This window comes from Magnolia sinica, chromosome 6 (genome assembly GCF_029962835.1).
Source record: "Magnolia sinica isolate HGM2019 chromosome 6, MsV1, whole genome shotgun sequence".
Taxonomy (NCBI): domain Eukaryota; kingdom Viridiplantae; phylum Streptophyta; class Magnoliopsida; order Magnoliales; family Magnoliaceae; genus Magnolia; species Magnolia sinica.
In genome coordinates, this window is record NC_080578.1 from 24137971 (window position 1) to 24210059 (window position 72089).

The 72089-nt window shown below is 39.7% G+C and overlaps 1 protein-coding gene and 1 non-coding gene across 2 annotated transcripts; both read left to right on the plus strand.

The window, feature by feature from the left end:
• The first annotated feature begins 35841 nt into the window (after nt 1-35841).
• Nucleotides 35842-35948, plus strand: LOC131250283 (small nucleolar RNA R71). Its single transcript, XR_009173210.1, has one exon. It is a non-coding gene; the product is annotated as a small nucleolar RNA R71 (small nucleolar RNA).
• Nucleotides 35949-57356: 21408 nt separating this feature from the next.
• Nucleotides 57357-58862, plus strand: LOC131249925 (E3 ubiquitin-protein ligase PUB23-like). The gene has a single exon (XM_058250658.1). The coding sequence runs from the start codon at nt 57474-57476 to the stop codon at nt 58686-58688; it is 1215 nt and encodes a 404-aa protein (XP_058106641.1). The 5' UTR covers nt 57357-57473; the 3' UTR covers nt 58689-58862.
• Nucleotides 58863-72089: the final 13227 nt, after the last annotated feature.

The following is a 72089-nucleotide window of genomic DNA, read 5'->3' on the forward strand; positions in this document are numbered from 1 at the left end:
CCTCGTCGACATCAAATGAGGGACCTGGTGGCTACTTGAACTCATTTGATATTAGGTCCACCTAGATAGGGGAAGAACCGAAAACAATCAGCCTGGGTCAAGGAACTCTAAGTATCCTATCCAAACTCAAAGGCCAACCCTACAATTCAGCCTTTCTACACCACGTCTACAGCACCAGCACAGAGGCACAGTTCTTCTCACCCGCCCTCATGGTTCCAAATTGGTCCCTTACACAATGGAAGCGGATTTGAGTAATGTAGGCCTACACTCTCACAGTGGTGTGATGATGTGGTGAGATTTGATTCTCACTGGACCTGGGGTGCATGCCCTATCAGACGGCTGAATGTATGGTGGTGAGCCAATCAAATCTCACCACATCATCATACCACCACTGAGCGTGGTGTAGGCTACACCACCCAATTTGTGTCCTTTTATGGCAATGATGTTTGGTATGAGAAATGAGAAAATCTCACAGGTGGCTAGATGAAATGTTTGTACAGCAAGTTGCAGATGGGACCATCGTGGGATGTGTATAACATTCAACTCATCAATAAGGTTGACCTATCATAAAAATACAACCACCTAAAATCAGGCCAAAGCAACCATCATGTAGGGCCATGTGAATTAGGAGGTTTGTAGCTGGTCGGTTATTTCTACTCCTACCTAACAATTGGATCAGCGACCCTCGCCATGAACCCTGATCTGTCCAGGGCCACCAGCTGAAGGGCAGCCGCCTTCAGCTAGGGCTGTCAATGCACTGGACTGACTTGTTGGGCTTTCGGGCCTGGCCCACTTTGAGCTGCCCTTGGCCTGGAATACAAGGCTTGAGGACCAGGCTCAAGCTTAAAATTTTCGGCCTGTTTAATAAACCCGCAGGGTTCAAGCTTCGTTAAAAAGCCCGCTAGGCTGACACGAGCCGCCCTAGCCCAACCCATTTATGATTCCAAGGACATTTTTGTCATATATCATGCGTAATGGGGTGCACTAAATGAACAACCCAAAACTTACACAAAAGTAGGCGTTTAGGCAATGGCTTAGATTCGGCTCCAGCCATTACGCTCTCGCCTAAGATTTAATTAGTGGGCTAAGCTTGGACAGAACTTACCCCACCCATTGACAACCCTTCTGGTCCAAAGATTAATGTTTGGATGCACGATCATGGGTTCAGGATCCTATAAATCCTTTATGTTAAAGTCCTTTGATGAACATTGATGCACTATCCTTTAATGGCGCGAGCTTTTAGAACAAGTGATTGTTTGACGTGGTATTCCTACCTACTATATTCTCACCAGGGTTGATGAAAAACTCAGAACCTGAAAAAATAAATATAAATATGTGGTAGTCTTGATGATGACGTGAACCAATCGCTGATGATGCAAATCCTTTTACGGTATCAAAGTTTTCTTTATTATATCACTCTTTGTGGGGATGGGTGTGCCCAAATCCTTTAGGGGCCATTTGGGAGCATGGATTTGGAACCCCCTGGACTTGAAATCCTCTTATTATGTTTGGCACCATAGATTGAAAATTAACTTTAATCTAAAAGTAATCATGCATGGTATATTTATTGTGGTTTGAATTTAATTACTAAATCAACTTTAATATGTCTAATTAGCGAACGTATGAAACATTTGAAACGGTGGTTGTAATAAGCCTACTAAAATATATACTTTGCCCGAAAATGATGAAATTCCAAGTTTGGATGGGCCACAAGCACAAAATCATGTGTGAGTGACTAACCAATGATTTTTAATGTTGATTTAAATGGACAATGTTTGGACGGCACTTATCATCATATTAAAGTAATTATAGTAATGTAATTGATAATCCAATTGCTTTGGGATATCATTAGTAGACCATGTGCTCAATCGTCTAATACTCTAGTGACAAACATATTACACATGCAACTATTGGAATGATTTTAGTTGTAATCCAAGCTCTCACGGTGGATATCAAACCCCTCTTTGAGGGGATTTAAAGCCCTCAAATCCCCCCATATCCAAGGTGCCTAGCGACCCCTAGATTTTCAGTGCGTCTGAGAACATAAAGTTCATCACCTGACGGATGTATTGGATTTTACATATATAGCATGGTGGCCAGATAGGGGTTGAGTGTTTTAGGTAACTTGTAAAATGGGAGTTGATACCATTTAAGCAACTGCTTAGGCGAATCTTTGTACAGTACATTCTGCTCCACGAATCATACAAGTGGGACCATGATCTATTAATCTTAACCTTTGCTACGGTGGATGCTCACATGAATGACAAGTACTCTAAAAATCATGAGAGATCATAAGCATGGATTGTTAATTCTTTTCTTAATTAATGTGAACTGTTGTTCCACTTTGTTTTCTAATTACCGTTCAGTTATTGGCTACCTATTGAAGAGTTGGGAAGTTTCCAACTGAGGGATTTTGCAATCATGGACCCCTTATAATATAAACACTTTAAATGACTTAGACAATGGACCACTTGTATCCAAATGCAACCTAAATGCAAATTTTCATTTTAGAGATGCAAATTGCCCTGACTCTCAAGCTAATTAATGTATCACACCCTTAGGATATAAAAATACATTAGTTATTGCATTCGATATATTAGATGTAACATGTAATGTTTCGTTTTATTTTTGAAAAATATTGAAAATATGGTTGAATTTTAAATGAAACTTCAATGGATGTCAAAAGATAAGATCATCACACACTTAGAAATGGCAAAAAAGAAAATCATACAAAATAATTGTATATAATAACTTTTCTTTGTATAAGGTCCTAAACAATGTGCTAATGTATTGTCCAAAAAGTGATGTAATTATATTTTAAATTAATTTATATAATTTATAAATATATAAGACATATACGAAAACACGATCATTTATTATTTTTAAAAATTACACATGTCATTAGAGTAATTGAAATTAAAATGTCTAAATTATATTTTATAATTAAAAATTAGGTCTATTTTCTCGCCCATATGAGATTAGTGGACATTTATTGGACAACTAAGAATAAAAAATATCCGGTGATCATGTTTCCACAAACAAGTGCCTATGAATTAAAGGTTAAGATCATTCATACAATTTGATTTTGGGACAATGACTTTAGTGAGAATGGGTTCCGTAATTTAATTAGATTAATTTGAGTTAATATTCAAAATATGTACAATTTCTTATACATGTGTATCTTAACATGTACAATTTCTCATACATGCGTATCTTAGCACTGTACATCTTAGTGTTTTCATAATGAGCAAGGCATTGCTTGTCACATGGGCCTCACTATGATGTTTATGTGAAATCTATACTAACCATAGATGTGTCACCCTATGCTAGGTGTTGATAGAATTTCATTGAACTGTGTAGTGGAATAATTCTATTTTCTCCGAATCCAAAAATTAAATCATAATTCCAAGACTTCTTGAATAAGATCATGTACAATTACTAGAATCATATAACTAACTTGAGAAAGTTATACCATATCTAGAATCTGAAAATATGTGTTGATCCAATATTGATAACGGCCCTCTAAATTAGGAGTTCTCTCCTCGATCTATCCTACCAGAGAGATCTAGATATTCCAAGAAATTTTCTTTGGTAGGTGTCAAGGAATCGTATAACCATCCATAAGGATGGACCACACAGAGATGGAGAAGATGCAAAAAAAAGATGAAAAACTCATTCACTCTCTCTATATACTTCTCTCTTTATCTAATTCACACACTCAAGGAAAAAGGTGTTTAGGACTTCTCGTATCAACTCCTCTGGGATATGATTAAATAAATAAAGAGCAAGTTATGGTTTCAGGGAAGGGTATCAATGAGTTGGGCTCAGGCTGCCAAAAGAAAATTTTTAATAAGCCTAGCCCGACCCGAAACTATTCAAAATTCAGGTGGAGGCCAACCCAGCCAGTTGAGAACCCTAGTTTCAGGTGAATATCAGTATGTACTTCACCACCCTACATATAACTTTATAATCTATTGTAAGGAAAGTATTTTAATTCACCTCATTTATTCTTATACTCATGATCTAATCCCTCCACTTACATGGCCATCCACTAATGATCATATCCCATGCCAATCAAAAGTGAACTATTAAGTTATCATCAAGTGTGTTCAAAACAATTTTAATGGTTAAAACAAAACTTCAACGGTTAAAAACATTTGAAAATCCGATTAAAACAATTAAAATATTGGACCCAGTGGAAAAACCACTTGAAGGATTCATGGTTTATCCAAATTAAAACCATAAACATGTTCCTAGGCAAACTAGTAAATCCCATGTTGGACCGTATAAGAATTAGCACCTCTTGATAAAAGTACCTAGCTACATCCACTTTATTGGCCTTTGTATGGATCTCATAGGAAGAGTCAAAGCCGACTAATTAAGATCTTTACGTATAAGGATTAATTATGTTTCATGCATCATCAAGTCCTAATCTTTGAAATTGCATGACTATCTAACACGATACCATGACATGCAAAAGCTTGTGATGCTTAGAATTATGGGTAAGTCTTAGAGGGGGTGAACAGGACATTTTTAAAAATATTTAACAATTTAATTAATTAAGAGGGTCTAAGATCATAAACTATAAAGATATAATTAATTGTGTAGCTAGTCTATTATGAGAGAGTTATATCAAGTATGTGCAATGCATTAAATATAGAGCATACAATCTATTCATGCATTTATATGAAATAAACAAATCCATTCACAAGCATAATAGAATTACCTACACATATCACAATTACAAACACAAATTTATTTATTTATTTATTATTTTTTTTTTTTTTTACAAACACAATGATATATAGTGGTTTGGCTTAATGCCCACTTTACTGTCATATGACGAATTAAAATTCTAGTTTTCTGAATTTCACTATCTCAATTGATTTTATATAGGTTTACAAACAATCTTTACAATGGTTTTCAATAGATTTACTACAAACCTTCAATTGGTCCTACATAAGAACTAATCTACAAACACTCCTACCAGATACGGTCCTACACAAAGACCCGCATGTACACACCTCATGTTGGTGGTGGTCCTACACAAGAACATATACATACACACCCATATCGGTGGCTCCCTTGGAGACTCACATGATTTTTTATAAGCTAACCAAGAACCTTACATGTGTGTACTCATGTCGGTGGCTCCCACAAATACTTACAAAGGTTTTCTATAGGCTAACAAATAACCTACACATACATACCCGTGTCGGTAGCTCACTTGGAGACTCTCAAGGTTTTTTATAGGCTAACCAAGAACCGATGCAGTCCTACATAAGGACCTACATGCACACCAGTGTTGGTGTCGATCGTACGCAATGATCTACATATACTCCCATCAAAAGCGGTCCTACACAAGGACCTATTCGAGTTTGGGTTGCAAACTCTATTGACTTTTAAATGAAACTCTTACAAGTTTGGATCAGTCTCATCGATAGCGCCTTTTTTATATGCTCAATTAATTTTGATGCAGCTTTTCTTTAGCTTCATCAATCTTTGATATATGTCTTCTTCAGTTACTTTGCAATGATCTTCCTATTGAGAGTATCAATGTAATGGGAGAGTGGGTTGGTTGAATCTCCTACAATTAATGGTATGTTTGATTCCAATTTGAGATTCACCTAAATGGGCATTCTAGAGGATGATAAACATGAAGATTTACCTATGGGATTGGTGTCTAACGTCTATAAAATGTTAGAGAATATGTACATCTTCAAAGTAAGCTTAGAATGCTTATATAAAATTATGAATCATAAGGAAGATGACATAAAATCCATGGATTAAAGCTTATGAGTAATGAATAAGAGTTGAATATCTACACCATCTAAAACCATGAAAAATTCCTTTGTTTTACAAAGGTCCAAGTGCTATTTGTATAGAGAAAAAGTCTCAACGAACACATAACGGCTAATTCGATTGAACATTCACTGAATTTGCGAGTTTGCTTGTTGGATAGCTTTAACCGTTCTTGATTGGACTATTGATTTGATCGACAAGACCTGCCAATTCAATCGACTCAAATCGATGGATTGTCGATTCGATCAACAGTTGTCTAAACCTCTTTCAAGCCTAACTCATCTTATTCATTTTAAGGAATAAGGCTTGGGATGATAGAAACAAGATTTTTCTATCTAGAATGTATCATCTAGAGGTGGGTTGTTTTAAAACTAAGGGGTCTAGAAGGAACCTTAAGTTTACCCATGTTTTAGGCCTTGATGCCGTAAGTCTTTAAGTCTTTGATCTTCCAATGTCTTTCAATGGGAGCTCAACCGACTTAAAATACACTAGCATACATTATTCACAAACCGAGGCACTAATAATCTCATGATCATAGTCCAGGCTAATATGTCCTCGGATTGTTGACTTGATCTTGATCCACCAATGTAAGCGACCAAAGGTATGAACCTTAATTCTTTGTTTATGGTATACTCACACTCCTGTATAGGGTAAAGGTAAGATATAAATCGACACCAAGTCAGTTCCTAATGGTAGAGACTATCCATCCTGACCCAAGCCAGTCCCTTCACACAAGATGACCATACATCTCATGAACAAATGCCCACAAATGTGTCCCATGCACCTGTGACAATCATGGTCTAATAGGGTATTAAGATCCATGGATCTTAAGTTCCTAAGGACTATCAAAAGAATCACTCATTGACAAACCTATAATAAAGATTCAAGGCAATATTATATTAGTGCATTGATTTATGCAACATATTTGTCAATCAATCATGTGAGTCCTCGTGTTATGTAGTCGATTGAGCCTTTATAAGCTAAAGACCAAAGACACAAGTGAAGGTGGAGCACCAAGGAGAAAATAATAGGTATATACAGTGCCTTAGTGGCATTAACCATTGACCCAAAACAATTTAAACCTCTAAATGATCTTAAACCCAATAGGTATATCCTTTATTAATTATTCTCTAAGCCACATGAGCTTAAATTGACCATCCTTAAATTGGCTTTAAAAGTCCCAGGTTGTTGAAAAAACTACACAAATTCAGCAACCTTCGATCTGGTTAAAAACGGCTAAAATAGGATAGCAAGCTTAGGCATAATTCCGAGTAATTCGATTGCAACCAAGTGTCACATTCGGTCCCACTAAAGACCATGTTCGATGCAACCGAAGACCACTTTGGTGAGAATGAAGGGACCAAATCTATCTAGCAACTTTCCTGTCTAATTCAGTTCGATCGAACTTCAATTCGGTGCAATCGAACCTCCACTCAGTGCAATCGAAGACTAGCCATTATAAATCCGTTGGAGCATTTTTGTTATAAATCTAACAACCAAATCTTTATGGAGATGATAAATTTGGCATTTTAGAGACGTTAGTGCATCCCAAGCTCTACCAAACCTTATAGGTTTTATCCCAAAGTTGGTTTGACTCGACTATCTTCTTCCAAAATTCAAAATCTACCAGCGTCCTTACGCATGTTGGCCGTTTTTTGCAAGTGGGCCCCACCTATCATCCATTTTGATGATCTGGACCGTTCATTGTGTCCAGATGGGGGGGGGGGGGGGGGGCGTAACCGTCTCCTAGGTGTCCTTTTGGCCCGATCCATGTGTATGCACGTGGATTGTCGAAAAATGCAAGATTAACAGTGAGTTGGTTTGATACAGTGGATCGCACCAAAACCCGATAAAAATCACTCCTTCTCGACTGATTTTTCGCCAGGAATCCAATGAACGGGTCGGATTTCTCAGAAAACATCAATATGGGGCCCACTGAACACGTCAGCGAGTGTACGTGCGTAAGCCTATGCACGTCCGTTGAAAATTGAATTTTTCGTCCATTTGTGGCCCACTATCTTTGATCCTCTTGATGATCCAAACCGTCCATCGTGTAGCTTGTCTAAAAATGCCCCAAGGGACATTATTTCTTTGAAAAAAAATGTGAGGAAAGTGGAAGTTTTTTCATGCATTCCTTGGTTGCGAAAATAGATTACATAGACGGTTTTCTTGGCTGACGCATGCAGCTGGCTGCAAAAGCTCCCTTCCAGCCTACCTAAACCTCTATAAAAGGGGGAGAAAGAGAGAGAAAGGCATTCTTAGATATGGGCAGCCGTGGAGGCGATCCATGGAGCGTGGGCCGACTTCATATAGTTTTCTTCCTTCTTTGTTTTTTTTTCTTCTTTTCTGAGATTTAGTTAATCATGATTACAGTTGGCTAAACCTCTTAGGTAGGCCTAAGAGGTGAAGCTTGTAGCATGATTAGGGTGTTAGCTTTGCTTTGATTTATGTTTATTGAACTCTCATGGATTCTTGTTTGATTATAAAGGAATATTTTTAGTTTTTAATGGTTTATTGTGACTCAAATTACAATGGATCTGCGATTGCTTTGAATATCTTCTTCCTGAATTAAGATTGTGAAATTAGGCAGTCCTACTGTTCACCATTGTCCCGTGGGCATGGTAAGGTGACGGAATCACTCATAAATTTCACAATTCTCTTATGATTGGCTGTGAGATTGGTAAATTGCTGTTGTTTTCCATAGTCTCCTCGACATGGTTAGGTGACAGAATCACTTCCAAATCTTCACAATTTTTATTTATTGATGATTAGATCCATGAGACGTTTAGAGATCTGACAAATCTCTTCTTACTAAGTGGATAAGATAGGACTCTGATTCCAGTTGTGTTCTTAAATCAATATAAGGTAGCTTCCCAATTGCTACAAGTGGATCCTTGGCACCCTAGTTCCCACCTTTATTTTTATTAGTTTTTAATTAATCTATTTATAATTATTCTCTTAATTTTTTCTGATTTAGATTACATTTTTGTCTAGTTCTAATTCAAGTTACTTTCAGATTACGTACAAGGTTCAATCCCTATGGATTCGACCTCGGTCTTACCGAAATTATTACTACATCACAACCTTATACTTAGGGTGTGAATAGCGGGCTATATGATAGTATGGAGAAGGAAGCCTATTCTTGATCCTTAGGATTATAAGTAGGCCACTTAGGCCCAACCTTGATATGAGGAGAGTTCATAATCACTGTAGACGAAAGGATCCATGCTATCAGATTTGAATATCCACGTTAAGGACTGATCCTCATGTTACGGATTAGATCTGTTGTCCTTCTATGAACCTCGCCATATATAGGCCAATTATTGATTACGACGATGTTAGTATATACACTGAGTATGTGTTAGCATAGCGTTATGATTGTATAAAGTCATTGTGAGGTTTATTGTGACCATATGAGGCTCATTATGATTCTATGAAAGTCCATTGGGATTGTATGAGGCCCATTGTGATTGTATAAGGCCCATTGTGATTGTATGGGGCCTGTTATGATTGTATAAGGCTCATCATAACTGTATGAGGCTTATTATGATTGTATGAGACCTAATTGTGATGTATGAGGCCCATCATATGTGTAAGGACCATTATATGCATGAAGTCTATTGTATGTGTGAGGCCCAATTGTGATGGTGTGAGGCCCACCAAGTGTAGGTGATTATGTGCACACCACCCATCCACTTATACGGGCCATGGGCCGTCTTATACCGGCCCACCATGATGTATGCATTATAATCATGCTTATGTTCTTTATTACATCATGATACATGCCCATATACATCATATGTATGCTTGTTGTGAGGAGTGATTGACCATAGCATATGTCATTGGGCTGGTTGATTATGGGACTCCCAGTGAGACGGAGTTACCCTACATGATTGCACATTATGTGTAGGTTTGATACATGATTGGATGATATGACTCATGCATCTCATTTTATGTGGTATAATCACTATTCGACCTAGCGACATCAGGGTTTTGGTCTTCATAGACATGTCGTGGATGGCCAAATGGGACACAAGAAATGTTTGGTTCGAGCATATAGGCACAATAAATGTCCTTGGGTGAAATTTCCTAAACCCCCGAGGCCAGTGGATGCTCCAACGTATATACCAAGTGGATATATATGAGCACATGAGGGCCGTATATATACCAATAGGACACATCTCCCACTGTGTCGTGGTCGGTTGAGAGAGGGTGTAGCCTTACTCACCTGAGGGAGTAGGCAATGTTAGGCTGAGTCTGACCATCTTAAGAAATGGGTCCGCTATCGACAAGCCGAGCCGATATTGGCAGGCGGAGAGTGAGGTCTCTTCCACTTACCTAGTTGTGTGCTTAATAGGGCAGCAAGCCAGCGTAAAGTGTACTAAACCCCGGTGATATCCTGGAGATGTACAGTTCTGATATTGTGTCGCTCCGTCACTATTGCACACATGAGTGGACACACGTGGGCGGACGCTGATGTGGGCGGGGCCTAAGAGTCTAGGCAAGCTACCAGTGGTTGGCAGGCAACTATGCTAGTAGGCTACTGTGCATACAGTAGGGCCAATCCATATTTCACATCGAAAGCATTATGGTGGTTATATGTGGACTTACTAAGTAGGAGTTGCATACTCAGCATCTCATTCATTCATTCATTCACTATCCACTCGGGCTGGTGGTTCGTAACTAGATCATTATGTGTACCCTCACAATAGTCATGATTTTGGTTAGATACGTGACTAACCTGAGATCAGGAGTTTACCATCTTATATCCAGTTATCCAAATTAGGTATAGGCTAGTTTGGATAGAAGTCCATTATGATGAACCCCACAGCTTGCAATACTACATAGTATCATCCCGACTTCACATTCTAACTTAGTCATTTCTTTCGCACCACATATTGTATTGCATCCTCAGCACATCGCATTTGGTTTACTATGCTTCTATATTGTCTAGCCTAAATAAGGTTGATGATATTATGGACTCGTCAGGATCTGCATATTGCATTACATCCATGGCATATGGCATTTTGGTTTGCTATGTTTCTACATTTATATTGTCTAGATGAGGCTGATGGCATTCGTGGCTTGTCAAGAATTGCATATTGTATTGCATCTTTGGCATCTGATATTTGGCTCATCATGACTCCGCATTGCATAGCCGATCTGCATTGCATATGCTGATATTGAATGACTTATAAACTTGCCAATATTCCGCTTACGTTGATATTTGTGTGCTTGACACTTATCTTGTGCACACACTTACACCACCCTCTAAGCTTTCTATAAGCCTATGCACAACCATTGTATGTAGGTGACGTTAGGTCGCAGTAACATTGAGGCAGGAGCTTGTGGCAGATTGCTTTGGAGATTTTTTTATTTATGTATTTTCCTTTCAGCATTGTACTCAAATGTTTATATTAGTGGATATGTGGTGTTGATGTTTTCATTTGTAACTTGATTATGCTTGTGGTTATACTCCTTTACAAAAAAAAATCGCACTAAAAATCCTCCTTTTAGGATCCCGGGATCAGAATTTGGCGTATGGGCGTTGAGAGCCGAGAATGGGGTACTACGGAGGCTATCGGTGCTGGATTCGACAATCAGGAATTCTGTGAGCCCGATTTTCGAGTTTGGGGTGTGACAGAAAGACTTTCCACATACCAGTGTAATCAAACAAAAGGAAAAGCTCACAATCGATTACTAGGAGTGACTACAAGAATGTGTCTCTAAAAAGAATTTTATGATATTAGATAGAGAACATGATCAAGCAATAATCAGAAGGTTCTTCCTCCAAAGATGACTTACTTTGTGTCATCTACAAGAAAGGACTTTCAACATACCAATGTAATCAAACAAAAGGAAAAACTCGCAATCGATCATTAGGAGTGACTGTAAAAATTAGTCTCTAAAAAGAATTTTATGATATTAGATAGAGAATATATCTAGCGTATAAGCATAGAATATGATTACAACTAAAGATTACAGTTAAGAATTACCGCTACTCCTTGGATAAGCTGAGATAAAGTAAATTGATAAATTTGTAGATGATTGGTTGTTGTTGGATTGGAGATTATTTTCTATTGGATTCTTCTGCTACTTATAGAGTTCTTTTGCATGCCTTATTCTTCCAGATCTTTCTTCCATTACTGCAATGATTACAGTAGTAAAAAAGTCATTCTCTGAATCATTCTTTTGTTATGTTTCTCTTTTAAGATTGTTCTTCTTCTATTGTGTAAACTCTATTCCTCTCAATCACCTTCTGTATCTTGAACTGCTCAACCACGTTTCTCTCTTCGCTCATTAAACTTTTGGACAACTTGACTAAATCACTTCATCAACCATCCACTAACATGTAAAATTGGATTTACGCCAGCTATTACTCTACAAAAAACGCTCTAAGTATCTTGAAGATCTTTTCATCCATCTCCTATTTCTCGTGCAATACTACATGTCACCCTCCTATTGGCTTTTATAGAATGGCCCCAAATAGGGTACAACAAAAGCTAAACCCATATTTTTAGTAAAAATCCAAATTAAGAGCCTATTTGTTAAATCTGAAGTCCGAAGTTTGAATATGAGATTTGAATATAAAGTCAGAATTTGAAGCTGGAAAACTAGTAGTAAATCTAGAATAACCCGTTTGTTAACTAACATTTGAAATATGTTAATTTGACACATATGCTACTGTGAAACAATCGTGGTTGAATCCCTACATTAAAAACTTCATGGATTCCACCATAATGTTTATTTTCCATCAAACCCGTTGATAAGGTGAAAGAGACCTAGATGATTAGACCACACAAATATCATCTTAATCCAAAGGTTTTGTAGCCCACAAGAAAATTTTAATGGTAATTTACTAATGTTTCCTCTACTATTGTCCATCTAATTAAGATTTAGATATGCTTCAGATCATGTCCAAGAATGAGCTTTTCAATAAGGATGGACAACATGGATGTAGTCACATACATCATGGTGGGATGCGGATTTCCAGCTATGAGGTTTCGCAGGAAGTTCATGCGCTAGGATGCGAGGTGGGGCTCATAGTGATGTTAGTGAGAAATCCACCCCTCCATACATTTTGCGAGCTCATTTTAGGACACACAGCAAAAAATGAGGTAGATCCAAAACTCAAGTGGGCCACATGAGAGGGAAATTTGGAGAAAGAAATGTCAATTGTTGAAACCTTCCTAGGCTCCACCTTTATGTTTATATGTCATCCAAACCGTTTATAAGGTCATTACCAGTGGGATGAAGTGAAAAGACAAAAAACTTAGGTTGATACAAAACTTTTGTGGCCATACTAATGTTTCAACCGTGGTCACTAAATCTCCACTATTTCCTCTCGTGTGGCCCATTTGAGTTTTGGATTCACTTCATTTTTTGTATTATGGTCTAAAATGGGTTTGCAAAATGTATGAACGGGGTTGATTTCCAACAAACATCACGGTGGGCCCCACCTAGCATCCAACGCAAGAAGTTCCTACGAAAGGGTGTCGTAGAAAATCTGTCGACCCCCCAAATCCGGGAGGGGATTAAGTGAGACCCTGGATCCACCGACGTGGGTGGGAACCCAACTGTGGGGCTCACAATGATGTGCGTACCTTAAACCATACCTTCCAACCATTTTGAAAGTTCATTTTAGGTCATTATCCCAAAAACGAAGCTGACACAAATTTTAGGCGGACCATACCATCGAAAACAATTGTGATTTAATCCTCACCATTAAAAACTTCATGGATTCCACCAAAATTTTTATTTGCTATCCAACTTGTTGATAAGGTCATAAACACCTAGATGAAGAGACCACACAAATATCATCTTGTTCCAAAGCTTTTGTGGCCCAAGAGAAGTTTTTAATGGTTAATCACCACTCTTTCATATACTATGGTCCATATGGGATTTGGACTTGCTTCATTTTTCGGATCATGCCCTAAAATGAACTTTCAATATGGATGGTGTGAATATATATGGCCACATACATCACAGTGGGCCTCATAGTTAGGGGTCCTACCCACCTCAATGGATCTAGGTCTCACCTAATTCGCGAGGATTGCATACTACCCCCACAGGGATCTAACTAGAGACAGACGATCTTGTTAAGGGGCTTTGTGGGGCCTACCATGATGTATATGTTTTATCCACACTATCTATCCATTTTTCCATATCATTTTAGGAAATAAGACAAAAAAAAAATTCAAATCTAAGGCTCAAGTGGGCCGCACTACAAGAAACAATGGAAATTGAGTGCCTACCATTGAAAACTTCTCGGGGCCATAGAAGGCTTTGATCAACTAATTTTTGTGTTTTCCCTTCATCCAGGTCTATATGACCTTATGAAGATGTTAGATGGCAAATAAGCTTCATAGCAGACCCCATGAAGGTTTTAATAGTGGTCGTTCAATTCCCACTGCTTTTTGTGGTGTGGTCGGCTTGAGCTTTGGATGTGCCTATTTTTTCGGATTATGCTCTAGAATGATATATAAAAGTTGATAGACAGTATGGATCTAACACATACATCAAGTGTCACATGTTAAAATTTGGGTTATGCACTAAGCAAAGAAGAAAATCTTTACCGCTCAAGGTAATTTTGGATTTTTTTTTTTTTTAAAGTACGTGGAGCGCATTCTAAATTAACCATTAAGTTAAGACTTCCATCACCAAAAATTTTTGGCAAAAACTCACAGAGCGCTAGCCACGTTCAATGTTAACAAACACCACTAAACTCACGGAGCGCTATCCATGTATTCAATTCAATTTAGAGAAATTTGCGACTATACGACCCATTTATGGCCCATTTAGGAAACTACGCCCACCTCATTTTCCTTTGCGAGAATACGCCCGAGCTGTACGGAAGGCTTGCCAAAGGTCGAAAATGCCCCTGCTTGTTCCTTCAAGCGGATATGTGGCGCTCGAAGACAAGCGCTGACACTCCTCGAACTCCGAGTTGTACGAACGGTTCAAAAGATATCAGAGTTACATGGGCCCCACAGTTACGTATTTATTATATCCACAACGTTCATCCATAGTTCGAGATCATTTCGGAGCATTATCAAAAAAAAAAATCCTATCCAAAGATCAACTGGACCACACCACAAAGAGCAACGGGAAAATTGATTTTAACCGTTAAAAATTTTGTAGGGCCCACCATAACATTTATTTTCCATCCAATATATTCATAATGTCACAAAGACCTGGATGAAGAGGAAAAACAAATTTTGTAATGATCCAAAACTTCTGGGACCCCTAAAAGGGTTTCAATGGTAGACGTTCAATCTTCCACTGCCTTTTACAGTGTGGTCCACTTGATAGCTAAATCTGTCTTATTTTTCTTCCCAAGCGTTAGTACGAGTTCGCAAAATAGATGGACGGTTTGGATATAACACATACCTCATAAAAGGACCCACAAAGGCGGTGGGGATTACAACAGGGAAAAAAAAGAGCTGGTATCTTTGGCTACGGATTATAACCGTAGCGATAACCGCAGCCAATGCTTTTTCAATATGTCCTCTACTATACATCGAAGGTCTTTCGATATATACTTCGATATATCGAATGTCTTTCGATTAATCGGAAAAGGTCCAAAACTGTCCAGCAACTTTGCATAAAAAATCCTGCAATTTTCGATTAATCGAAGTGTATTCGATATGTATCGAAGATATAGCTACAGATGACCGCGAAATGCATGTAAATGACCGTGGAGTGAAGCGAATTGACCGCGAAATGCCTCGAAACAACCGTGAATCAACACAGAATTGTTTGGGACGACCGTGAAGTGCATGGGAATGATCATGGTTTGAAGCGAATTGACCGCGAAATGCATGCAACTGACCGTGAAGTGAGGCGAATTGACCGCGAAATGCCTCGAAACGACCGTGAATCAACACGGAATTGTTTGGGATGACAGTGAAATGCATGGGAATGATCATGGTTTGAAGCGAATTGACCACGAAATGCATGCAACTGACCGTGGAGTGAAGCGAATTGACCGCGAAATGCCTCGAAACGACCGTGAATCAACACGGAATTGTTTGGGATGACAGGGAAATGCATGGGAATGATCATGGTTTGAAGCGAATTGACCGCGAAATGCATGCAACTGACCGTGGAGTGAAGGGAATTGACCGCGAAATGCCTCGAAACGACCGTGAATCAACACGGAATTGTTTGGAATGACCGCGAAATGCATGGGAATGATCATGGTTTGAAGCGAATTGACCGCGAAATGCATGTAAATGACCGTGGAGTGAAGCGAATTGATCGCGAAATGCCTCGAAACGACCGTGAATCAACACGGAATTGTTTGGGATGACCGCGAAATGCATGGGAATGATCATGGTTTGAAGCGATTTGACCGCGAAATGCATGCAAATGACCGTGGAGTGAAGGGAATTGACCACGAAATGCCTCGAAACGACCGTGAATCAACACGAAATTGTTTGGGACGACCGTGAAGTGCATGGGAATGATCATGGTTTGAAGCGAATTGACCGCGAAATGCATGCAAATGACCGTGAAGTGAAGGGAATTGACCACGAAATGCCTCGAAACGACCGTGAATCAACACGGAATTGTTTGGGATGACCGCGAAATGCATGGGAATGATCATGGTTTGAAGCGAATTGACCGCGAAATGCATGCAAATGACCGTGAAGTGAAGGGTATTGACCGCGAAATGCCTCGAAACGACCGTGAATCAACACGGAATTGTTTGGGATGACCGTGAAGTGCATGGGAATGATCATGGTTTGAAGCGATTTGAGCGCGAAATGCATGCAAATGATCGTGAAGTGAAGGGAATTGACCGCGAAATGCCTCGAAACGACCGTGAATCAACACGGAATTGTTTGGAATGACCGCGAAATGCATGGGAATGATCATGGTTTGAAGCGAATTGACCGCGAAATGCATGTAAATGACCGTGGAGTGAAGGGTATTGACCGCGAAATGCCTCGAAACGACCGTGAATCAACACGGAATTGTTTGGGATGACCGCGAAATGCATGGGAATGATCATGGTTTGAAGCGATTTGACCACGAAATGCATGCAAATGACCGTGGAGTGAAGGGAATTGACCGCGAAATGTCTCGAAACGACCGTGAATCAACACGGAATTGTTTGGGACGACCGTGAAGTGCATGGGAATGATCATGGTTTGAAGCGAATTGACCGCGAAATGCATGCAAATGACCGTGAAGTGAAGGGAATTGACCGCGAAATGCCTCGAAACGACCGTGAATCAACACGGAATTGTTTGGGATGACCGCGAAATGCATGGGAATGATCATGGTTTGAAGCGAATTGACCGCGAAATGCATGCAAATGACCGTGAAGTGAAGGGTATTGACCGCGAAATGCCTCGAAACGACCGTGAATCAACACGGAATTGTTTGGGATGACTGTGAAATGCATGGGAATGATCATGGTTTGAAGCGATTTGACCGCAAAATGCATGCAAATGACCATGCAACTTAAGAGACTAGAAGAAGCACACTATGAACACAACTTGAAAAACATGGAGTGTGTACCGACATGGGTGTGTACTAACAAGCTAACCTAAAAAGTAAAATAAAAAAAATATATAAAAAAAATAAAAAAATACATTAGAAAAAAAATAGAAAAATTACACTTCGATATATCGAATAGAACACGATATATCGAAACTCTTCGATATAATCGAAACCTAATCGATTAATGGTAGAGTAAGTTGTCGATTATATCGAAATCTAGTCGATATAATATTAGTAAGTCATCCTTACAACCGACCGATATATCGACTATTATTCGATTGATCGAAAATAGTCACACACTGTCCAGCGACAAAATACTTTTTAAATTGTATTATCGATATAATCGAGTAGATGTCGATATATCGAGGTATCGATATATCGACTAGATTTCGATATATCGAAAATTGACAGAAAATGTCCAGCGTCGAACTGCTTTTTTAGTGCAATTTTTTTATTTTTTTTCTAATGTGTTTTTTTTTATTTTTTTTTATATATATTTTTTGTTTTACTTTTATTTCGCGGTCAATTCGCTTCAAACCATGATCATTCCCATGCATTTCCTTATCATCCCAAACAATTCCGTGTTGATTCACGGTCATTTCGAGGCATTTCACGGTCAATTCCCTTCATTGCACGGTCAGTTGCATGCATTTCGCGATCAAATCGCTTCAAACCATGATCATTCCCATGCACTTCACGGTCGTCCCAAACAATTCCGTGTTGATTCACGGTCGTTTCGAGGCATTTCGCAGTCAATTCGCTTCACTTCACGGTCATTTGCAAGCATTTCGCGATCAATTCGCTTCAAACCATGATCATTCCCATGCATTTCACGGTCGTCCCAAACAATTCCGTGTTGATTCACGGTCGTTTCGAGGCATTTCGCGGTTAATTCCCTTCACTTGACGATCATTTGCATGCATTTTACGGTCAAATCACTTCAAACCATGATCATTCCCATGCATTTCAAGATCCTCCCAAACAATTCCGTGTTGATTCACGGTCATTTCGAGGCATTTCGCGGTCAATTCCCTTCACTTCACGGTCAGTTGCATGCATTTCGCGCTCAAATCGCTTCAAACCATGATTATTCCCATGCATTTCACGGTCGTCCCAAACAATTTCGTGTTGATTCACAGTCGTTTCGAGGCATTTCGCGGTCAATTCCCTTCACTTCACGGTCATTTGCATGCATTTTGCGCTCAAATCGCATCAATTCATGATCAGCGGTCAGTTGCATGCAACTGACCATGAAGTGAAGGGAATTGAACGCGAAATGCCTCGAAACGACTGTGAATCAACACGAAATTGTTTGAGATGACCGTGAAGTGCATGGGAATGATCATGGTTTGAAGCGATTTGAGCGCGAAATGCATGCAAATGATCGTGAAGGGAATTGACCGCGAAATGCCTCGAAACGACCATGAATCAACACGAAATAGTTTGGGATGACCGTGAAATGCATGGAATTGTCCGTGAAGTGGAGGGAATTGACGGTGAAATGCATGGAAATGACCACGAACTGATTGAAATTGACCGCAAAGTGAATGAAATGGATTTTCGACCATCGACCTGATGGAATCTTAGAAAATAACTAGGTTAGTTGGCTAAAGTATCTTCTCCTACCCCAAAATCATATAGGGTACATCAAGTAACTAATTTTGGTTTATAAGATATTCTTGTTGAATGAATAGAGAAATAAATGAAAAAAAGAGAGAATTTTTTTTTTATATGCTTATATATACATATTTATATAAATATGTTTTAGAGAAAATTGTAGGTAGAATAAAGTTCTCCATGTAAAAAATAAAAACTAAAAAATAAAAAATAAAAAAATCTGCATAGACTTTTACGGACTACAATTATGGCTACAGCTATAATCTGTAGCTATATCTTCGATACATATCGAATACACTTCGATTAATCGAAAATTGCAGGATTTTTTATGCAAAGTTGCTGGACAGTTTTGGACCTTTTCCGATTAATCGAAAGACATTCGATATATCGAAGTATATATCGAAAGACCTTCGATGTATAGTAGAGGACATATTGAAAAAGCATTGGCTGCGGTTATCGCTACGGTTATAATCCGTAGCCAAAGATACCAGCTCTTTTTTTTCCCTGTTGTAATCCCCACCGCCTTTGTGGGTCCTTTTATGAGGTATGTGTTATATCCAAACCGTCCATCTATTTTGCGAACTCGTACTAACGCTTGGGAAGAAAAATAAGACAGATTTAGCTATCAAGTGGACCACACTGTAAAAGGCAGTGGAAGATTGAACGTCTACCATTGAAACCCTTTTAGGGGTCTCAGAAGTTTTGGATCATTACAAAATTTGTTTTTCCTCTTCATCCAGGTCTTTGTGACATTATGAATATATTGGATGGAAAATAAATGTTACGGTGGCCCCTACAAAATTTTTAACGGTTCAAATCAATTTTCCCGTTGCTCTTTGTGGTGTGGTCCAGTTGATCTTTGGATAGGATTTTTATTTTTTTTTGATAATGCTCCGAAACTATCTCGAACTATGGATGAACGTTGTGGATATAATAAATACGTAACTGTGGGGCCCATGTAACTCTGATATCTTTTGAACCGTTCGTACAACTCGGAGTTCGAGGAGTGTCAGCGCTTGTCTTCGAGCGCCACATATCCGCTTGAAGGAACAAGCAGGGGGCATTTTCGACCTTTGGCAAGCCTTCCGTACAGCTCGGGCGTATTCTCGCGAAGGAAAATGAGGTGGGCGTAGTTTCCTAAATGGGCCATAAATGGGTCGTACAGTCGCAAATTCAATTTAATTCAAATACAACTTTGGCACCTGACACTTACATGCCCAATTAAAATTGAGCCATTTACTACACATGTGAATGTATCTAAATTGAAGCCCACCATCATGTACACACAAATGCCAATGCAACAGACATATGTCTATATGATCTAGTCCATTCATCAGGTCTGGACCACAGTGAAGGCACTAACATGCCACCAGTCCAAATTTCAAGAATGCCTACTTATCTGATGTATGATTGAATTTCGACCCGTATGTCACACCCATGATTATTTTTTATTTGATCTTTATCTGATTTCTTATGATCTTTCTTTCTCCGGCCGTGTCAATCGTCTGTTAAAAAACCAGCTATTCAAATGGAGCCGAAAATCACTGTTATCGCATTGTTGGCTATTGTTGGTCGAAAATTGGCCGTTGACCGTTAGTTGGCCATTTTGTATTTAAATAGTCAATTTTACATTTTAATGACTAAAATTATTATTTTAATGGTTATAGAGATTTTCATGAGATAACATTGCCACGTAGTGGCTTTTGAGCCGTCTAACTGTATCAAATTGGGTATAAATAACTTGTGCAAATGCAAACTAAATTCGTCTTGTTGAACATTTCCTTTTTAAGTAGCAATTGGATAGATATTATTTTTTTACTTTTTAACGAGTGCCATTGGGGCCCACTATTTTTGACGGTCTGGACAGGTCCGCACGCATACGGTGGGTGCCGTGGACCATAACCGATCGAACTATGGAAATCTAGCTTTTCTTGTCTTTTTCTCCAAAAGCAGTAAGAAACGAATTTTAGCCTTTTTAGATTATCTGAATGTAGGGCTGGAAAAATTTCCTTACAGGGGGAGGATGCATGCATTCAATCAAACTGTCTTTGACCAACTCCTAGTCATAGCTAGACTGTACGCGGCTTGCGTGCCACTCGGTGCTGCAGGAAGTGGGAGGGAAATGAAGAAGATGTTGGTGGTGATGGAGTTAAAGCTGTTGGCAACCATCACTTTAAATGAATCTCCAGCAGAAGCAATGATCCCAACCTTTTTTTATGGCAGCGGTGTCCACAAAGTTGTGGGTGCTACCAGAATCAATAAGTACAGTGACCGGGCTTTGATATAAGTATCTACAAACACGCATGGTTTGAGGAGTGGGTGAACCCGCTATAGCTTGAAGTGAAATTTCTGGTGGGTTGCTGGATTCATGGCCGATCTCCAACTCATTTGCAACCTTAGTGTTGTCGTCAGGAGTTGGCTTCCATGGTCCATCGATCAGGAAGAGCTTTTGGGCTTTGCAACGGTGCTCAGGGTGGTATTTTTTATTGCAATTGTAACAGAGTCCTTGATCGCGACACTCCTTAGCCTTAGTAGGTGTGAGCCATTTAATGGGAGGCAACGGTGCCTTGGGATCACTTTCTTTGATGGTCGTGGATGCCAATGGCTTACTAAAGTCAGGTCGGCCTAAACAGCATCACGTAGCGACCTTTTCTTCTTGTAGTCGAGCTAAGGCTATGGCCTGTGTTGAGGTGGTGGATCGAAACATCTAGACATCCAAACGGATATCATCTCGTAGGCTGCATACAAAGCAACTAATAAGGAATGCTTCAGTCAGCCCATCTGCTTGATTGGCCGACTTTTTGAACTCGGTTTGGTACTCTTGCAATGAGGAAGTTTAGCGAAGCTTGGCGATGGCTCCAGCATGATCTTCATATTTGGTAGGCCCAAATCAGTCGTTCAAAGCCAGTAAGAACTCTCGCCAGGACACATAGATTTGCGATTTTTCGTACCACTGATACCATTACAAGCCATCACCGTACAAATGAAATGAGGCGATGGCTAATCGTTCCTCCGCTGGTGTGTGATGATAGGCGAAGAATTGTTCTGCTCGGTTGGGAAATTAAGCTTCACGGTTCTGGACTAGATGGATCCCCGTGGACCCCGAATGGGAGGATCCACTAGTATCGCCGGGGGCTACAGTTTCCTTCCCCTTTTTTCAGAGAATTGGAAATCTTCTCATAGCGGCTATCGAGATGTGCGAGCCGCTGCATGATATCTGAAAGTGCCTGCTGAAAGTTAGGATCTGCAGAAGCTTGGGAAGCTCGTGAATCGGCCATTCCGACTGGCTTTGATACCAAAGTGAGAAGATTATACTTCCTTCTTAGGCCTATGGCTGTTGACAAGCTGAATGAAGAATGAAAATAGGTTCTCTTCAAGGGGAACCAGGTCCTCCAAACTTTCTCATTTACCAAAATACCCCTCTTAGAGAGAAATACAAGTAGATGTGATGGAAAGAAAATGGAGGAAATAAAAAGAAAAAAGATGAACAAAAATGGAATTTAGAAAGAAGGAATTACGTGGTGAGTAGGAATCTTCAGCTAGAGCGAAGTCTCGAGTAGCTGAGGAAGGTATTATGGTAATTCCTGGATCTTTTTGGTTTCTCCTCTTCTCGTTTTGATGTAGCACTGAACATGAGATCTTCTATAGCTTGAATAACAATTCATCTTATGTTGTACACTGACTTGAATCTTGAACAAGATCACTTCTACTGTTGTAGCTTGTACTTGCATTCTACTATAGTAGCTTGTACTTGCATTTCTTGAAGCAGTTTGAAGTAGTTCTTCGTTCTTGACTTGAAGTAAAGTGCTTAGAGCGGTGATGCAATGTCTTGAACATTTATAACAATGAACTACGTAAGACATAGATTGAGGTTTTGGCACCACAAAATTTGATAACCAAAGGAGCATAAAACCATAGCACTTACAATCTCCCCGTTTGTCAAATTTGTGACAAAACACTCAACAATAATATAACCAATATGAATACAAGAAAAAATACGCACAGGTTATAAAAGAAAAAATCAGTTACAACTTGGTTAAAGAATCATGCACCAGTTGTCATCACACATCAAGATAAAGTAGGCAGAACACCTCCTTACTTACTCCCCTTGAGTAGCACACATATATCTAAAAAAAAAATGCTACTCTACCACAGTCCATATTCCAACAACATATCAATTCATATGCAAAACCATATAAATTCTCCTCCTTTTTGTCACAATATGACAAAGGAAGAAGAAAAATGAAAAATGATAATAAACAGGAGTAATCAAGGAGTCAAGATATAAGCAAATTAAAGTCCGTATACCATGAACTAGTTTAAACAAAGTTAGCAAGCTACAGTAAGCAAACCAAATAAAGTTTACAACCCAACAAAAGTAGACTTAAAGTTATTACAGAGCAAAGAGTAAATCACTCAATCAGATTCTGAGGAAGGAGCAAGTATGGTAGGATCAAGTTGATGAAGGCCCTTGTTTAAGTGCCTAAGTTACTTGCGCATATATTTAAATCATAAATCATGGGCAACATTCATATTCTCTACCTTCTCCTCAAGTACACGTAGACGTACATCAAACTTAGATGGTTCATAATCAGGATCGTTAGCAAAATCAGACTCAATTTCATCAAAAATATCATCTATGTTTATGTCATCAGGAGGAAGATCATCAACTTCTTCTTCATTCCCAACTTTAGCTCCATCACCACCAATATCTACTTGGCAAGGAGCCAATTCCAATTTCATCTTCTTCATTCCCAGCTTTAGGAAGAACATCTACGGTGTAAGCAAGCATGTTAGGGGATGGGCATATTAAATCTGCTAATATGCTAAGAATGCACACACAGCATGCTCTACATCATTATTTGATGTACAATTGAATCTAGACCATTGGTCATCTATTTTTTAACCATCGAGTTTTGTCACACGCTTAAGACCAGTTGTCAATAGGCATGATCTTTGAAGGGGGCAAGTTATTGAAATTTGTGGTTTTTGAAAAAGTAATTTCAAAATTTCGGAATTTTGCAGTGAAAATTATTTTCAAGAATTTCAAATAAGAAAAGTGTGATGTGTGCTTTTGTCCCACATCAGAAATGATATAAAGAGTTTTGGGGTTTATATGTGGATGTGTATGTAGTTCTCTTACTTGGAGTTTTACAGATTAAGACACATGCACACGCATGCACGTACCCAGGCACGAGCGTAAGCGAGAGCGTGAGTAATGTGGCTGTAGTGGCACGCTAGTTGGCGCACTTTGCAACGGTCAGATCTTCCAATCTGACGATCAGAAACGGCTGAAATTAATGATTAACGGTCAGAAACATTTTTCAAACGTTCTGAACCATTGATGGCCACCTAGCAACGGTCCACTCCCTAGTGCCTATATAAACTAGACTGATCCAGACTGCAGACTTGTCTTATCCTGGAAGCAATTCACTTGTAATCCATCAGCAATTGATAAGGGAGATTCGGCATAGTGAAACGAAACAATTGAAATTTATTCCTTTTTAACAGTTGTTGGTGGCCCCCACTTAATAAATGGTCCTGAAATCACGCCTTTGGCGCCATGTTTTCAGCCCTGCGGCAATCCCGCCTCAGTTTCTACGGCGGATCTCCTTCTGTTAATTAAGATCTGAACAAGTAATTAAGATAGAAGAAGAAATTCATTGGCTGTGCCGACTGCCAAGCAGGCTGTCTGTGAGATCTGAGCCATTTATAAACTAGGACCTCTTGCAGACACTCTCTGGCCCAGAACAAAGGCTGATACCTCTGGTCCTCTAATCAGGTGGACCACACTTGCATAACAAAATTGGACGGTTGAAAAAAGTTACCAAAGGTCTCTATCCATCCTCAAGATGCATGTCTGTCTGTCTGCTTAGGTGGGCCAATCTTGCTTTTGGGCCATTGCATGTTGCCAGTGGGCCACTCATGATTATTGACCTGGATCTCGCACGCATAAGCGTGGATGGGGCAACCATCCTGGATGGGCCATACTCCAGGAATCTCCCCATCATCAAATGATCACTCCCATATGATTGGCAGGTTTTTCTTCCTAAATCAATGTGGATTGCCAGATGTTTCAGTTTCAGCCGCACAATCGCTAGCTAGCCGCTAATCAAACCGTTAAGGTGCCAAGAAAATGTGTAGTTTTCCCTTCGATGGGACTTATCTCTCAGTGGCTCAATCGTTCATCGGGTGGGCCTGTGTGGATCCGCAATGTACAGAAATTTAGTCAGTTGACTATTGAAAGTTAGCATTATTTGACCACTGAGATTTTCAATGGTAGTGGATGAGTTGGGAAACGGATTGGCTACTCCCCCTGCCACCAGCCCCGTGGCTGATGGTCGGTGCTCTGTGGGCCCCACCATGATGTATTTGTTTCATCCATTCCGTTCGTCCACTTTTAAATATCATTTTAGAGCTTTATCCGAAAACTGAGATGGATATAAATCTCAGGTACAACACACCACAGGAAAACAATAGTGTACGTGTAAGTGTACCACACTTGTGCCCATCAGGCCACTCATTTGTGAGCCCCACTTATGAAGCAGTGAAGGACGTGATGAGGTCTATCACCGTCTTCCTCAGGGAATAACTACTATGAAGTCACCGATATCTCTCAAGTCCTCAAAGAGTTTTCTTGAATCCACGGGGAATAAAATTAGAAATAATTTCTACTAATTTTGAAATAAATTGATTAATGATTAAAAAAATTGAAATTAGCTCAAATGTAGGATGGAGTTTTAGACTCAAACACCCTAAAATGGGACTTACTATAAATAATAAACTTACTATTTATATTCGTTCTCCATTCCTACTAGACTTGGTTTTCAGCCAAAAATAATAAGTGTCAAATTTGGACTAACACATTATTCTCCTAATTTTTTTAAGTCCTTTTCATGTTGGGAACCTTTTGGCCACCGATCTCATAGAATCCGGCATAGCAAGGTTGGTTGGTTAAAGTAGCTACTACGTACCCCACGATCATACATGACATATTCAAAAACTCATCCCAGTCTGCGAGATAGGACTGGTTTAAGGTTCTGACCGGCCGGATCATTTCTACCTCAGATCAGGCCTTCTCTGGTTCATCATAGCCATGAAAGTGTCTGCGGCTTGCTCTACATCAACCTACCCTTGTGTGCCTTGGCGAAGAGTTGTGCAGTCCCCTCATAATTTGGGCCACACTCGTATGAAACCATTGGCCAGACTTGATTTTTTTTTTGCACCAGGACATACACGTAGCAGGATCCGTGATGAACGGTCCACATGGCAAACACGAGTGAATTTCCATGTCTTTCTTTGAAAAAAAGACTCTAGGAGCAGGGATTTAAATATCAATATCAATGCATATCGGCACCCTCCAGATATGGGAACATATTTGTGTTGCATGAAAAACATTGCGTGTATTAGAGAACCTATCAGTACTGTTTAAGCAAAAATTGAGAAACGATGGAATTTTTCAATGCAATTTTAGAATATAATTGAGCCATGATTACGTATTTAGAACTTAAAAGATCGTAGAAAAAATGTATGCACGATAAGTTTCTTTTGTATAAAATCTTAAGCTATGTGTATAATAAAAGTTATGTATTTATATTCAAAATAAGTTTATATAATTTATAAATTATAAATTACAAGTATGAAAACAATTTTTTCCAAACATATTTGAATTTTGATGGTTTTTATGATTTTTTTTTATTATTATTCAATTTTCAATGGGAATTATCAAAATTTATTGACAACACATACCACAATGTATCATATGTATCAATAATAAAGAGACTTTTATGAAGTTTTTGTGGCAATAGCATGTATCATGATGTAACTCCCACTGAATATTGCATCGACAACATGTGATATCCATGGCATCGGTTGGTATATTAGCCAATACTCTTGATATTTAAACCACTGTCTGAGAGGGGGGGCTAGAAATTCTCCCAAGACTTATTTAAATAATAAGGAATGAAAAAATAAGAAGTAGAAATGAATAACTTTTTCATGCATGTTTTATTATCTTCAAGTCCTTAAAAGAAATAGTAGACCACCAAAAAAAAAAAAAAAAAAAAAAAAAAAAGAACATTAACCATATACCCTTGTTACGGTCTCATGTCTCGTGGCCACACATGTTACAAATGGCCTGTATTCGGTCATATGTATGCAATTACAAATAGTGTCAAGCATGACAAATGCATACTCAACTCAAATTAATTGGATGCTTGTAACCTCAAGCACCGAACTAGCTGGATTAGGATCAAACCTGTGAAGGTTGATCGGATTGTTTAACCACTAATGTTACAACAATAAGGTGATTTCGAGGGGGGACTTAGTCATTCAAAATGGAATCTTTTTACTTGCGCTAAGTACTTTTTTCCAATAGGGATAGTGATTTTAGGTTTCTTAGTAATGAGATGATGAATTATTAAGATTAAAAATTAACGCCGAATTGTCAGTTTCATTAATAAAAGAAGATGAATAGTGTAATTGGTGAAAAAATAAATTAAACAAAGAATTAAAAGAATTATCTATTACTGCATGTGTAGATAGAATAATTGAGGCGCGTGTTCACTCCCCAAGTATAGGGTTGTGATCTAGTAATAAACTCAGTGAGACCAAGGTCAAATCCCAAGGGACTGATACCTGTACGTTCTCTGAAACTAGGTAGAATTAGAACTACACTAAGATAAAATCTAAATTAATTATAATTTGAGGAATAATGGTGAAATAATTATCTAAAACTTAAGGAATTCAGGGAAAAGAAACTAAGGATTCAGAGGATCCACTTGTAGAAATCAGGGAGATCTTATGCCTGTTGCAAGTATTCAACTAGACTTAGAGTCCTATCTTCATCCAATTGAAGGGTGTAACCATCAAATTGAACTTCTTTTGATATAGTTTTCAAGAGATGAAAGGTATATGAATTAGAATGGATTCCATCACAGAACCATGCCCATGAGACAAAGTAAACAACAGAATTAAACTAATTACCAACCACTCAAGAATGTATGAAGGTTAGGAAGGGTACCGTCATCCGATCATGCCTAGGAGACGATGGTGAACAATAGGGCTTCCTGACGTCATAAACATAAAAAGAAAAGGAACATGCTCAAAGCTATCGCAGACCCATTGTAATTTTAGTTACAACAGCCCATAAGAAAACTAAAAACATTCCCTTAATTAAACCAAAATCAACATCACTTCAGTCTAAACAAAAGACACAAGCAACAAGTCTCCCATCACGCTACAAGCTTCACCTCTTAGCCCTAGCTAAGAGGTTTAGCCAGACATGATGAGGCTATAATCTCTGAAAAAATTCATAAAAGAAAAGACTAAAGAAGAAGAAGGGAAATTAGAACCCGTCTCTATCTTGTCTCTCTTCTTGCTTCACGTCCCAATTCTTGAATCCAAAAGATCATGCTCACGTTCTCTCTCTCTTCTTTCTTATAGGCAGGGAAGCGGTGGAGTTACGTCGGTGTGAGGAGAATGGGTGTGCAAGTTACGCAGCAAGCACGTTTCGCAGCGAAGAGAAACGCAGCCGAATTGCGTTTGGCTTGGTTTTTCGGTGAAAGGACGCTCCAAGTGCAAGATCTAAGCCGTTCAGGCTTCTTATCCCTGGACGACCTCACCTTGGGAGTGATTTTAACGGTCCAAATCGACCATCCGATCACTTTCATGATCATTCAACTCCCGTGAAAAGCGGACAGCATCCGGACGTGCGAAACAGAAGATTCTGACCCTGCAACGCTCAGTGGGGCCCACTTCGCTTTTGTTTTGAAAATCCACACCATCCATTAGATTCACGACGAAAAAAATATGGTAATGGTGAGATTGGATTGATTTCGGTGCGGCCCACGTGGTTTTCTTCTTTGCCATCTGTCTTGCGTTTGGACGGTTAAAAACCAATATCTGCTGTCATTTGAAATACCGCCAACTAGGAGATGGTAATATGGCCATGATGGTCTAATGGATGGTCTGGATTAGACCCTAGAATTGTTATGGTGGCCCACAACAGAGGACTGCAAGTCCCTATTTCAAAATTCGCTGGCCGTAGTGAAAAAGGAAACTCCTTTGGTCAAAGACGATTTGACTGTCTTTGATTATTGCGATACACAGCAGATGCGCGTGCACTATGTGCGCACCCAACTCCAGGTGAGGTCCATCGCGATGCTCATGAGAAATCTGATCCATCCATCCTTTTTCTCATATCATTTAAACTTATCAAGACAAATTTTGAGGCATATCCAGATAGCAGGTGGGCCCAAAATCAATGGTTTATGGGCTGATCTGCCCGTTGGGCTACTTCCACAGGGATCCAATGGCTGAAAATCGACATGTACTGTTCATTTATGATCCTCAGGTCACATATAAATTTTTAAGTTGAACTGATGGTGGAAACCCTGTGATCTTGCATTCTGGACTATTTTCGAGCCCGTTTAACGTGAGTGACTTGATTTCCTCATATCTCTGTCCTGTAAGCCCTTGATCCTGGTCTCATGGAGTCTCGTCCAATGCCTCGGTGATGCCAGAGCGTTAAATCTATACTTTTAGCATCATTTTTCAATCCAAGCTCGTAAATACACCCTACATCACAAACACGATTAAATTGGGCCGTTAAACAGTACCATGTTCATAAATCCAGGCAATAACTGGGGTCTGATATGCAATATTTGACCCTCATCACAACCCCCAACCAGCATTTTGCTAGTCCCGAGCAAAGTATGCGAAAAATAAGTTGAGAATTGCATGACAATTTCTATAAACTCGAGCGGTTTTTGGAAAAACAATCCATATACTAGAACTTTAAGATTCATGAATGTTGGGCATTACTTTCTCCTGGAATTAAGTTCATGGTAAACTTCATAATCAAATTCAAAATATTAATCCATTAATCAGAAAAAATTCTAAACATTGAGTCTCATGAGTGTATAGTGTAATATCAGCTTACAATCATTAAGAGATCCAATTGTCAATTGCATATTATCATTGGTAATTAACAACAGAATTCATGACAACCAAACCTAAAACCAACACTTGCCTTATAGATTAACTTTTCATTCTATCAGCCTTTGATTTTCTTTATGAATAGTAACGCCACGGGGGGGAATCAAATCCTCACCTATAGGGAGCAAACCTATGGTGAAAACTTGTCGCCTAACTTTTTCTAAATGTCAATTATGGGGGATTGAATCTACACCTATAGGGAGCAAACCTATGGTGAAGATTATGTGACTTACCCTTTTAATTCTTCTTACTGAACAAAAAAAAATTATCAAGCTGGTTCCTTTCATGCTTAGTGATTACCAAGTTAATCATTTAATATTGAACTGGCACCTTCATGTGTAAGCGAGATGTGATATGTGAAATCATGACTCAATCAATGTTTACAACTTCTAATCATGGATTAATAATTTAAACTTAACGGTGAAATCTAACAGACAACTGAATCCAAGGGTCATAAATTACCAACATCACATATTTTGTAATTCTCAAATCACAACTATCCTTCAAAATCACTCCAAATTCACAAGAAATTCCATACAAAATTTAAAAATGTTCACAATTTTTACTCAAGACCAAGAAAATACTGATTAAGTGACCTAGTCTCCCACCCCCAACCTAAAATCTACATTGTCTTCAATATATTAAAAAAAAAAAAGCATGCAATGCACATGGGACAATGAAAATAAAAGAGGAGTAATGGAAAGATAGTACCTGGACGGAGAATCAAGAGGCTTTCCAAAGATATCAGCGTAAGAGCGGGTCAGCACAAGAGAGAAATTAACAAAAGCAAAGTAACAAAAATAATATCACAAAAAGAATATCATAGCTATACCACTTTCGCAGGTGCTCTCGATTGCATTTAGCGTATGCAACAAGCCTTTAAACCCCTAGGTTGCCCTCAGTGGACGAGTTGTAGTCTCATTAGGGTTTGCAGTAATGTTACCCACAAACATTGAACTAAGTAACTAGGAAAATGAAATGGAATGAAAAGCTGGGTTGCCTCCCAGGAGCGCTAAGTTTAACGTCTTCAGCCAGAAAAAAAAAAAAACAACTATCCTAAAACAACGTAAAAAGCAAATTAATCTCGAACAGCATAAAGCAAACTACCCTAGTCCTATGAAAAAAGGAAACCTACCTATACCTCCATCGGACTATGAGATCAATCCTGGTAAACAGGATCAGTCAGAGGTATGGACAAGTCCTCTGAATCAAATTTCTCGACAAATGGCTTTAAGCGATGTCCATTTACTTTAAACTCATTGCCATTGTCAGGATCTCTGATCTCGATGGCCCATGAGGATACGCAGTGACCATAATATAAGGGTCAGTCCAACGAGATCGAAGCTTACCTGGAAAGAGATGTAATCGAGAATTATACAAAAGGACTTTCTGACCAGGTGCGAATGATTTCCGTAGAATACGTTGGTCATGAAACGCCTTCATTCTATCCTTGTAAATTCTCAAGTTCTCGTATGCGTCGTTCCGGATTTCTTCGAGTTCATTCAACTGAAGTTTGCATAGCGAGCCAGCATTGTCCAGATTGAAATTCAATTTTTTGATTGCCCAGTAGGCTCTATGTTCCAACTCCACAGGCAAGTGGCAAGCCTTCCCATAGACAAGTCTAAAGGGAGACATTCCAATAGGGGTTTTAAACGCAGTACGGTAAGCCCATAAGGCATCGGTCAATCGGATTGATCAATCCTTACGGTCAGGGTTAATCATTTTTTTCAAAATGTGTTTGATCTCCCTATTGGAAATCTCAACTTGCCCACTTGTCTGTGGGTGATATGGGGTGCTCACCTTATGAGAGATACCGTATTTCTTCATTAAACACTCGAATGGCCTATTACAAAAGTGTGAGCCCCCATCACTAATGATAGTTCGAGGCATTCCGAATCGGGAAAGGATGTTCTCTTCTAGGAATTTAATGACCATGCGATGGTCATTATTCCGATACGGAATCGCTTCAACCCATTTAGTGACATAATCTACAGCGAGCAAAATATATAGATTTCTAAAAGATTGGGGGAATGGTCCCATGAAATCAATGCCCCAACAATCAAATGCCTCGATGATAAGGATGGGATTCAAAGGCATCATATTTCGATGGGACAATGCTCCCAATTTCTGACAACGCTCACAAGCCTTGCAAAACTCATGAGTGTCCCTAAACATAGTGGGCCAATAAAAGTCACACTGCAGAATCTTGGCCGTGGTCTTTTTAGCAGAAAAGTGACCACCATAGGCCTATAAGTGACAGAAGCAGATGACACTCTGATGCTCATCGTCTGGCACACATCTCCTTAAGATCTGGTCTGGGCAATATTTAAATAAATATGGATCGTCCTAGAAAAAGTTGTGTACTTTGGTAAAGAATTTCTTCTTATCTTGCGTAGTCCAATGTGTCGGTATGAAACTGTGGCAAGATAATTAGCAATATCAGCGAACCAAGGTGAATGGGAGACTCTAAACATTTGTTCATCAGGGAACATGTCATTGATATGTGTCGTTTCAAGGGAATAAGAGGGATTGAGGCGAGAAAGATGGTCAGCCACTACGTTCTCTACTCCCTTTTTATCTTTTATTTCTAGGTCAAATTTTTGGAGTAGGAGGATTCATCGTATCAGGCGGGGCTTAGCATCATTCTTAGATAGAAGATACTTGAGCGCCGCGTGATCAGTGTAAATAATGATCTTGGATCCGATCAAGTAGGACCGAAATTTATCCAAAGTGAATACTACGGCCAAGAGTTCCTTTTCCGTAGTCAAGTAGTTCACTTGGGCAGGATTTAGAGTCTTACTTGTATAATGAATGACGTAGGATTTCTTATCTTTTCTCTGGCCTAGAACCGCCCCAAGAGCATAATCAGACGCGTCGCACATAAGTTCAAAAGGAATGCCCCAGTCGGGTGGTTGTATGATGGGTATACTAGTCAACATGCCCTTAATCTTAGTGAAAGCTTCCTGACATGACTCAGTCCACTCATATGGTGCATCCCTTTGAAGTGGATTACATAAAGGACAAGAGATGAGACTAAAGTCCTTTATGAATCTTCTGTAAAACCCAGCGTGTCCTAAGAAGGATCTCATGTCCCGTATGTTCTTGGGTGGAGGTAGGTTAGAGATAAGATCAATTTTTGCCTTATCCACCTCGATTCCTTTGGATGAGATAATATGTCCAAGAACAATTCCCTTATGAACCATGAAATGACACTTCTCCTAATTAAGTACTAAGTTCTTTTCTTCACATCTTTTCAGTACACATTTAAGACTCTCTAAGCACTCGCTAAAAGATGAACCGAAAACAGAGAAATCGTCCATGAAGACCTCTAGATATTTTCTCACCATGTCAGAAAAGATACTCATCATACATCGCTGAAAGGTGGCAGGGGCATTACATAATCCGAATGGCATTCTTCTGTAAGTAAAGGTGTCATAAGGACATATAAATATGGTTTTTTCCTGGTCCTTAAGGACGATTTAAATCTGATTATAGCCCGAATACCCGTCAAAAAAATAGTAATATGAATGACCAACTAGCCTTTTCAAGATTTGATCAATGAAGGGCAAAGGAAAGTGGTCCTTCCTCGTGACGGTATTCAGCTTCCTGTAGTCAATGCACATTCTCCAACCAGTAGTAACTCTTGTTGGCACGAGTTCATTATTGGCATTGGCTACGATGGTGATCTCGGACTTCTTAGGAACCACTTGAGTTGGACTCACCCATTGACTATCGGATATGGGGTATATGATACCCACATCCAATAGTTTAAGAACCTCGGCCTTAACCACTTTCCTCATATTTAGATTTAGTCTACATTGTGATTGTCGAGCGGTCTTCGCATTATCCTCAAGATATATGTAGTGAGTACAAATCGAGGGGTCGATTCCCTTGAGGTCCGCTATCGTCCATCCAAGGGCTCCCTTATGCTCAATGAGAGTAGATATGAGCATACTCTCCTGTTCTTTCTCCAGGTGGGCAGAAATCACCACTGGCTATGTCTCATCTTGACCTAAATAGATATATTTCAAATCAGAGGGCAAAGGTTTTAGGTCAAGCTTCGGCGACTTGAGGTTAGATGGTAGAGGCACTACATCAGTTTAGGGCAACTCTTCAAATTGTGGCCTCCACCGGTTAACTTCAAGTACCGGTGCAGTATCAAGTAAGGCACACGTCTCCCTAATCATGGCATCATCAAAATCATGGGAGTGGGTCAGGCACGTCTCTAGAGGGTTAGAGAATAAGGTCAGAGGTGTCGTATCTTCCATGAAAGAGTCAATCATGTTAATGTCATGGAAATCATCATCATCCTCTAAGTTTCTGCCGTTATTGAAAAAGATGTTTGACTCCAATGTCATATTCTCAAAAGACATAGTCATGACACCATTCCTGCAATTGATAATTACGTTTGAAGTGGCAAGGAATGGGCGACCAAGAATGACAGGAATCTGAGTGTTCATCGTTATTGATGGGTTCGGTGTCCAGGATGATAAAATCTACAGGGTAGTAAAATCTATCAACTTGGACCAACACATCCTCAATTATCTCTCTTGGTACACGAACAGAGCAATCAACAAGTTGTAGTGTAGTTAAGGTGGGTTTTAATTCACCCAAACCTAACTGTTTGTATACCGAGTAGGGAATCAGATTGACGCTCGCTCCTAAGTCAAGAAGTGCATGATCAATTCGGTGGTCCCCGATTACACATGATATGGTTGGGCTACCGGATCTTTGAATTTCTGTGGCACGTCTTGCTTTAGGATGACACTCACTTTCTCAGTCAAGAAGATCTTCTTTTGAATACTCTGCCGTCGTTTGGTCGTACATAAGTCTTTCAGAAATTTGGCATATGAAGGTATCTGTTTTACGACATCAAGTAGAGGAATGTTGACTTTCACTTGTTTCAACACCTCTAGAATATCCTAAGAGTTAGAGAGGGGTTTTAGTGCGACCAACCGTTGGAAAAATGGAGTAACTGGCTTTTTTAAAAGTTTCAGTTCTAATTTTTGTGAGGCATCACTAGATCCATCATTGTTGTCCTCTTCTGGTTCTTGAAGCTTTTCAGGCCTAACTGGAAGGGTTTTATCAATGATCTTCCCACTCCTAAGAGTGGTGATGGATTTAGCGTGCTCCATTTGATTTGAAGAGCTAGGGTCACTTATTTCATATTACGGTTTGGGATTGGGGAGAGGTTGAGCAGAAAGCATCCCCTTCCCTCCACTTGTTAATTGTGACTTTATCCTTTGAATAGACGACGCAAGCGTTCCTAATACTGTGTGGATATCAAGAAACGCTTGTACCAAATTTTGATTAAGTAGCTCTTGTTCTCGAATATGTTTTTGAACTGAATCCTCTTGAGGTTTCCCTTGATTTGAAATTTGATTGAAGAAACCTTGAGGGGTAGTAGTTTGTCCATTCCTCCAACTGAAGTTTGGATGATTTTTCCAACTAGGATTGTACGTATTAGAGGTCGATCCATTGAAAGGTCTTTGATAAGTATTTACGACATCGGATTGTTCATTCAACACTTCTCGAAAGGCAGGTATTGTAGGACAATTTTCAGTTGTGTGAATGTTGCAATCACAGATGTCGCAAACACTTTCATTAACCTTATCCTTCTTTCCTTCCATGGCCTCAAATTTTCTTATGAGCGTAGTCACTTTATACTTGAGATCATCCTCTTCTTTCAAGAGATACAATCCACCTTTCTCCTTAGATTGAGTCGGCCTAGATGTGGTGTTCGATTTTAGGTAATAGTCTTATGATTGTGTTTTTTCAGCAAGACTATCGAGGTAATCCCATACCTCGTCGACATTTTTATTAATGAATTCTCCATTACACATTGTCTCGACCATTTGGCGCATGGAAGATGTCAGTCCATCGTAGAAAAAATTTATAATGCGCCACGTTTCAAAGCCGTGTTGTGGGCATGAACTGACCAAATCCTTGAACCTTTCCCAACATTGGTAAAATGTTTCATCCTCCTTTTGGGTGAAGTTCATGATTGCTTTTCTAAGGATAATCGTTTTATGATGTAGAAAAAATTTCTTTATAAATTCCCTTTGCATATCATTCCACGTGTCAATGGATCTAGGACGCAGTGAATGTAACCACGTTTTAGCCTTCTCCTTCAAGGAAAAAGAAAAAATTTTCAGCCTTAATGTGTCCTCAGACACATTTTGAAAATATAAAGTAGCTATGATCTCATCAAACTCTTTCAAATGTAGATATGGTTCTTCAGATTCAAGCCCATGGAACTTAGCGAGGAGTTGGATAACCCCTGGCTTGATGTCTATATGCCCTGTATTTTCAGGAAAAATCATGCATGAGGGCGTACTCACCCCCGCTGGTTATAAATAATCTCGTAAAGTACGAGGCAGGGGTGCTTGATGCACCTCATTCTCATCCTGAATGTCCTCCACCCTAGGTTGGGGTAGAAGAGGTTGGTTTTCAACCATCACTTCAATTAACTCAGGGAATTTCGAGTGGTGTCTAGTCCTGCAATGGATAGTTAACCCCTCAACCAATCCTCCTTCAGTCAAGAGATGTCGAGTGTTGTCACGGGCCCACTTGGGCATGAAACACTCGCAGCCCTCAATCAAATTCGAAACCTAATCCTAAGAAAGGAAAAGAAAATCTAGAAAGAAAGAGAGGGTTAGAAAGAAGTTACCAAATTGGAGTCCCTAAGTTAAAAACCAGCAAAAGAAAACAAAATAAGTCAGTTTCTAAATAGAATGTCTAAAATTAGAAAATCCTTAAAAAGAAAGATAGAAGTAAACTAGTTTCTAAAAGAAGAAATTCCTAAAAGAAAGTGAAAATTTCTAAAATAAATTAGGAAAGTCCTAAACAAGAAAGTAAGCTACTAAAAGAGATCTGAAAAATAGAAAGTAGAGAAAGAGCTTAACGAATTAGAAATTTCTATCTTAAAAGCCCACAAAATATGAAAGTTAGTTTCTAAACAAAAAGTCTACAAGTAGAAAATTTCTAAAAATAAATTAGGAAACAAAGTTAGATTCTAAAAGAGTTAGAATTAGAAACTTGCTATAAAAAAATACAAATCCTAATCTAGAAATAACAAGGAAGAAATTAATAAAGAAATTACCAATTTAGAAACCTATCTCAAAATCCTACAAAACAGGAAAGTTGGGTTAGTTTCTAAAAAGGGAAAAACTTTCTAACATAAAATTAGAAAATCTTAATCTTAAACTAATCCTAAAACTAGTTAATCTTAGAAAAACGTAACCGTCAATCCCCGGCAACGGCGCCAAAAACTTGTTCACTCCCTAAGTATAGGGTTGTGATATAGTAATAAACTTGGTGAGACCGAGGTCGAATCCCAAGGTACTAATACCTATATGTTCTCTGAAACTAAGTAGAATTAGAACTAGACTAAGATGAAATCTAAATTGATTATAATTTGAGGAATAATGGTGAAATAATTATCTAAAACTTAAGGAATTCAGGGAAAGGAAACTAGGGATTCAGAGGATCCACTTGTAGAAATCAGGGAGATCTTATGTCTGTTGCAAGTATTCAACTGGACTTAGAGTCCTATCTTCATCCAATTAAACGGTGTAACCATCAAACTGAACTTCCTTTGATATAGTTTTCAAGAGATGAAAGGTATATGAATTAGAATGGATTCCATCATAAAACTATGTCCATGAGACAAAGCAAACAATAAGATTAAACTAATTACCAACCAATCAAGAATGTATGAAGGTTAGGAAGGGTACCGTCATCCGATCATGCCCAGGAGACGATGGTAAACAACAGAGCTTCCTGACATCATAAACATAAAAAGGAAAGGAACATGCTCAAAGCTATCGCAGACCCATTGTAATTTTAGTCACAACAGCCTATAAAAAAATTAAAAACATTCCTTTAATTAAACCAAAATCAACATCACTTCAGTCTAAACAAAAGGCACAAGCAACAAGTCTCCCATCACGCTACAAGCTTCACCTCTTAGCCCTAGCTAAGAGGTTTAGCCAGACATGATGAGGCTATAATCTCTGAAAAAATTCATAAAAGAAAAGACTAAAGAAGAAGAAGGGAAATTAGAACCCGTCTCTGCCCTGTCTCTCTTCTTGCTTCACGTCCCAATTCTTGAATCCAAAAGATCATGCTCACGTTCTCTCTCTCTTCTTTCTTATAGGCAGGGAAGCGGTGGAGTTACGTCGGTGTGAGGAGAATGGGTGTGCAAGTTACGCAGCAAGCAGTATTTCACAGTGAAGAGAAACGCAGCCGAATTGCATTTGGCTTGTTCTTTCGGCGAAAGGACGCTCCAAGTGCAAGATCTAAGCCGTTCAGGCTTCTTATCCCTAGACGGCCTCACCTTGGGAGTGATTTTAACGGTCCAGATCGACCGTCTGATCACTTTCATGATCATTCAACTCGCATGAAAAGCAGACAGCATCCGGACGTGTGAAACAGAAGATTTCGGCCCTGCAACGCTCGGTGGGGCCCACTTCGCTTTTGTTTTGAAAATCCACACCGTCCATTAGATTCATGACGAAAAAAAATATGGTAATGGTGAGATTGGATTGATTTCTGTGTGGCCCACGTGGTTTTCTTCTTTGCCGTCTGTCTTGCGTTTGGACGGTTAAAAACCGATATCTGCTGTCATTTGAAATACCGCCACCTAGGAGATGGTAATATGGCCATGATGGTCTAATGGATGGTCTGGATTAGACTCTAGAATTGTTATGGTGGCCCACAACAGAGGACCGCAAGTCCCTGTTTCAAAATTCGTTGGCCGTAGTGAAAAAGGAAACTTCTTTGGTCAAAGACGGTTTGACCGTCTTTGATTATTGCGATACACAGCAGATGCACGTGCACTATGTGCGCACCCAACTCCAGGTGAGGTCCATCGCGATGCTCATGAGAAATCTGATCCATCCATCCTTTTTCTCATATCATTTAAACTTGTCAAGATAAATTTTGAGGCATATCCAGATAGCAGGTGGGCCCAAAATCAATGGTTTATGGGCTGATCTACCCGTTAGGGTACTTTCACAGGGATCCAATGGCTGAAATTCGACATGTATGGTTCATTTATGATCCTCAGGTCACATATAAATTTTTAAGCTGAACTGATGGTGGAAACCCTGTGATCTTGCATTCTGGACTATTTTCGGGCCCGTTTAACGTGAGTGGCTTGATTTCCTCAGATCTCTGTCATGTAAGCCCTTAATCCTGGTCTCATGGAGTCCCGTCCAATGCCTCGGTGATGCCAGAGCGTTAAATCTATACTTTTAGCATCTTTTTTTAATCCAAGCTCGTAAATACACCTTGCATCACAAACACGATTAAATCGGGCCGTTAAACAGTACCATGTTCATAAATCCAGGCAATAACTAGGATCTGATATGCAATATTTGACCCTCATCAGTGTGCAGTCTACAAGACATGAGTGATGTAATATTTGACTTGGTCAAAAGGCATGGAGATCTTCGACCATTTATTTAGCGGGTCGTGCTCATCATCCAATGGATCCTCGATCTCCAACTTCACCTGCAGCTTGCTTGGGTACAATGATTTGGAATATGGCTTGAGCTTTGCCAGAATCAACCAGCTAAACCATCAAAATCCTACACAAGAAAGAGAAAAATCAGATTGTCTGAAACCTTAATCCTAGAAAGATATAGCCATGAAGAAAGATTTAAAGGATTTTTTAAACAATATTTACAAAGTTAAGAAGGGTTTTCTAGGGAGGATGGCAGAGAATAATAGGAGCCGTGATGGCTTGAATTAGGACTTTTGATCATGAGGATTTTTTTTAAATATATTTGAAACTAAAACCATTTCAAATTTTAAACCGCCTAAAATCATTCCTAAACCAGAGACAGTCATTCGAAATTTGTGATTTTGATGTAGTAATACCTAAGTGAAGAAAATTACTGCTAATCCTGCTATAATATCATAACCTTCTTAAATTATGTACATGGTTAGTGGAATTATTATTATTTTTCTTTAGATTCTAATCCCAATCGAGTAGCTTTGACAAAATGCCAGTTGATCTTTGAATTCTCTCGAATCCTATTTATTTATTTGGTTGACTTAGGTATTGAGCGTGTTTTAGCGCTCCTTGGTTGTTTGGTGGTGGGAAAGAAAGTGCCCTTGACATGCGGTGAGCAGAGAAAAACAAGAAGAATGTGTTTTTATGCATTTATATATGCCTAATAATATAAACGAATTGATTCACTACCTCTCATGAATCATAGGCCCCACACTCAGCTAAGCATCGCAACTGGTTGGTATTGTACCAATCTCATGAGACCACCCATCGCGTCTTGCCACTTGGCACTCCCTGTGGCAGTGCCCTTTAGCCCTAAAAGAATATTATAGGGACACTCAAATGTCCAAGATGGTGTGCGATACATGAGTTCATGCAGTAGATCTCTGCCGTCCAATTTGGATATCGATTTGGTATGTCTGGGAATAAAGAAAATTCACTATAAATGGCTCCATTGGAAGAAGGATTTCGACCGTTGCATTGTACAATGGAATCAATGAAAAAGGTAAAATACTAAAATCAAAGTCATTCAGCTCGTCATCCTTAATACACCAGGTCTACCATTTGATTTTCATTGGAAATCTCAAAAATCACCCAAGTGGGCCACACCATATGAAAAATTGTAAAATCAATTCCAAAACCAACAAATTCACATGGTATTGACACATGAGTGTTGGATCAGCCTAATTTTTGGTATGTCCATTCATCATGGAGAGATGCACCTAATGAACGGTTTGGATGGCATATGGACAATAATTTGGGCCCCACAGGCAATGCATTGTGGGTCCCATCACTTTGTTCACTGTGTGGTGGCCCACCTAACTTAGAAAGCCAAACATGATGGCTGGAGTGGATGTCACGCACAACACGGTGGACAACAGAGATTGGTCGTTGCACACCTTGCATGCAATGGAAGATTCCTGTCCATCCATTTTTGGTGCCCTGGTATCTACATAAAATCATAGTAGAGCCTAACTGGTCAAATGGTGGATCGTAAAATGTGAAAATCAAAACAAGTAAACGGTCTAGATTAGAACCTAACGGGTCAAATGGTGGATGGTAAAATGTGAAAATCAAAACTAAGTAAACGGTCCAGATTCGACATTCAAATGACCGATACTTTAGTGGTTAGTGTCGAAAAGCGCCTCCAGAGGACGCGCTTAATATGCAGAAAGGCATGGCTCGACGACCGGAATCCTCTACAGCAGCGTGTAAAACGCTCTAGTTCCTCTTGGGACCACCATGTTGAATATGTAAAATCCACTCCATCCATTAAATTCCATCCTCGATTCGAGGGCTTGAGATGAAAATTCATATACACCCATCAGTCATATGGGCCACACCACGAAGGACATGGGGATGGTATGCTAACCAATGGTTTGTATGTGGAGCCTCTGAGGTGTGTTTCTTTTATTAAACCTTTTAATCAGGTTTAACTCAGTATGATGAAGTGGAGACACAAAATTTATCGTGATCCTAAAGTCAGGCAGATCACACCGTGTAAACTTAGAGATTTTAGGAGAATTTTACATTGTTTCCACTGGTGTAGCCCTCTTGAGGTTTTAGCAGTGAAGATTTTTGTATTTACGGTTTAAATAAGGTCTCTCGCCCAATGGACGGAGTTGATTTTTACATACTCAACATGGGGGGCCACACAGCTGGGTGGTTTACGGGTAAAGCAGGTGTTCTAGATGATTCCTTCCTGGGCCTGGAGCAAGTGTGCTTTTTGAAACATAAGCCACCAATAACGGGGCCACATCTTGAATTATATGATACACGCCTTACCTTTACATCATAGACGCGTTTTCAATTCTGACAATTGAGTCCTCAGCTGGTTAATCCAGACCATTGGTTTGTTGGCTTTTGCCATGGATGAAGCATAAACGAGAGGATGACCACACCATTAATTAGATATTCCCTTCTAGGTGGGCCATGGGCTTAAAAGTCAAGCTAATCCATGACTTAAATGGGCCACACTATAGACAACATTTGAGAGTGGATGCCCACCCATTGAAACCTTTCTAATTATTTATAGGACTGACTGTAATATGGTAATTTAGACATCTAACTCATTCATTGATGAATGGCCATGCCAAATTTCAGAACATTCCAAAATTCATGTAGCCACCATCAATTGCTTTTTGACGCCTTAGGTACGATTTTACATGATTTCATATTGTGTAACTCACCTGAGTTTAAGATACAGCTGATTTTTTTGATGTAAAGGGAACCACCCCATTTTTGGTGTGGGTATCCAATGCACATCTCGGTGGGCCTACAGAGCTCAGGGAAGTTCCCATAATGTCAACCAACACACGCCTACCTTACCTTTTGATCATTTATAGGAGACATCCAACCCTTTTAGTAGGTCGGGCTGACCATGAGGGTTGTTTTGTGCAAAAATCAGCTCTATCCATTCATCAAGTGGATCAGACCACAGAAAACAATTTGCAACCATTCATAAATAACAAAATACAAGTGTGGTCCATGCAAGGAGTGGATGTGGCTAATTTTTATGCAAGTTGTTCGTCATCATCAGAAAAACCCATTAAAATGGTTGGATGTCACATTCACATGATAATTAAGAGGTTAAGATAATTCTCAAAATTTAAAACTATTGTATTAGGGTTGTAAAGATATGCTGCTAAAAAAATGAAGCTGATGCATGGGATTCTGTATATTCGTTGGGAATCATTCATCCAAAATATGATTGGCTAGTCTACCTTTGACAAAGGATATCACCCTAAGATTGGAAATTTGAATGATTTGATTTAAGGGCTTGTTTGGATTCCAGGGAAGTATGGGAAAGGAAATAACATTTCTTGAAAAACTTAATTTTCAAGAAATCATCAGAAAGGAAATATCATTTCTCATATTTGTTTTTAAATACCATTTTTTCTTCTAGTTTTTAAGAAAATTTAGATTTATTTCCATTTACCTCCAAATACACGATGTCAAACGATAGATTTGAGACAAAATTTCCTTAAAAATCCTCTCAAATACACTCGAATATAAGATGCTAAACGGCTTTTAATGGCTAATACTTATCATGGGAAATTGGAGAAATGTAATGGACAGAAATGTCTAATTAGTGTAATTTTTAAAACATAAGAGCTTAATAAATAGACTATGCTCTTTGATAATCTCCCTAATGTTGGGGGCCTTGCACAAAACCTTAGAATCTAGCCTCCCAAAACAAACCAGAATTATGAGATAATAAAGTAATGAAATAAATCAAAGCACAAACTACAGAACATAAGAGATTTTTACGTGGAAAACCCTCAAAGAGGTAAAAACCATGAGACCTGATCCAGATCAACAATATACTATGAAGTAGAACATTACAACCTTCTTCACTCATTCACTCATGCAAGAGTGGATAAACAATAAGAGAAACAAAGAAAACTGAGAGATCTCACCGATTACGAGGACTTGAAAGTGCTGAAATATGGTAGATCACCTCTACGAGCATAGCCTTCCTTCCACAAGCTTCCTCTCTCTCTTTCTCCATCTCTCTTTCACACCTTTGATAGCTCTAAACCCTTTAGTAAAGCTTTAGGAAACCCTCTTGCCTTATCTCTTGAATCCCCTAAAAAACCCTAGGGACCTCCTATTTATAGTTTAGGAAACTTTCTTTCGCACCCTTGTAAAAGTCGCCTCAAAATTCTGAATCACGCACAAAATCGGACTCAAATCTATGTAACCAGGACTGGTCGTGCAGGCTGCAAGACTGGTCGTGCAGGCTGCAAGACTGGTCGAGCACTGTTCACTCGACTAGTCAAGCTGACCCTCGACTAGTCGAGCACTGTTCACAGAGCTCCCTGGACTTTGAGTCGAGAGACCCACGACTAGTCGAGAGTAGGCAGCAGGACTAGTCGAGCAACGCGAAGATTCCATTATTTGTGGCATCCGAACCGCACCTCATCTCCTCTGACCTGAGGAGGAAAACCCCATTAAATCTCTTCCTTTTCGACTCGGGAGGAATTCACCTTTTTTCAAGCTAGCCAAGTTTCTACAAACCTCAAACTTGCCCTTGAGCAAAGCCTTGGTCATCATGTCTGACTATTATCATCCGTGTGGACCTTCTCAAGCTGTAATACCTTCTATTCCAAATTATCTCTAATCCAATGATATCGAATCTCTATGTGCTTTGACTTGGAGTGCTGACTTGGATTCTTGCTCAAGTATATAACACCTTGATTATCGTAATAGACCACATGTTGCTCCTACGTCAGGCTAAGTTCCTATAGGAACCTCTTCATCCAAAGCATCTCTTTACATGCCTCTATGACTGCAATGTACTCGGCCTCTATTGTCGACAATGCTACGACCTTTTGTAGCTTGCTCTGCCAAGAAACTGCTCCCCCTGCAAACGTGAATATGAACCCCAATGTAGACTTCTTGGAGTCTATGTCGCATGTCATATCTGCATCTGTGTAGCCCTCTAACACAGGTTTACCGTCCCATAACATAGGCTCAACCTGGATGAGCCTCTTAAATACTGCAGTATCCACTTCACCGCTGCCCAATGTTCTTTGTTAGGATTGGTAAGATACCAGCTAACAACACTAACCGCATATGCTATGTCTGAGCGTATACACACTATAGCATACATTAAACTTTCTACAGCTGACGTATAGAGTATCTTCTGCATCTCTTCTACCTCTGCCTTCGTCTTGGGATATTGCCCGTCGTTCTTAAGTGACCATCCAGTGGAGTACTGACCGGATTCACTACATTCATATTTAACCTCTCTAGGACTTTCTCAATATACCGCTCTTGTGACAGCCAAAGCTTCCTACTGCTTCTGTCACGGGTTATCTCCAGTCCTATGATCTGTTTAGTCGGGTCCAAGTCTTTCATCGCAAACGAGTTGCCCAACTCCTGTTTCAGCCTGTCAATCTTCTTAATGTCTTTTCTCATGACGAGCATGTTATCAACGTATAATAGTAGAACTAAGAAATAACTATCTAAGAACTTGCGCATGAACACACAATTGTCCGACTCCGTTCTGTCATACCCATGCTTCAACATAAACGAGTCGAACTTCTTGTACCATTGTCGTGGAGCTTGTTTCAGCCCATACAAGCTCTTCCTCAGCCTACACATCATATGCTCTTTGCCCTTGACTTCGAACCCCTCTGGTTGGTGCATGTAGATCTCTTCTTCCAGGTCATCATGGAGAAAGACAGTTTTAACATCTAACTGCTCTACTCCAAATCCATGCTAACCGTTAACCCAAGCAACACCCGTATAGATGTCATCTTCACCACTGGTGAGAATATCTCCTCGAAGTCTATGCATTTCCTCTAACCAAACCCTTTCACCACAAGTTTAGCCTTGAACCTTGTCTGTGAATTCTTCTACTCAACCTTCTTTCTGAACACTCACTTATTGCTTAAAGATTTCTTGCCTTTAGGCAATTTCACTATATCATAGGTGTGGTTCTTATGCAAGAATTTCATCTCCTCTTGCATGACTTTCAACCACTCCTTATGCTCGTCGACTAGGGCCTCAGAATAATCTTCTTGTTTTCTCTCATCAGTCAGCATAATGTACTCATGCAGCGCGTACCTCTTGGATAGCTATCTGTCCCTAGATGACCTTCTCACTGTGACTCAACAGGTGGATCAAGTGGGGGCTACTCCCCGGGTTCATCTTCTGAAGGAACTCCCTCGTCCTCTGCACCTTGCTGTACTCCCCTGTTATTAGGCACCACGAGAGGAATAATCGGATCCATGTCCTCTAGCTCACCTAAACTAGGCTGGTTCTTCTCTTGCTTACCAATGTCTTCTATACACTGATCTTCAAAGAAAACCACATCTCTACTCCTAACGAGTTTCTTCTCAGTCGGATCCCATAATCTATAACCGAACTTTTCATCACCGTACCCCAAGAACACACACTGCCTGATATTCATATCGAGCTTGGACCTCTCGTCCTTTGATACGTGAACGGATGCCCTGCATCCTAACACCCTGAGATGACTGTACGATGGATCCTGTCCAGTCCACACCTTCTCAAGTACTTTTCCATTCAACGGGGCTGATAGAGCTCTGTTTATCAAATACATTGTCGTGTGCATTGCTTCTCCCCAGAACGTCTTGGGCAATTTCACATTGGATAATATGCATCTGATTCTCTCTACAATGGTATGATTCATTCGCTCAGCCACACCATTAAGCTGGGGGGTCTTGGGAACCGTTTGTTCATGTCGTATATCTAGGGACTTACAATACTCATAAAAGTCGTCAATGTATTCACCACCATTGTCAGTGTGAATGCACTTTTATAATCTACCTCTCTCTCTCTCTCGACCATAGCATGAAACAATTTTAAAACACCAAAGACCTCGTCCTTGGATTTCAAAGTATAAACCCAAACCCTCATAAATGCATCATCTATAAAAGTGACAAAATATAATACCTCACCCAAGGTTTTTGTCCTAATAAGACCACAAACATCAAAATAAACCAAATCTAATGCATGCACTTTATTAACATGAGAAGCAGTTTTAATAATGAAACTCTATGTTATTTTCCTAATAAACAATTAATATAGGTTTTGAGAGGTGTACCTGTCACGTCTGGAATGAGCCGCTTCCTCGCTAGTAGCTGAAACCCCTTTTCACTCATATGGCTTAGACGTCTGTGCCAGATGTCAATAGCTGAATCTTCCGCTACGTTCAACCCACCCTTTCACACACTGCCACTTACCTTGTAAAAGGTGCAACACTTCTTTCCTTTGGCTGCGATCAATGAACCCTTGATGAGCTTTTAGTGCCTACCAGCAAACCGACTTTCATAGCCATCATCATCCAACCTTTCCGTCGACATCAAGTTGAGGCGAAGATCTGGGATATGCCTCACATCCCTGAGAACCAATGTGCAGCCCACATTGATCTTCACACAAATATCACCGACACCTAAGATTTTCGATATGCCAGAATTTTTCATCTTCACGGTCCCATAGTCACCTGACTTGTAGATTGTGAAGAAGTCCCTGCGTGGAGTTGTATGAAAAGAAGCTCCTGAGTCAATCACCCAATCGGTGTTCTGACTCGTAACCGTAAGACATATGTCGTGATCTGCTGAAAGAATAATTATAACTTCACCATCTGAAGCGATCACAGTGGAATCTGATTCATCTTCCTTCTCCTTTCCTTTTCCTTTCTTGTCGGATCTTATTTTTACGACATTCATGCTTATAGTGGCCCTTCTTACCACAATTCCAGTATTCAACATCCTTTCTTGTACTCGACTTGCCTCTTGATTTATCTCAGGCATTCCCGCTCTTTATGTTATTTCCTCTCCCCCGTTCCTGTGTCACAAGGGTCTCTTGCTGAGTAGGCCTCTGAGACTTCCTCCTTGTTTTCTCATTGAAGAGACAACTAGTTACCTGTTCTATAGATATTTTTCCGTCTGGCGCAGAGTTACTTAGAGACACCACCAATGTCTCCCAACTATCAGGCAACAAACTAAGCAATAATAAAGCCTGCAATTTATCATCCAGGACCATCTTAATAGCGGAGAGCTGGTTCACTATATTGCTAACCTTATTCATGTGCTCGGCTACAGAACTACCATCTTTGAACTTGAGATTCACAAGTCGCTTTATTAGAAAAATCTTATTACCGGCTGTCTTTCTCTCATACAGCCCTTGTAATTTCAGTCATAAGCTAGCAGCTGAGGTCTCCGTAGACACATGGTGGAATACGGAATCGTCCAACCATTGTCTAATAAACCCCACCACATTTCGATCCATCTTCTTCTAATCATCATCAGACATATCCTTGGATTTTTCTGATATGCCTAAAATTGGAGAATATAAGTCCTTGCAATAAAGTAAGGCCTCCATCTTAGCCTTCCATATAGTCCAGTTAGAACTATTGAGGCTGATCATCCTTGATAAGCCACCCTCCATAATTCAAAACCGATCCTACCCGTTCAATGAACTTAGCTTTGATACTACTTTGTTGGAGGCCTTGCACAAAACCTTAGGATCTAGCCTCCCAAAACAAATCAGAATTATGAGATAATAAAGCAATGAAATAAATCAAAGCACAAACCACACCACACAAGAGATTTTTACGTGGAAAACCTTCAAAAAGGTAAAAACTACGGAACCTCGTCCAGATCAACAATCCACTATGAAGTAAAATGTTACAACCTTCTTCACTCACGCAAGAGTAGATAAACAATAAGAGAAACAAAGAAAACTAAGAGATCTCATGGATTACGAGGACGTGGAAGTGCTGAATATGGTAGATCACCTCTACAAGCATAGCCTCCCTTCCACAAGCTTTCTCTCTCTTTCTCCATCTCTCTCTCACACTTTTGATAGCCCTAAACCCTTTAGCAAACCCTTGCAAAGCTTTAGGAAACCCTCTTGCCTTACCTCTTAAATCCCCTAGAAAACCCTAGGGACCTCATATTTATAGTTTAGGAAACTCACTTTCGCACCCTTGCGAAAACCGCCTCAAAATTCCGAATCCTACACAAAATTGGACTAAAATCTGCGTAACCAGGACTGGTCGCGCAAGCTGCGGGACTGGTCAAGCACTGTTCACAGAGCTCACTAGTCTTTGAGTCGAGAGACCCAGGACTGGTCGAGCACTGTTCACTCGACCGGTTGAGCAGGCTGTAAGACGGGTCAAGCAGCGTGGGGATTCCACTATTTGTGGCATCCAAACCGCACCTCATCTCCTCTGATCTGAGGAGGAAAACCCCATCACCTACCATGTGTCCTTGGAGAAATGTCTCTACCATGATCCAGTTCTCCAGGCTCTACCATATCATTTACTTTAGGTGGATGTCTCTATGTAGAGTACATTGTTGAGCCATCAATTATAACCTTAATTTCATTTTGTGGGCCACGTTATAGATGGAAAATAATTAAGGATACACATCAAATGATAATGACAATATCCATTGGATGAACATATTTCAAATCAATAGCTTAAAATAGAATTAGTTAATAGTCACCACTAAGATTTGTTTATGAATATGTTGTTGTGACTAGTTTGGTTATTGTTGTTGTTGTTTGTCTAATTGAAAAAGAAGAAAGATTGTAACACATGAGATATTTAATATGAATTATACAATAAAATAAAAAGTGTAACCATCCTACTTCTCTACTAACTATGAATTTTCAAAACATGGATCATCCATGGTTAGATTAACCAATTGGGCCACCTTAATTGACATATCAACACATCACCCTTGCAATGTGGAAAGATGGCTCTATCATGTCATGGTTTTTATTGTCACTGGGTTGAGACAGGGGTTGACTTGGGCCGGATTTTGAATTGCTGCGACCAAGCTGGCATGGGGCCAGCCGATCGACAGCCTTACGCTCTACGGTAGCGGATTTGTTGGTGTACCACACACGATTGATCTTGGTCGTATGTGTACGTGGCGTGTGAAGACCAGCACCTCAGCTCCTAAGCTTTTACCAACTGTTGAAAGAAAATCAAAGTTACATGGCCTTACAATGAAGTATTTATTATATCCACGCCGTTCATCTATTTGGATAGATTATTTTAGAGCATGAACCCAAAAAGGAGTCATATTCAAAGTTTTAGTGGATCACACCACAAATAACAGTGTAGACAATAATTCCCACCGTTAGAACATTCATAGAGCTTACCATAATGTTTATTTTCCATCCCATCTGTTCACAAGGTCATATGGATCAAAAACTTTTGTGACCACGAGAAGGCTTCAATGGTAGACATAGAATCCCTACTGCACTATGTAGTGTGGTCCATATGGTCTTTGGATTTGTCGTATTGTGTCCATTTTGAAGGAGATATAATTTATATGCTTTTTTAGGAAGTTCCGGTATGGGATACAAGATGGGATCTGCTGTGATGTTTATGAGAAATCCAATCAATCCATCCATTTTACAAGCTCATTCTAGGACATGCAACAAAAAATGGAGAGGATATAAAACTCAAATGGGCCATTAGTAGATGGAACAATGGGTAAAGGAATGCCTACATGCCACCTAAGCTGTTTAGAATGTCAATTTCATTGGAATGAAGTAAAAACACTAAAAACTCGAATCAATACAAAACTTTTGTGGCCATGTAAATATCTCAACAGTGGTCACTAAATCTCTACTGTTACCTCTCATGTTGCCCATCTGAGTTTTGGATCACCTTAATTTTTGGTAGCATATCCTAAAATGAGCCCGAAAAAGGGATGGACTGGTTGGATTTCTACCAAACATGGCAGTGGGTGCATCCAACTTCTGCAAAAGGCTTCAGTAGGAAATCCACGGCCCTTTATTTTCATGTACCACCGTGATTAACGCCACGTGGCAATCGACAATAGGTGTTGACCTTTGGTTATCCACGTCAGCCATTACAAGAGGTCGCAACAGCATCACTCGTTTTGTCGCATTCCAGCCGCATTCGATCGCCTCCGAAAACGTGAGAGACCCACAAGTTCGACCAAGACAAATAAAACCGATGTTGACTTTTCAAATGCTCTCTCTGACCGAACATATGATAGATAGGGTGTAAGGGAGCGGATTAGGTACGGCCCTTACCTTGGGGCCCATTTGATGTATTTATTTTACATCCATGTCGTCCATCCGTTTTGAAAGATTATTTTAGTACACTATGCCATAAATTAAGCAGATCTAAATCTCAGGTGGACCATAATGTAATAAACAGTGATGATTGAACGATCCAAAATTAAAAGTTTCCTACGGGCCACTGTATTGTTTACTTTCCATCCAACCACCTGGTAAGGACAAAACACCTGGATGAACGGAGGAAAAAATCGTCTTGATCCAAAGCTTTTGTGGCTTACAAGAAGTTTTTAATGGTCAATATCCACTGTTTCTTATGGAATGGTCCACCTGATATTTTTATCTAATTTATTTTTATGCCCATGCCCTTAAATGATATAGAAAAACGAATGGACGGATTAGATATAGAATAAATGCATCAAGGTGGGCCCCATGGTAAGGACCGCACCATCTTGGATGAAGCCAGGCCGCACCTAATCCGCTCCGGTAGGACCATCTCTACAGTACACGTGGCAAGGTTATCTGTCAATCAGGAACGTCCATCTAGTGGGTCCTACTTTAGATGGCCCATATTTTGAAAATCGCATTAATCAGATGATCATAGTGATTACGATAACAGACTTTCTTCCTAAGATTTACCTGTAATCCACCCTTCAGATGGCTAGGATCATTGTAGGACCACCTGGACGGCGCTTATTGAGAAATCGCCTTGCCACGTCCACTGTAGCATCGAGATGGATCTACCGTATATAGTCTGGTTCTTCCAACGTATCATCTCCTCTCTGACTGCTGTTAGCAGCCTAACTTTGTCCCATGTGGGAATTCTAAAACCAGCCGCCCACCATTCTCATTTTCCTACACGTGCAATTTTGTTCATGTGTGGCCCACGTGATGAATTAACCAGACAGATTTTCGGCCTAAGAAGCATTCACTGAGAGGACCATGCTATGAACGTCTCAGATATCACACACATGTGCCATGTTGGCGTGTTTGGTGCATTTGGCACCTAGAATTAGACTAATCCTCTCTCATTATCTTTTATTTCTCGGTTTTTTTGACACATATACCTCACATTTTCTTATTTTACCAAATAATGACTAAGTCCCTTTTGGAGGATGCAACAACCGAAATGATCTAATTTATGTTTTTTCATAAAAATGTTTAATTTGAAGGTTGCAGGGTTGACTTGATGTATCATCCAACCCATCCATTAGGTGGACCCTAACATGGTGATCAGTCAAACGAAAAATTAGGCCGAAACGGTCACTCGGTGAGCCAAAATGTGAAATTGGATGTTTTTAGGTAGTGTGCATTGTTGGTTATGGTGTGACCCAACTAATGATGGGGACCAACCATTGTTTACTAAGTAAACTTTGTGGGGCCCACTATAATATGTGTCTTATCCATGCCGTCCATCCATTTTAGCAGGTTATTTTATAGCATGAATCCAAAATTTAGGCATATTTAAGGTTCAAGTGGACTGCACCACAGGAAATAGTGGGAATTTGATGACTACCATTGAAATTTTTTTGAGGGCCACAGAAGCTTTGGATGAAGCTGATATTTGTGCTTTCCTATCATCTATGTCTGTGTGATCTTGTGAATGGGTTGGATGACAAATAAACATCACTGTGGGGCCTAGGAAGATTTCAATGATAGACATCATTATCTGTACTGTTTCCTGTGGTGTGGTCCACTTGAGCTTTGGAGAATTTTCAATTTTAAGTTCATCTAATAAAATGATCGGGTAAATCTGATGAACGGTATGGATAAAACATATGCATCACCGTACATTCCACATAGTTTACTCATACGCAACTGACGAGGCAATCCTCATCCACTAACGATGGGATTGTACTTACATCTTATTGGTCTGATCATCATGTTGTCTGCATCTTTTCGGTAGCTCGGATGTCATACCCACACCATGTGGGCCCACACCGTTGGAATCCATCTCCTCTCCCAAGAAATAATTAAAAAATAGCATTTTAAGATTTGATCATTTCACCCCTCCAAAGGCCCTTTTAAGACCTTGTAAAATCATGAATATGCTGGAATTTTGCGGCAAAAAGTCACTGTTTTCAAAAAAGTTGGGTTACTTGTACATGCCCTCAGTTACAGGACGTTGTACATGTACCCCTCTATTTTGCATTACTACATGTGCCTCTCCTCTATTTTAAATATTCATTACGGATTCCCCACACAACCATGCATAGTCTATTAGCACCAGTAATTTTGAGCAATTGATGTTTTCATCCCTACTTAATATGCAACTAGTTATAGATGTGTGGGCCACTGTAATTCCTTGGTATCTATCCCTTTTAACAAATTCACTCCCTCGTGAAAATGGGACACCCAAAAAATTATGTTGATTTTTTAAAAAATAAAAATAAAACTATTATTCACATGAAAAAATCAGGTTGATTTGATCATAAGGTGGCTCATTATTTAAATTTGAAGGTCTTTCGATATTTATCTATTGCTTTCAGTTATGGCCCATTTGATGATTGGGTTCACCTAACTTTTTGTGCGTCCAATTTTTACGGTGAAGCACACTTGTTGGATGGGTTGGATGTCATGTATAAATAACAGCGGCCCATTCAAGAAAAATGGACTCCTCAAACAAGGGCATTTTTTTGTCCTTTGGTACAAATTCATCTTACTTCCAAAATGAAGGGGAGTTACCGAAAATAATTCATGGCATAAGGGACCAAATTATAAATACCATGTAACTGAGGGAAGGTAGCTGCAACAAACCCTAATAATAACAAGAGCCGTACGAAAGTTAACTTTCACCGTTTAAAGATGCTTAGCTAGAATCTAGCAGCATTTCACATTCCAAGCTTTCTAAAGTGCATTTTATAATATGTGATGAGATTCCCACCCACCTCCAGTTATGGACGGTGGAAAATGGGTGTTCGACTCTATGTAAAAGCTTTGCAACCTCAATGTTTGCCTCTACTTCACTAAGTAGTCTGCACTGAAAGACGGTGTATAAAGTATAAGCCAGTACTAATGTCCTTGTATATGACTATCAATCAAGATCGTTCACATCCTGCATGGGTCATGTCTGAAAAAGATCCATCGTTCAAGCGGTTAGATCTTAGGTAGTGGGTCATTCAAGAAATGGCTCACTGATTGTTAACTAGTGTTGGATACGTGCTCAGTTAGATGGTTTCAATGGTTTATTTATGTACTTAGCTCCATCAAGCTTTTAAAATAACTTTAATAATTGATAAATGGCTGACTATTGCGGTAGTTGACCATCATTTTAAACAATGGAGGTGATGTATCTACCGTGCAGGCGGCATGCATGTTGTTGCTGTTTAATCTGTGTACCTGGCCACACGTGTTACGAACAGTTTGAACTCAGTTAAACATCTGCAATTAATTAAAAATGGTGTCAGGCGTGTCAAAATTATACTCAACTCAAATCGATTGAATACTTATGTGAAGTGATTTAAAGAAGAAGTATTAGTCCTTCAAAATGAGTTTTTTTTTTTTTCTTGTGTCAGACTTTTCTTTCAATTATGATAGTGTTTTTAGGCTTCTCAGTAATAAAATGATGGATAAATAAAATCTAAAATTGAACAGAATCATCAATTTCAATGATTTGTGAGTAAGAATCATTACAATTAGCGAAAGAAAATTAAGTAAAGAAATAAAAATATTTAACTATGACTGCCTTTGTGCACAAAACAATCGATGTACAATCTGTCGTCTACAAGACATGACTAGTATATATGATCTACTAAGTAAGAATTTGGTGATCGATAGGATCCGGCGACGAAAGTCGTAAATATTTAATTTACTCTTAAGACATACCACAGTGATAGTATTAGACTGGATAATAGTGGATCTAAGCTAAACTATGAATGTTGAACATGTTGCAATGTGATTGAATAGAAGTAGAATATCAAAGTTATAAAAATTAAAAATAGAATAAAAAACATTGGGCTATAAAGATTGATAGGTTATGTATATGTGTGGAAAGAGCCCTAAGCTCTTCATCCAATGTTGCTTTTATAGACTTCTCACATCCAATGGCCATGCATAAGATTATACTTAGTAAGATTTGAAAAGTGGGTAGAATAAATTTATTTAATTCTACACATAAACATAGCCTATGACATTAAGTCATGTATACAAGAGATCATGCACATCTCTTGCTATTTTGGTTGTAAGTTATAAAATTCACTAGAGTCCTTGCATAACTGCGGTCTTTTCGATAGAAAGCTTACCGGAGTTGTCGTTGGAGTGTTGCCTGGGTAGATATTGTTTTTTTGTGAAACTTTAAAATCTAATGCTTTTAAAGAAACTTGCTTTAACCGGATTCTAGGATTTAAGGCTCCCTTGTTTGCATGTGTCAAAATCATCTTGATATATTTTATCTATAGGGCACGGATTGGATACTGACAAGGTCAGTAGCCAAATCGCTACTGAAGTGATGTCATCGAGCTATGTGGACCCCACCATGATGTGTGAGTTGTATCCATACTGTCCAACCATTTGTAGAGATCGTTTTACGGCATTACAGAGAGAATGAAATAGATCTAAATTTCAAGTGGACCCACCATAGAAAACCATGGGAGCTGTCACACCCACCGTTGAAACATTTATAGGGCCCATAGTGATGTATTTTTGAGATCCATCCTATTCATAAGTCAACATAGATATATACGAAGTGAAAACAAAAATATCAGGTTCATCCGAAACTAATGTGGCCCCTAAGAAGTTTTGAACGGTGGATGTCACTGTCCCCGCTATTTTCTATGGTGGGATCCACTTGAACTTTAGATCCATCTCATTCTCTTTGTAATGCCATAAAACGTTCTCCAAAAGTGGTTGGACGGTATGGATACAACACATGCATCATGGTGGGGTCTATAAAGCTTGGTGACATTACTTCAGTAGCAATTTGGCTACTGACCTTCTCACTATCCAATCCGCGCCCTTATCTATAACACGTGGCATTTTTAAAATTGTTTGAGCTAGTTATGATTGGCGTAAACAAATGTATTAGAATCGAGAGAAGATCATGGTGCCCATTGTGGATAGAGCATGAAAGATATCACAAAGATCCTAAACATCCAACTGATGGTGTCGGCTGATTTTAGAAGTTTTTGTCAACGTTCAAAATTCAACCATGGCAATCAGATGGCATCCTACTGGTGTCCTTTTCGGTAATAAACTTCCCTATAATGGCCCCCCAATTTGGACATTCCTGATAGCATTACATGTAGTTGACGGCAATAGCAGTATTCAAAAAAAAAAAAAAAAAAAAAAACAAAAAACCCATGTGAAAATTTCATAAAATAGAAAATTCAAACGGGAGATTGGCTCATATACATCCTGATGTATTGTAATACGATACGTTAGGATATTATCTATTGGTTTTCCTGACGTATTGTAATGTGATACGTTAGGATATTATCCATTGGTCTTGGGCTTTCCCCGGTTATCCAAACCATTTAATGCGAGAGGGCACCCCTTGGACGGAGGATTCCCTAAAAGTTTATCAATAGTATATATTTTTTTTTTTAATTTTTTTATTTTATTTTTCTTTCTTAAAAAGCATTCTATTAATATTACAAATTTACAGACTAAGGCTTTCAAGTGGGAGACAGGGCAAAAGACCTGCCTCACCTATCATATCTTATACAGAGCCTAGGCCAGCTCTATCCGGCAGACAGCGGCCCTTATCAATTGAATATTTCAGCACTTTGATTACACAGGTTACAGTAACCATCCATTTTTCAAAGCAGAAAAAAGACAAATTTCAAATGATTGAAATAATCTAATTCCAGAATTTTGTAGCTGTCCATGCACCATAAAATTTGAGACTCACAGAATCAACGGTTTGGATCATTGTAAGACGATCTAAGATTCAAAAGTTGAAATCCAACGCTATTGCCTTACAATAGGCCAGGGGATGTATTCTAGCTAGCTAAACTCATTCAATCAGATAATGGCCCTTGAGATCGTCATCTCTCGCTTGTTCTCTTATCCAGTGGATTACTTCCTTGCGAAATTCAATTAATATAAAAAGAAAATAAAATATGGTGAAAGCAGTTGCGTCCTGCCTTGCATGGACGGAACCAGTCCAGGCAGGGGCTCTGTGGGGCCCACCATGATGTATGAATTTTATCTACTCCGTTCATCCATTTTTTTCGAATTATTTTATTATAAAAAACAAAAAAGGGCAGATCAAATGCTAAAGTTTATCACGCCACAGGAAGTAATGGTGATAATGACGCTCACCGTTGCAACCTTTCTACGGCCTTACGGCATGTTTATTTTCCATCCAAACTGTTAATAATATCAGGTAAAAATAAAATTTCAACTTGATCAAAAACTTCTGTGGCCCCCAACATGTTTTTAATGGTGAGCGTTCAATACCCACTGTGTGCTCTATTTTCGAAGTATATTTGTATTATTTTTGGAATAGTATCCTAAAATGATCTGAAAAAATGGATGAACGGAGTGGATAAAATACATATATCAAGGTGGGCCCCACAGAACTCCTGACTGGACCGAATCCGTGGAGGCCAGGATTCCGAAAATAGTAAACGCTCGTATAAAGTCCAATAAAGACCGAGTAAAAGCAAATCTCTCTCTCTCTATACCAAAAAAGGGAAAGTACAAGCCTCATATCCAACACGAGGGTTTTGTGATGTCAAAGACCCCAGAACGGTGTCTGTCATGATTGGGATTTGAGTGCTTCAGGCGGTGGATTCAGCTCATCTCTCTCTCTCTCTCTCTCTCTCTCTCTCTCTCTCTGTGTGTGTCTTTTCCCTACTCGTTTTCTCTTTTTGACTCTCAATAACATAAACCACCCACCACCAATCTCATCTCATCCATCTCCCTTTTTATATAAGCATTTGCTAAAACCATCTCCTAATTTGGCATTTCTTTCGACTCCATCATCTTGGAAATCTTCTGTCACCCTTTCGTTTGCTTCTTAATCAGAGAGAGAGAGAGAGAGGAGATGGATGGTCCTGATATTCCTTCTTTCTTCATCTGCCCCATCTCTCTCCAGATCATGAAGGACCCAGTCACCCTCTCAACAGGCATAACGTACGATCGAGAGAGCATCGACCGTTGGCTCTTCCGATACAAACACAACACATGCCCCGTTACGAAGCAGCCCCTCGACAACCACACCCTCACCCCAAACTCCACCCTCCTCCGCCTCATCCAATCATGGCACCTCCTCAAGTCATCAAAACTCATCCTAGCCGTCGATCCACCGAGACCCACCTTCGATCTTTCTCACCTTCACGATCTCATCAACAAGGTAAGAGAACCTGAATCACAAATCAAATCACTCCGTAGTATCAAACTCCTAATCCAAGAGAACGAAAACAACAGGCGATACGTGGAAGAATCCGGTATCCCTTCTCTCATAGCATCTCTAGTAACTGAAACATCTCCACAAGAGATTTCGCATCTTAATGGAAATTCAACCACCATTGAAGAATTCATGAACGTATTATTCCATCTCAGGCTATCGCCTGAGACGTTGGAGAAGATCGTGGAAGATAACAATGGTAAGATCATCAGATCTTTATCTAGTATACTCCAACTAGGAAGCTTCCAAGCTAGAATTCATGCAGCCCTTCTTCTCAAATCCATCTTCAAGGTAATAGGTGAAAACTACAAGATGGAATTGCACTCTGATCTTTTCGACGGCATTGTCGAGATATTAAAAGATCAGAACTCGAAACGGGCTACAACGGCTACACTATCGATTCTAATATTGGTAACACCATTTGGTAGGAACAGGATAAGGGCGATCGAAGCGGGTATTGTACCAGTGCTAGTAGAGCTACTTGCAGAGACCGACGAAAGGCGGAGCTGTGAGAGTATGTTGGTGGTGCTGGAGATATTGTGTGGGTGGTCTGATGGGCGATCAGCATTTGTGGCCCACCCAGCAAGCGTGGCCGCGGTGTCATCGAAGATCCTGCGGGTGTCGCAGCTGGCCAATGAGAGAGCTGTGAAGGTGCTGCTACTGGTGTGTAGGTATTGTATGGGAGGAGAGATTTTGAAGGAGATGGTGGAGGTTGGTGGGGTTACTAAGCTGTGCATGGTTGTACAGGGTGCATGCAGTAGGAAGGCAAAGGAGAAAGCTAAGGAGATTTTAGGGTTGCATTTCAGGACGTGGAATAAATCACCTTGCTTCCGTTCATGCCTGTTACCATGAAAATATTGTACCGTTTTGAGGCATTCTTTTTTATAGACGTACCCTTTTTTGTATTTCTTTTACAGGATATGGCACAAGTACTACCATAAGTGGAAAGAAAGGATGTGTGTATCAAAAGGGATTGGTGCAAATATCAATCACCATATGTGTGTGTGTGTGTTTTCTTATTGTCTTTTCCAGAAAAAAAAAAAACTTTGATGCTCTGAAGAGCGATGGATGATACCCAGGAACTTGTAAATTACTTAGAAATTGAATAAACAAGCAATGCCAGCACTTAATTGATGAGCCATCATAGGAACGAGGGAGATGCTGTTTGGCTAACGTTTCGATTTCTCAACAAATATTATATGATTTTTTCCTCTTCTTTTCTCTCACCTTCATTATTCTTGTCTTTCTTTTTACTTCATAGATGCACCAACATTTGAATTTTTCCATTCTATGGGCGGAGAAGCCGCCTTCAAATCCTTGAAATAACGGTTTCATGACCTAGCTGGAATAGTTATGTATTGCCACAGTTTTAGAGTGGAAGGTTACAACAAGAGTGCTTCTACTTCTAAGACTATATATATAGGCTACATGTGTGCATGCACATGTACCAACATCTTTCACTGAGCCATATAGTCTGCAAAACTAATATATTATAAGGTTTGCTTCACTAAATCATAAAATTCTTTTTTATAATCAAATAATTATAATAATATTTATTTATTTATCTATTTATGCATTAAGGCCTATTTCTTGAATGTATCATAAATTTTGCTTCCACTAATAAGCTGTTCAGCCTACCGGTTAGTTTATCTAGAAGATAACAACGCAACCCTTCTCTTTTATGAATACACAGAAATATGCTGATCAACTCGATCCTGAATTAATAGCATAATTTCTTTTTATTTTATTGTATGAGGATACTCTCTCCATCATCCGTAACTATAAATTGATGGCTACCTGATCATTCAAGTAATATTCAACGAGTATAGTTTATCCCTTTTCATCTTATGCCATGAGATTAATTTACTCATTACCTATGATTATTATCTAATGACCGAGGGTTATTTGACCACCCAATCTATCTCGTTTGTGTCTATCATCAAGATCTTTAATATATTAATAATAATCTTGATGGCTAAATATCTAATGTTTTGAGTGGATCTTACGTAATCATGCTGGACCAGTTAAAATCAACAGTGATGTCTCATATACAATGTGCTTTTTTTTTTTTCTTTTTTCTTTTTTCTAAATAATCTCTTTGTACTATAGAAGAAGGATGTCAGACTTGTTTTATTTTTACAAGGCCTGCTGTGATTTATATGTGAAATTCACTCTAACCATTAGATATGTTGCCCTAATTTAGGCCTAGAGTAAAAAATGCATGCTAACTTGTGATTCAGGTGGGCTACACCAAAGGAGACAGTTGGGAGAAATATGTACCATGATTTTTATAGGGCACACCGTGATGATTGTATAAACTCTACTCCAACCATTAGATGACACATGAATGTTTAGTCTTGTGGTCTAAAAATTAGGCCCATCCATCATTCCAATGGGCCAAATCAAGAGAAATAGTTTGGAGGGTGATTGATGCCCCGTATCCTATTTCTAATCATGTGGTTCACCTAAATCATGGATGGGATGATTTTTGGTCTCTCAGCTTAATATGAGGTAATGCAGCTGCAATTGGAGCGGATTTTAAATAAACATCACAGTGGGGCCCATCCAAGCAGCCAATCCATTTGCCTGCATACCCATCCTAAGGTTATTAAAGAAATATAATAGAAGGCAGTAGAATGATAATTAGAATGCTTAATAATATAGCTTTTTGAAAAAGAAAAAAAAACACCAAAATATAAGGTATTAATCAGGTACTCTTTTGTAAAATTCCCAAAATTATTCTAGCAGCTGAGTGAGGTTTGCTAAGCCATGTGCTTGTCAGAGAACCCATTTATACCACCATGAATATGTTGAAGTGGCAAGCCTATGTGATAGGCGGGCTCAGTCAAGTCTAATCCCTGTCCACATCAAATGAGGGACCTAACGGCCGGTACCTGAACTCATTTGATATTAGGTCCACCTGGATAGGGAAAGAATCGAAACCAATCAGCCTATGTCAAGGAATTCTAATTATCGTATCCAAACTCAAAGGTCAACCCTACATTTCAGTCTTTTTACACCACGTCTACAGCACCAGCACAGAGGCACAGTTCTTCTCAAGCGCCCTTGTGGTTCCAAATTGGTCCCTTAAACAATGGAAGTGGATTTGAGTAATGTAGGCCTACACTAGCTCACAGTGGTATGATGATGTGGTGAGATTTGATTGGCTCACTGGACCTGGGGTGCATGCCCTATCAGACGTCTGAATGTATGGTGGTGAGCCAATCAAATCTCACCACATCATCATACCACCACTGAGCGTGGTGTAGGCTACACCACCCAATTTGTGTCTTTTTATGGCAATGATGTTTGGTATGAGAAATGAGAAAATCTCACAGGTGGCTAGATGAAATGTGTGTACATTCAACTCATCAATAAGGTTGACCTATCATAAAAATACAACCACCTAAAATCAGGCCAAAGCAACCACCATGTAGGGCCATGTGAATTAGGAGGTTTGTAGCTGGACGATCGGTTATTTCTACTCCTACCTAACAATTGGATCAGGGACTCTCGCCATGGACCCTGATCTGTCCACGGCCACCAGCTGAAGGACAGCCGCCTTCAGCTAGGGTTGTCAATGCACTGGACTGACTTGTTGGGCTTTCAGGCCTGGCCCACTTTGAGCTACCCTTGGCCTGGAATACAAGGCTTGAGAATCAGGCTCAAGCTTAAAATTTTCAGCCTGTTTAATAACCCAGCTGGGTTCAAGCTTCGTTAAAAAGCCCGCCAGACTGACCCGAGCCACCCTAGCCCAACCCATTTATGATTCCAAGAACATTTTTGTCATATATCATGCATAATGGGGTGCACTAAATAAACAACTCAAAACTTGCACAAAAGTATGTGTTTAAGCAATGGCTTGGATTGGGCTCCAGCCATTAAGCTCTCACCTAAGATTTACTTAGTGGCCAAGCTTGGACAGAACTTACCCCACCCATTGACAACCCTTGTGGTCCAAAGATTAATGTTTGGATGCATGATCATGGGTTCAGGATCCTATAAATCCTTTATGTTAAAGTCCTTTGATGTACATTGATGCACTATCCTTTAATGGCGCAAGCTTAGAGAACAAGTGATTGTTTCACATGGTATCCCTACCTAATATATTCTCACCGGGGTTGATGAAAAACTCAGAACCTAAAAAAATAAATATAAATATAGTGGTAGTCTTGATGATGACGTGAACCAATCACTGATGATGGGTGTGCCCAAATCCTTTTATGGTGTCAAAGTTTTCCTTATTATATCACTCTTTGTGGGGATGGGTATGCACAAATCCTTTAGGGGCCATTGGAGAACGTGGATTTGGAACCCCCTGGATTTGAAATCCGCTTAGGGGCCATTTGGAAACATGTATTTGGCACCCTGGATTGGAAATCAACTTTAATCTAAAAGTAGCATGCATGGTATATTTACAGTGGTTTGAATTTAATTACTAAATCAACTTTAATATGTCTAATTAGTGAACGTATGAAATGTTTGATACAATGGTTGTAATAAACCCACTGAAATATATACTTTGCCCAAAAATGATGAAATTCCAAGCCTGGATGGGCCACAAGCACAAGATCATGTGTGAGTGACTAACCAATGATTTTTAACTATTGATTTAAATGGATAATATTTGGACGGCACTTATCATCATATTAAAGTAATTATAGTAATGTAATTGATAATCAAATTGCTTTGGGATATCATTAGTAGGCCATGTGCCCAATCATTTTATACTCTAGTGACAAACATATTACACATGCAACTATTGGAATGATTTTAGATGTAATCCAAGCTCTCACGGTGGATATCAAACCCCTCTTTGAGGGGATTTGAAACCCCTCAAATCTCCCCCAAATCCAAGGTGCCAAGCGACCCCTTATAATGCTTGTTTTACACCATGTGTAAACAAACTCAATCGAACCCTCCCATGTTGAATATATATATAAAATCCACTTCATCTATTGGTGCACTTCCCCATGTTAGGTTGTGGGGCAAAAAAATCAGCCAAATAAACAACTGACGTGAGCCACATCATAAGGAGGGTATGGCACTCCAACCATATGTTTTTATTTGGCACCACCATGACCTATATACCTTTAATCAACACCGTTCATCGCGTATGAATCGACAAGATGAAGAGAATATATAAAAATTAGTCTAAGGCAAAACAAAGGTACCAGAACACGAACTTAAAAGGTTTTTATGCATAATAATTTTACATTATTCCGTTGATGTGGCCAATCTAAGGTTTTATCACTTAGATCTTCTGTGCGTCTGTGAACATAAAGTTCATCACTTGATGGATGTATTGGATTTTACATATATAGCATGGTGGCCAGATAGGGGTTGAGTGTTTTAGGTAACTTGTAAAACGGGAGTTGATACCATTTAAGCAACTGCTTAGGCGAATCTTTGTACAGTACATTCTGCTCCACGAATCATACAAGTGAGACCATGATCAATTAATCTTAACCTTTGTTATGGTGGATCCTCACATGAATGGAAAGTACTCCAAAAATCATGAGAGATCATAAGCATGGATTGTTAATTCTTTTCTTAATGTGAATTGTTGTTGCACTTTGTTTTCTAATAACCGTTCAGTTATTGGCTACCTATTGAAGAGTTGGGAAGTTTCCAACTGAGGGATTTTGTATTCATGGGCCCCTTATAATATAAACACTTTAAATGACTTGAACAATGGACCACTTGTATCCAAATGCAACCTAAATGCAAATTTTCATTTTACAGAAGTAAATTGTCCTGACTCTTAAGCTAATCAATGTATCACATCCTTAGGATATAAAGATACATTAGTTATTGCATTCAATATATTAGATGTAACATGTAATGTTTCGTTTTGTTTTTAAAAAATATTGAAACTATGGTTGAATTTTAAATGAAACTTCAATGGATGTCAAAAGATATATAAGATCATCACACACTTAGAAATGGCAAAAAGAAAATCATACAAAATAATTGTATATAATAAGTTTTCTTTGTATAAGGTCCTAAACAATGTGCTAATGTATTGTCCAAAAAGTGAGGTAACTATATTTTAAATTAATTTATATAATTTATAAATATATAAGACATATACGAAAACACAATCATCTATTATTTTTAAAAATTAATTACACTTGTCATTAGAGTAATTGAAATTAAAATGTCTAAATTATATTTTATAATTAAAAATTAGATTTATTTTCTCGTTCATATGAGATTAGTGGACATTTATTGGACAACTAGGAATAAAAAATATCCGGTGATCATGTTTCAACAAACAAGTGCCCATGAATTAAAGGTTAAGATCATTCATACAATCTGATTCTGGGACAATGACTTTAGTGAGAATGGGTTCCGTAATTTAATTAGATTAATTTGAGTTAATATTCAAAACATGTACAATTTCTTATACATGTGTCTCTTAACATGTACAATTTCTCATACATGCCTATCTTAGCCCTGCACTTCTTAGTGTTTTCATAATGAGCAAATCATTGCTGATCACATGGGCCTCACTATGATGTTTATGTGAAATTTATACTAACCATAGATGTGTCAACCTATGCTAGGTGTTGATAGGATTTCATCGAACTGCATAGTGGAATTCTATTTTCTCTGAATTCAAATATCAAATCCTAATTTCAAGACCTCTTAAATGCGATCATGTACAATTAATTGAATCATATAACTAACTCGAGAAAGTTAAATCATATCTAGAATCGATCTGATAATATGTGTTGATCCAATATCAATGATGGTCCTCCAAATTAGAAGTTTCTTCCTCCATCTATCTTAGTACTGGAGAGATATAGATAGTCTAATAAATTTTCTTTGGAAGGTGTTAAGGAATCCTACAACCATCCATAAGGATGGACCACACAGAGATAGAGAAGATGGAAAAAATGATGAAAAACTCATTCACTCTCTCTACATACTTCTCTCTTTTATCTAATTCACACACTTAAAAAAAATGTGTCTAGGACTTTTCGCATTAACTCCTCTGGGATATGATCAATTAATAAATAAGGAGGAAATTAGGGTTTCAGGTAAAGGTGTCAATGGGCTGGGCTCAAGCCTGTCAAAAGAAAATTTTTGAATAGGCCTGGCCCGACCCGAAACTGTTCAAAATTTAGGTTGAGGCCAACCCCAGGCCTAGCCCCTTGACAACCCTAGTTTCAAGGGAATACCAGTATGGTACTCCACCACTCTACGCATAACTTTGTAATCTATTATAAGGGAAGTGTTCTACTTCGCCTCATTTATGCATATACTCATGATTTAATTTCTCCACTTCCATAGACATCGTCTAATGATCATATCCCAAGTCAATCAGAAGTGAACCATTAAGCTATCATCAAGTCTGATTAAAACAATTTTAATGGTTAAAACAAAATTTCAATGGTTAAAAACCTTTGAAAACCTAATTAAAACATTTAGAGTATTGGACCCAGTGGAAAAACCGCTTGATGGGTTCATGGTTTATCCAGATTAAAGCCATAAACATGTTTCTAAGCAAACCAATAGATCCCTTGTTGGACTGTATAAGAATTAGCAGCTCTTAATGAAAGTACACAGCTACATTCACTTTATTAGCCCTTGTAAGGATCTCGTAGGAAGAGTTAAAGCTGACTAATTAATATCTTGACATCTAAGGATTAATTATCTTTCATGCATCATCAAGTAATGATCTTTGAAATTGCATGAGTATCTAACACGATACCACGACATGCGAAAGCTTGCGGAGCTTAGAATTATAGCTAAGTTTTAAAGGGGGTGAATAGAACCTTTTTAAAAATATTAGACAATTTAATCAATTAAGCAGGTCTAAGATCATAGACTATAAAGATATAATTAATTGTGTAGCTAGTCTATGTTGAAAAAGTCTTAAATCTGATTTTGGGTGTTGCTTGACTGGTCGTGGGAGCTGCTCGACTAGTCGAGCACCGCTCGACTCAAAGTCCAGCGACTTGGGGTTTTTAGTGTCCGGGCTGCTCGACCGGTCGTGTGGATGTCTTGACTGGTCATAGGGGTCCTACGACCAGTCATAGCCTCAGCTCGACTAATCGTAGTTACGCAGATTTGTTTCCGAATCTAATGCGGACTGCGAAAATTTAAGTCAGTCTTTCGCAAGGTGCGAAAGGAAGTTGCCTAAACTATAAATAGGGGTCCCTAGAGCTTTTCTAGGTATAATGAGAAATAATTTTAAAGCTTTCTAAAAGGGTTCTAGGGAAATCAAAGGGTGTAGCAAGGGTGAGATTCGAGGTTGTTCGAATCGGGTAAGTCCTTTCTCTTATAAGTTTCTTTTCATAGTAGATTTCTGTCACTTTGTGTCGTGGTTTTTTCTCGCAGGGGTTTTCCATGTTAAAACTCCGTGTTCTTCTGTAATTGCTTGTTACTATTGAATTGCTATCCTAGATCTAGATCTGTGTGGTTCCGCAGGGCACAAATCCTCAACAAGTGGTATCAGAGCAATCGTTGGGGCACAGATCTGAATCTATAGGATTAGTAATAATGGGAAACGACAAGTTTGATATTGAGAAGTACTCAGACAAAAATAATTTTGAGTTATGGAAGGTTAAGATGCTTAGCCTGTTAACCAAGCAAGGCGAGATTAAGGCTCTTGGGGAGCGAAAATCTACCATGAAAGATGATGAATGGGAAAACCTTGATAGTAATGCTTTAGCCTCTATCCGTTTATGTCTCATGGATGAAGTTTTTTATAATGTTTTGAGGAAGAAAACTGTAGCTAGCTTGTAGGCGAAGTTCGAGAACATCTATGCAAAGAAGTCCTCTGAAAATCACCTGCACTTGAAGCTACAATGTTATACCTTCAAGATGGCAGAAGGTAGAGATCTAGAAGTCCATATCAGCAACTTTAATAAATTGATGTGCAAATTGCTAGATATGGAGGAAGTGGTCAAAGATGAGAAACAAGTATGTATATTGTTGAATTCTCTTCCTTCATCATATGAGTCTTTCAGGGACACGATGTGCACCGCAAATAAAACCCTAAGTGTTGACACCGTTATCTCAGCCCTTCAAGGAAAGGCTAAGAGAAAGCTAAGCAGTGACATGGGGGCATCTTCGGATGCACTGATTACGAGGGGCAGAGATTCTAAGAGAGGTACAGGATCCTCAAGACCTAAATTCAAATCCAAGGGCAAGGGCAAAGGAAAATTAAAATGTTGGAATTGTGGGTTGTCTGGACACATGAAGAAGGATTGTAGAAATCTTAAAACGAAGAAAGAAAATTCAGCGGCTTCTTCCAAGGAGGCCAATGTGGTCACATATAATGAAGAATCAAGTAGTGGTGATATTCTATCTGTTTCCATGATTGGTCACTTACACGACAATCATAAGGACAAGTGGATATTTGACACAAGAGCATCTTATCACATGACTTGTCAAGCCCTAAATCCGGAGATCGGACTCACAGGAATCCCGATCGCCAAATCCAGTGCCGACAGCCTCCGTAGTAACCCATTCTCGGCTCCCAGCACCCATATGCCAGCTTCCGATCCTGAGATCCTACAAGGAGAATTTTTCAATATACATTTATCTCGTAAGAAGCATAACCACAAGTTTACCCAAATCGTAAAGGCAACATCATCATCATATATCCATTAATATAATCATTTGAATACAATGCTAAAGGGGAAATAAATATATCAAAACCAAGGCTCCAGAAGTCCGCTGCACGCTCTAAGCTCAACGCTACTACTGCAACCTAACATCACCTGCACGCATCTATCGTGCATAAGCTTATAGAAAGCTTAGAGGGTGGTGAAAGTGTGTGTACAAGGTAAGTGTCAAGTAAGCAATATTAGAGTAATCAGAGTAAGCGGAAATACCGACAAGCCTATAAATTATACAATATCAGAGAAATGCGAAAACATGTTGATAGGCCTATAAATACCATCAGCCTTATCCAAATGATGCGATGCAACAATATAATAAAAACAATATCATATACTGATGAAGCAATGTAGATCAGTTATGCAATGCGGAGACAGTAAGTCAAATATCAAATGTCGATGATGCAATGCAATATGCGATGCGAATGAAATGACTAAGTTGGAGTGAAGTCGGGATGATCGTACGTAGTATCGCAGGCTATGGGGTCCATCACAAGGGGCTTCTATCCAAACCAGTCCCATACCTAAATTTGGATAGGCAAACTCAATGTAGTAGACTCCTGATCTCAGGTTAGTCGCGCGCCCAACCGAAATCCTTGTCATAACGAAGATACACAACAATTAGTTGCGTACCACCAGCCCGAGTGGAGAGTGAATGAATGAGCATGCAACTCCTACTTAATAAGTCCACATATCAGTACGGTTCCTCTTTGGAAAATCACCGGGGTCTATTACACTCCAAACCAGATTGTCGCCCCATCGCGCGCAACAAGGTGAGTGGAAGAGACCTCACTATCCGCCTGCCAATATCGGGCCCGGCCCGTCGATAGCGGACCCATTCCTCAAGCTGGAAAGACTCAGCCTAGCATTACCCCCTCCTCTCGGGCAAGTAAGGTCGTACCCCTTCCAACCGACCACGACACAGTGGGAGACGCGGCCTAAAGGTAAATGGCCCTCATGCGCTCATGCATCCACTCGGTCTAGACGTTGGAGCAACCTCTGGAACCAAGAGGGTTTAGAGACTTTCACCCAGGGATATCTATAGCACCCCATGTAGAACAGATTTCTGGTGTCCCATCTGGCCATCCACGAAATACCTGTGGAGGCTACGACCCTGATGTCGCTAGGGCGTACAGTAATCACAACACATAATGCAAGATGCATGAGTCATACAATCCAGTCATGCATCAATCCTGCGCATGTCATGTACTCATATAAGATAAATCTCCGCCTATCAGGGAGTCTCATAACAACATGCCCAATGTCATATGCAATGGTCAACTAAATCTCATAACAAACATACAGATGATGCGTATGGCATGTATCGTAATCACTCAACGTGATGACAATTACATGGCTTTCACGTGATATCTATAATCGACATTAGAATAATCGGCACCACACGGCCATCATAAATGCAGGCTCGACGAAGTGCTGGAATATTCAAACAACATTGCCCAAGGAATACACATGCACATCCCACATGAGCCAAACATAGATAAATGGGCTCCACGCCTCACATCGAAGTTCTACATATACAACACGATGGGCCTTACAATCAATGGTATAATACACATCAATCGATGGTGCCATATCTTCACATGGGCATAATCATAGATCACAATGGCATCCATCAATCCGGCCTCGAAATGGCATCACAATCAAAGTGCCTCATCACATAGAGCCATCGAAATAAATCGGCCATACAATCGACCATCGAAGTCAATATACAATCGATGGCCTTAATCAATCGGTTAATCGGTACATCACGATCGGGCCTCAATGGGCAACATAATCAAAGTCGGCAAATGCATCACAATGGGCCTCATCACATAAGCCTCGACAATCGAAATCGGCCTATACAATCGGAATCGGCATATACAATCTTGTTAATAGAGATCGATAATCGGTCAATCGGAATCAATCGATAATCAAAGTCGGCAAATCGGTTACATCAATCGAAATCGGCAATCGGCCACGACAATCGGGGTCGATCGATAATCAGAGTCGGCAAATCGATCACGACAATCGGATCGATCCATAATCAGAATCGGCAAATCGGTCACGACAATTAGAGTCGATAATCGGTCTCGACAATCAGGATCGATCGATAATCAGAGTCGGCAAATCGGTCATGACAATTGGATTAATCGATAATCAGAATCGGTAAATCGGCCACGGCAATCGGAGTCGGTAATTGGTCTCGATAATCGGGATCGATCGATAATCAAAGTCGGCAAATCGGTCACGACAATCGGAATTGATCGATAATCAGAATCGGTAAATCGGTCACGGGAATCGGAGTCGGCAATCAGTCTCGACAATCGGGATCAATCGAAAATCAAAGTCGACAAATCGATCACGACAATCGGATCGATCGATAATCAGAATCGGCAAATCAGTCACAGCAATCGGAGTCGGCAATTGGTCTAGACAATCGGGATCGATCGATAATCCGAGTCGGCAAATCGGTCACGACATTCAGAATTGATCGATGATCAGAATCGGTAAATCAGTCACGGCAATCAGAGTTGGCAATCGGTCATGACAATCGGAATCAATTGATGATCAGAGTCAGCAAATCAGTCACGACAATCAGAATTGATCGATAATCAGAATCGGTAAATCGGTCACGGCAATCGGAATTGGCAAATCGGTCACGTCCATTGGAATCGGTAATCGCCCTAACAAAGGGCCTAAGGGAATGTCACAATATAGACATTTAACCATCATCACCCATCAATGTGGACGTTTAACCAACATTGCTCCCAAGAAGTGACCCACATAGAGCTAAGCATACAGTGGGCCCATGGCCTCACACAAGGGCCTGACATATATCACATCGGGCCTCATCAAATGGGCCCTAACTACATCATATTGGGTCTCATCAAATGGGCCACATATGCAACAAGTGGGCCACACCACTTGGGCCTCATATACTACAAATGTGCCACGTCCCATGGGCCTTGAATACATCACAAAGGATCACAACCCATGGGCCTTCAACACATCACAATGGGCCTCACGTACATCAAGTTGGCCATATCATGTGAGCCGCACCAATGGACCTCATATACATCAAATTGGACCGCACCCATGGCCCGCACCAATGGGCCTCATATACATCAAATTGGGCCTCATCAAATAAGTCTCATACAAATCAGATTGAGGTGGCCATGTACATTCCAAGTGGGCCCCATCAGATGGAGATCTGGATCAAACATGCACATTACGTGGGGCCCACGTCCCATATGGTGGTGGGACAGCTTGGAGAAATACATACATAATGGTTCAACACTGTCCCAGGTGTAGGTAAAATACATACATGATGGTGGATCCCACCGTCCTACTTGGATGGTACGGATACAACATATACATCGATGTGGACCCACGGAACTTGGTGACGTGAAGACAGCAGCTGCGTGGTGGGGTCCTAGATGAACGGTTGGGGTATAACACATCCCTCATGATCAGGGCCCACCCAGTTGTTATCATCAATACAGCAGCTACGCTGCTTGTCTAGCAGGTGGACGGCTCAGATAGAACACATATCTCATGGTAGGGCCCGTAGCTATTGAAGTCCAAATAGGTGAACGGTAGGGATGTAACACATACCTCTGGTGGGTCCCACCATCCACAGATGGACGGTGGACAAAATACATACATTAAGTGCATCCCACTGTTCCAACTGAACGGTGGAGATGCAACACGTACGTCAAGGTGGATCCCATACATCAGGTGGGTCCCACAAAACTTGGTGACGTCATTTACACTAACTGTATAGCTGGTGTGAGATACACCAGCCAATCCCCTCCAATCAAGGTGGGTCCCACATGGTGGGCCATCCCACCGTCACACATGCTAACAGTGTGATGAAAAGGACCTCACATGGGTCTCACTGTCACACGTGTGTACAATACATATGTGAGGTGGTGTCTCACGTCAATTGGATGAACAGTGTGGAATTAAAATGCATATATCGCGGCTGGCCCATGATCTGGACGGCCAGGATGGGGCGAGCCTGGATTTACAATACATTATCAGGTGATCCACCTCCACACGTACCATCAAACATATGGACGGCGTGGCTGCATAATACAAGCATGCGACAAGGTGGATTCCGCCGTGAATTTAGTGGTCCCCACACGTCCAGCTGCTGGACGTGTGGCATTACAACATATACATCATTGAGGGGCCTTGTCCAGCCAATGGACGGTGTAGGTGCAGCGCACCAAATCAAAGCAGGCCCCACACGTGCGGGTAAACAAATACATCAGGGCGAGACCCTGATCAAACGGTCTAATGACCCAAAAGGGTTTCAATGGCAGACGTTCAATACCCCTACTCCTTTTTATATCGTGGACCACTTAAGCCTCATGTACGGTTGAGTTTTGGGATATTCCCCTGCCTAAAGGGGACCCATCAAATGCATGGTGTAGATACTCCACATGCTTGATGATGGGGCCTGAAGTGGGGCCCACAGCCCTGCCCGTCCGTCCACAGCAGCGCAGGACGCTGCCTGCGCATCCTCAGGCAGCAGCAGCGTCCTGCTGCGTATGTTTCATATAATTTTTTTTTGTTTTGTTTTTAGTTTTCTCACGGTTTTCCATATGCCGGG

What these genes read in the sequence shown, in the direction of transcription:
- LOC131249925 (XM_058250658.1), top strand. Translation starts at nt 57,474, where the DNA reads ATGGATGGTCCTGATATTCCTTCTTTCTTCATCTGCCCCATCTCTCTC.